Raw genomic sequence first — 50,993 nt, 5'->3', positions numbered from 1 at the left:
TTGGGAAGAAATTGGAAGCACTTGGTTTGAGGCAGCAGATCTTCCTGCTAATGCAAACACAGCAGGTTTTTCTTTACACATCGAAATGAGATCGCACAGAGCTGTGACTGAAGATTGATCTTAATACGATTTATCCTGCTGCTCTACCAGGGGGAACAATGGCAATTTGATTCCTCTTGCAGAACCTGCACCCGCCTCTCGTTAAACCGTGGGGTAGCTTCATTTTCCTGAACTACATCATTCTCTTTTTTAAAGATGCATGGTTCTGACGTCTGTGTCTGAGTTGTGTGGTGATGTGGAAACCAGGTACAGAATTCAATCGTGAATTGAGTAAGTTATTATTAATCACTCACCAGAACATGGGGACTGTTTTCTTTAATTATGGGTATGTGCTTTAGGCTACTTTAGGCCTTTCTTTGACTTCCACTCTAATTAGAGATGGACCATATGTTTCAAGGACACTCTGCTCTGTGCTGCCATGATATGAAGTGCAAAGAAACATGCTGGATTTGACAGTCGGAAACTCCACTGCACAAAGTCAGAAACCTGCTCTGTCCAATCAGAGAATGACCTTTAAAGACAGAGGGAAGAGAAAGGTCACATTAAAAAAATCTAATCACCACCATTATGGCAGCTTATATGTCCATCAGTTCCTCCATCACACCAGTTAAGACCCGGTAAACATGCCAGCTGCCGGAGCTATCCCTGGCAACGGTCCCTTATGACAACTTGATCATGAAGAACTGGAATCAGGCTCACAGCTCCCTCACTTTCTCTTAGAGTGAAGATTGATGCATTCCTTCAAGTCTGTCTTTGAAAAGCAAGACTGAGAATTTGCACAAGAAAACTGTTCTGTCCAGTTTAACCAGGTGCAGCGAGCAGAGTGAAGTCTTCCTGAAAGATTGAAGCAGAGCCTGGGTCAGATAAACAAAGCAGCGGGAGGACAACATAAAATCGATAGGTCGGGACAGGTCAGGAGTCAGTGGGGGACGTGAAAGTCAGGTTAGGTCAGAGCCGAGAGCAGTTTGTTTAACCGTGCACATATATGGTTCCTTCCCGGGTCACTCGTTTACTTTCTGCAGTTGCTGGAGAGACTGTTTGAAAGACTCATTCTGCACTCGAAAACTGAAGAGAAGTGCAAGTTTGGAGTCGATTGAACTTAAGTTTTGAAATGTTTGAGAGGCCATTGTGAAAAAGATCTGAGTGCATTACGACAGTCGGTGCTGCTATTCACGAGATGTTTTCTGACAGTCACCACGGAAACAAACAAGGCCGCCGGATCATTTCAGGGTACGAGATGAAAGCCACCGCCAGCAGGTGTTTCTATCACAGATGCATTAGCTGCTGATATTAAGGAGTGGGCACTGAGTTCTTTCAGTTTGCATTTCCTTCCACCGCACCCCTGGTATTATGTGTGTGGGGGGGGGTCATGACCGCTCAGCCAGAGCTACCTCTCCCACTAGAGATCAGACGGACACAGCGGGCCACGCACCCTGAACACACCGCCTTAAATAGCACACACAGATGCCCGCTCACACAGACACACAGTGAGTCACCAGCGCACAGAGTTGCCATGGCGCTCAGGTCAGTGAGGAGAAAAACAAATGGTCTGATCATACTTTTTCAAAGTTAAACTTTTTCCAGACCTGGCACATTTGTCTTGCTCCTGTCTGCTTGTTTTTTTCCCCCCAACTTGGGTTTGCATCAAATATTCATCAGTAACTTAACTTGTATGGGTGGACGTCTCACACCAGTCACTGGAGAACGAGACAAATGCTAATATTGTTGAATCTTGTTCTGGGAATAAAGCAACTCTGCAGAAGCTGGACTCTAATATCTATCACTTAAATGAATTACCCACTCTTTCTAAACGTATGCCTGTATGACAGTAAATCTGATGTAGAGAAAACAAAAGGTTAACTCTGGAGACCTTTGCAACTTACTTAATTCTTGTAAAACTCAAACCTCGTTTTCACCATGAATTGCTTTGAATAAATAAACATGAAATTATTGCATAGTTCAATCTCTGAGGCGCAAAGCTGTCAAGCCTTTGTGATTCATCGTGTGAGAATCATGGCAATCCGTCCAAGAGGTGAGATATTTCAGTGTGGTACAAAAAAGCAGATCAATTGTCCTTCCCCTTTCTACAGCCACGTTGCTAGCGTGGTAAAAAAAAAGAGAAAACGCAGAACATGCCACTCACACAAAGGCTGGATGATCCGCCCAAAAGTTATCATATTAGTCAATATCCATAAATATCACAATAAAGTAAAATTATTATTTCTTTTATGTAAGAATTTGGACAATGCATGAGCATTATATCAGTGTATATTGGACTTTTGTCATCCTACCATTAATAAAAGTTATATTGCAATAATTAGTGACATGAGTTAATAGCCCAAGACCTAAGTCACACATCGAGTTATTCATTTAGAATAAATACAAACAGAAATAGTATTATTATTAATACTATTTACATACAATACAGAATTATTACCATGTCTGTGTGTGCAGGTAAAATCAATTGGACACATGCATGAGCCTGTGCAGCTGATACATGTGAAAGGGCTATGAAACACAAGGTTGAGTTTTTATCACAGTTTTAGGAGCTTTGCCAGTAAATTAAAACAACTTCTGACCATGAAATGTTTTTCTAAGATAACAGATGAAGTGCAGTGCATTGGGAATATCTTGCTAAATCCTCCTCAGTGAAAAAAGTCCATGACCCCACTCCATCTCTTGGAAAAGGACAGATGGCAGAGATGAGTGTCTGCAGCTGCACATGCATCCACCGATTGATGACGAAACACAGAGACTGTGCATGCAACACAAAGTGGCTGCAACACATCTGGACCATCTCACACCAGCAGTGCCACATATTGTAATGTACACACCGTAAACTGTCCAGTGTCCACACTCGCACTGCCAGGTTTTTTCGGTGCCAGCTCAGATCCTCCGATAATGTTGAACCTTCAGCGAGTTGAGACACTGGCCAGTTTGACTTTGCAGAAATGTGCAGTGTTGCATTTTGAATCCTGGCCAGAAGGTTTGCTTTTGATCCAGGCACAAAGGCTTACAAGAGGCAGAGTGGCAGTGGCACCTGTGAGGCGCATTGAGTTGGGATTGACGGCTCCTGAGCTCCGAGGCGTGTCTCCAGTGAAGGCTGGCAGCGAAGCCTCAGAGACCCACTACCTTCCCGCATTAAGTTGGAAATAATGTTGAAGCATTTTGTGCTGAGAGCTATATTAAATTAGCCGTGCTGAGGCTGAGACTATTGAGTTTTTACAACAGCTGCATATAAAATGAGCAGGGAAGAAACTTCACACTTAGAGCCTGCATTATAAAAACTCGTCTGCACCCAGTGCCAGGGTACGTCAGTAATCGTTACTGTCCGAGCAACTGCATTGCTTGTAATGGGAATGCATTTGACAGCAAGATCTTTTGTGGAGCACGGTGCACACTCACATTCCAAAACGGCAAAGTACATTTTGTAAAGTGTCCACTTTATAGAAGATGCTGTTCTGCCGGGTCCTCAGCTTTTCCAAAAGCATCCTGGATGCAGAGCGAACAGGGCTTTTAAAGAGTAAATATAGAGGCACTGTTTTATGTGCCTGTAGAGCACCTGCAGGCTGTCGGTGAAGATGTACTGCAGGAGAATATGGCAATGGCCCTGTGAAGTCTACTGGGAGAATCCAGCTTTTAGCATTCGCACGAACATCCAAGAACTTTAAGTGATGAAATTCCACTTCTGTAGCTACAAACTGCGAAAGCGAGCGTCTCTCTCTCTCTCTCTGAACTCCTGATGTGATTGAAGTTCTTGTTGAGCAAATGTACAAGGCAGGCCTACAATAACATGGGCTAAGGAGGCAGCACACCAATGGAATCCAGCTCCTGTGTTTACATGGTCTAAATCCTGCAGGAAATTATGCAAACAGTGGAAAAGTGAATGAATATCCACAAGCAGGGACATCAAATATGAAAGAAAACTGGAGAGGTGGAGGAGTGAAGAAAGAAGGAAGGGCAGGTAAGAGAAGAGAAACGGCTGTAAAAAAGCGAGGATGCCCAGCGATGAGGGATTTCCAGCTGACCTTGTGTAATACCGAGATATTTCCTACTGACCACCCGGGGCCCAGAGATCAGTGAAACATTACCTTTAACGGACATACACTGGTTCCCCCGGCTGCTCCGATCGATGGCCACTGATCCTCCTCCTTGACTGGTTGTTAAGGCCATTACTGGTGTTGTCTCCATCGATCACTGGAGAGCTGTGTGTCCTGGTCCCAGCAGACAATGTATGTTCTGTGTCGCAGGTCTGCCGTCCCTCACCTTCTCCATGACTCCCACACGTCTGTGGGTAAGTTAGAATACACAGACGACGACAGGGACTCAATAACAATCAAAGGAGGGAGGATATTTAAAGACTACTATTGACTGTATTTCTTATATAGTATTGTTTTGTTATAGCCAAAACAACATTAATTTGATTGTTCTTTTAATTTTACGATATCTCTCACTTCTTCCTCCTCTTTCTCTTACGCACTTATAAAGAGTTGAAGAAGCACGACAGGCAAATCAGACCCCTGTGCACTGTGTAAGCTGCAGAAGAATCACTGTGCATGTGTCAGTTACTCTCAACTGACTCCTGAAACACGATGTTCAAAGATGGTCGCTGATGTGATGCGATAAGAAGGCTGACGGGGAACCGTGCCCTCGCCCACTCTCACGCCTGTGACACAGCAGAGCGCGGCATCCTGGTTAATGAGGGAGCACATTTATCCTTTAAAGCATCGAGTTACTGGGTGAAATTACTTTAACTAACAGACACTGTGGCTTAGATTTCGAGGCTGTTTTCAAACTCTTCACCCACAGACGGATGTGTTCGAGGTTAAAAGAGAAGAAAGTCGAGTCTTCTGAGACCAGAGGGCTTTATGCTGGGATGGATTTTAAAGTAGGAAGACTGGATCCAGTGCTTCTGAAAAGTCCCCACTGGCTTCACAGACCTGTGGTTGTATGAGTGATGTTTATATTTCAGAGAATACCTGCGAATGTTTTCTGAGAAAAAAAAAAGTATCACTTAATAACGACTATTTTTCTACATAGTGTGAATCATATTGTCGTAAAAAACACAATATTCTGTTATATTTTATATTTGTCATAAAGGATGCAGTGCTTGAATTCAGGTATTGAAGAATGACTCTGCAATGTTGTGCATTTTCGGGGGGGGGGGGATTACATAACCACCACATTCTTAAACCTGAATTAGGATTACATAAATCATTTCATTGTATAAAGAAAAACATTGAGGTTTTGCTCAGGTAAACTGAGTCGATACAGCAGCCCTGCACAAACACCTCCTCGTCCATAATCCATTTGAATACCACATTACACTGCGCCTGTGGAAACACTTTTGCAAACATCTTAAGACAATAACCTGGAATGATAAATGAAGCTGACACAATGATAATAAATGAATTGTTCACTGTTGTTTCAAGCTAATGAACCACTGCAGAAAGCGAAAAAAGACATGAATAATGAGCGAAGGGAGAGACGAAGTCAACAGAGAAGCATCCGCTGCCACGCTGAGGATTAAATGTGTCGCTAAAATAATCTCATGTGGTAAAATACTTCTTTCCAGATATATTTAATATCCTTTAAAAGCTTTCATCAAGACAAACCCTGCCTGTCAGACGGGAGCTTTCAGGGATGCACATCACATATGAAGGCAGTGATGAGTAAGCATGGCCAAATCCAGCATCAGCACTATCCGCAGGTACAGTACCTATGTGCCCCATTAGAACACATTATATAACAAACACTAAGTCAACTCTCAGCAGAGTGTTTCTGTCTCCTTCCCCTCAGCGCTTCTCAGAAGTCCTGAGCAGGAGGAGGAGACTGCAGCAGCCTGAACCAGGCAGCAGCTGCTGAGGTGCACTCATCCACCTCGGAGATCCCTTCCCACAGAAAGAGGAGAACTCCTATTTGTTCAGTGGGAAGAGAAGTGTTAATGAGAAAACGAGGAGACTGTTAAGATGTGTGATGCACGATTGACTGTGGTTTGGAGCAGCTCCACTTGTCTCGACGGACATTTCTGTCCCTTCCTGCTCGAGTCTGCCTCGTCGGTGACGGATTAAAGCTCGCACACATTGATTATGGTAAATGCTGTCATCGTGTTTTAGGACAAACGGTGAAGGCAGGAACGCAACTTTTAAAAAGAAACTTACGAGTCAAAGTCAAACAGGGAAGGACAAAACTGTGATTTCTGTTTTTCTCAAAGAACTTGTGAGATCTGCAGAAACACATCAAGATATCTGACGTCGCTTTATTCCAACTGTTTGTCTGACTGAGCCCGAATGATGGATTTCTTTTACTGAAACTCTCTTAATATTTGTAAGAAAATGCACTTTCCTAGTTTTTGGTTTCATATAGAATCTACAACAGAAGAATTCACAAGCCAATGATCCATCAAAAAGTCCAAATAAAAGAAGTCTCTCAAAAACTTTAAAACGCTCAATCATGACATGCAGCCTAGTTAAAAATCTTAAAACACCTAAACATGCTCAAAAGAATCCAATCTGACAAAAGGATCTATGACACATCTTATTCTGAATCATTCATAGTGAATCAGAAAAGCTATTTTATTCATTATGGACAAAGATTTCCAAAAAGTGTTTTTATTCTCAAATTTATGAGTAAAGTAAACGATTTTAAAGATTTAAAAATGAAACTTTTAGTTTGTGTGTTGACGCGAAGCAGACGGAGACGCACTGTAAAGGCCTGAGAGGCGACATGGGGTCAGCTGAAACCAGTTTGAGGGTTCGGGGGGGGCGGGGGAGACACAGAATACCTGATGGGATATAAGTGGGAAGTTGGAAGTGGAGACTCCTCTGTTGACTTGTTTGCTCATCATCCATCAACAAGACAATGAATAGAGAAAAAGGAGAAGGAGAAGGAGGTGGAGAGATAGAAGGGGGGGGAAATGAAATATTCAACAAAAAAGGAGGTTCTATTTTTAGAAGCAAGTGGTGGGTGTGGGGCTTCAGATTTATTATTGATGCTGCTGTGCAAGTGGGGGCTCTCTGGTTCATGCCTGAGAAGCCTGGTGGAGGTGTGTGCGTGTCTGTGTGTGTCTGTGTGGTGTTAGTTGATCTCTGTGGGGACCGGTCATTCTATTTAACACAAAACACGAAAGCGCTAAAACAAAACGAGACGGTTGTTAGATGGGAAACAGACGAACATCACAGTGAAATCTGGGCAGCGCTGCCGCAGTCGTCGGAGCCGTTTCTCCTCCGAGAGAGCGAGAGTCCGTGCACAGAAATATTTGCCTGCACTTTTTGACAAGGTTTTATTATTCCACACAGATGCTAGGCTGGCTCTTCTCTGGCAGAGGTTCAGGGAGGGAGCCTTCATGTGGAGGCACTGATCCTGCACACACACACATACACACACACACACATACACACATACACGCACACATCCACACACTTCTAAGCAAGCTTGCTGAGTAACAAAGTTCAGAGTAGAGATGTGGGAAAATCTTTGAAGCGCTGATATATCCCTCGTCACGGGGCTCACAGTGTTTATTAACACGTTGGCGATCAGCATCATCTGCCCGCGCCAAGGGATGAGTCATATTCTTTCTGACCATTAGAGGCTCACACCTTTATCTCCACAACTTTGTTTTCTTGCCACCAATGATCAGCTGTTAAGCTCGGCACACACCGAACGATTTCAGACTTCTGAGACGTACAGTTTGGAGTCGTACTGAATTTCACCTTCGCGCTGCAACGTACGGGTTGTAGCGACGAGTGATGATGCTACAGAAAAGGCTCTGAAGTTTCGGTGAAGTCTTGGTCAGCCAAGAGTCGGTTCCAAAAAACACTGCATCTTTTTTCTCACTGCGCCTGCCTGCAATGAAAAGCAGATTTCAGACAAGAACTCCATGAAATGTCTGCACAACTGGGTCTGGACTTTCTCCAGAGTTTGGCTTTCACGCTCGAATTCTGACGTCTTTCTGAGTTGACATCTTCGTCTGCATCTTTTACATGATTGGCTCCTCTTATGGATTTTGTTTGTTTCAAGGTCAGCAATGCACCCACTCGCCCGCGGTGAATAATCTCCTGCTGTATTCTCACACAGGCTCATTCAAACATTATCTAAAGTCTAGAGCCTGTGACTCTGGATCATTGCAGTCTAAAGGCAGCTGAAGTGAAATATGACACAACTCGTCATATGGACAGAAAACATGGAGGCAAGGTTAGTTGACCTGCTTTTCCGATGTTTCCTCCTCGTACCACGACCAACATACCAGAAAGAAATGACAGCGCCGTAATCTTTTGACGTTTCGGCACATTTTGTCAAGCCGGTGGACTTCTCCCTTGTTCTAGCTTTGTGAAAAGTAAACAGACTTCATCTTCATTGAGGGCCAGACCCAGTCCCGAGGGGCCACTGGGTACGTTCATAAATCGTTTTGCTTTCCATTCCAGGTTATTTACTCGTACAGTGCAACACAACAACATTTCTACATTTGCACGGTGTATTGCAGTTTACCGGGAAAAACATCCCGTCTGTCATGGAATAGAACAGAACGTGTCTCACTGTGACTGTACAGAGCATCAAAAGTACCAGAGTCTATGTAAATCTGAGTCGTGATGTCTGCAGCTCAGTTATGCCAAGAGTCAAGAAAGACATTTTATTTGTGCTGTGTTTATCTTCAGTTGCCCTCTACACAAACACAGAGCAACACACACACACACATGGAACAACATGGAGAGAGGAAGCAACCTTGATGTACTTTAAAAAATAAATAAATCAATACATCTTTTCCTGCGTGGCCTCATATAATCCTCGCCCACATTACATCACAGTAATATCCTCTGTGCCACTACAGTAATTCACTTGCCGACTGGACTCGTCCGTGGCGTGCCTGTTGGACATCACATGCAGCTGGAAGCCTTTAATGCCCACAATGCTTATGGATGTGGATTAATGAGCAGTGATCAAATGCAGTCGTGAATCCGCTGCATGTCTGACCTGAGCTTTTGGTTAATTGGATCTTTAATCTACAAATAGTTGCGTTAGGTCAAGTGATCTGACGGCAGAGTGCAGCGTACTTCATGGTGGAAGTTTGACAGCATCTTAGGTTAAAAAAAAAAGAAAAGTACCCAGAGGTGATCCAGTGTCACCAGAAACATATAAAAAGTAAATGTCTCTCTCAGATACAGTTTCAGTACGTGACTGCGTGCATGTGGCTGTACTTTCATAGCGCGCAGGCGTCTTGCAGTCAACACGATAAAACATCAGAGGGCTATTTCTGACTCGAGTCTTTTACCCATAGATAATGTATGGAAGCTTCAGCAGGGACGACATGACTTCCTCCTCTACAACATTTATAGATGAGGGTTTTTGGTAGTTTATTGAATTTCTAGGGAAATGAGGATATCTTTATAAAAAAGGGAAATATGGTGTAGATTATGATATAATTATCGGGATGTATCTGATCTCAATACATGTGTATTCATGGTATATGCGCTCTCAGAGTGCCCTTGTAGTTTATTCCCTAAGGTGGTACAATTTTTATTCATGCTAGCAGCACAGTCTTACTGACAGTAAGGTTGTTTGGCTGAGCTGTTGTGTTGAATAGACTGTACGAATTTGAAATAAATAAAGTGGCAACCGATTGATATTGCGGGTGGAGCAACGGGTAGCACGGTCCCCTCACAGCAAGAAGGTTGTTCTGAATCCTGATTCAGCAGAGGCCTTTGTGTGTGTGTGTGTGTGTGTGTGTGTGTGTGTGTGTGTGTGTGTGTGTGTGTGTGTGTGTGTGTGTGTGTCATCGTGGGTTTTCTCCAGGTGCTCCCACAGTCTGAAGACATGCAGACTGGTGTGAGGTTAATCGTCCAGAGGTGGGAATGTTTGTTGTCTCTATACTTTGACCCGGTGATATGCTGTCCAGAATCAGCTGGGATTAGCTCCTGCATCACAACCCTTAAAGAACAAGCGTTAAGATAAATAAACACATGAATAAATGATTTTTATCATCACTCTCCTTTCACAGATAACTGCAAAAGTACATTTAAAAAAATGTACTTGAAACAACTGAACACATACTCAGAGTGTCTAAGGGTGTTTTTACACTTGTAATTGTGTCGATAAATAAAAAGGGATCTTCTCTCTACTGACGCAGTGAGAGAGGGTTTGAATATTTTAAGAGTTTGTAAGGCATAACTTTTTCTTCTGCAACCTTAACTGTGTTTTTTTTTTCCTTTTTCTCTCTCTTCTTGTTAGGCGTGATCCAGAATGATGTCTTCCATCTCTCCTGCAGAGAGAAGGTGCCAGACAGTGGCCTTGAGCAAGTCAGTCACTCTCCTTTTGTGTTGCTCAGCGAGAGTACATCCCTTCATTAGACTGCACCCTCTTGACAGCTATTCATGCATCCACGGCTCCTTTGACAAGCGAACGGTGCACAAGCATGAGGCTCCCACCTACACAGTTCTCATGCCTGGCTGGCTGCTCATGTCACGAACATATAGAATACACAACACTATAGTAAAGACCATATTGTGTGGTAACAAAAGGCTGGTAAATAAAGTTACACATACAAAACAACCTGCTGCTAACTAAAGGTGAGAAGAGACACAGATGACGCCCGAGTAAGTGGCCGGAAATTTACATTGTACTGTTCTGCATTTACATATCATTTGTACTTTATACAGAACTCTCACCTAAATCTGTCACTTAACATGCAAAACAGAAAACCAATTGTAGATTATCCCGAGGAATAATGTAAAATACTGTGCATGCAGTGTGGTGGTTTGGGTGTGTTGTTGAATAAAGATTCGCAGCAGCTACAGCATTTGTCAATTTGCTGTAAAGAATCATCACACGATCTTTTACTAGAAGCAAGATTTCCTGTGGGGAGGCATCAAGAACTGTTTGATGTTAAGCAATAAATGTGAGCAACGCAGAGACTGCGGTCAGCCTTCAGCAGCGGTGAAGGAATCTGAACCGAGATTGAAATCAAATCTGCACGGCCGTTTGTGATGTGAACCTGAGAGCCGGTGTCTGATGCCTGAACCAAGCATCGCTTCAGGTGCTGAAAGGCCTCGGCGCCGCTTGGATTCATCCCAAAAACAACAGTCCAATACAATTGCAAGGGCGATGAGGAGACAGAGAGAGATCGATGCGCTGTACACACCAAGTTCTCCTAGTGATGGATAATACAAATCTATTTTTTGCCTTCTGAAGGGTGTAGAACAGCATGCAGCAGTAATCCAGCAAGTAGATAAACTAATGAAAACTTCCTCTTTTTAAAGGACTTGCATGTGCAGCTGATGTGAACTGGTCACATATTGCACACGTGCAGAAATGATCATTAACTGTCAGACAATACGACAAATGGTCAAAAGTTCATTTTAACTACCAATAACTTTGAGGACTGGCAATAGACAGAGACAGTTCCTCCCAGAACCAAAAGACTTTGGTTTCCTGGACACTTCCCTGCAGGTCATGGGGGGGTAACACCTCCAGATCGCTAGTTGGCATCGTTTACGGTCAGAACTGCGACCGTTATGTGATCATCTTCATCTCAGAGCTCCCGCTAAGATAACCACGACCACATAGTGAAGACATCAAGATTATTTTCTCATTTAGAAATCCCTACCACAGCTACAGAAGATATTATGAATAAACAATTAATTTCACAAGCTAAGTGGCACTCCTCATAATGATCCATTAGTATAATTACTAATTGCAATTCAGCGTTAGTTATTTTGACGATCACTGGTATTTCCCTACTTTCTATGAGTTGAAAAGAAACTGACAATATCCAGTAAGAATCCTAATGCTGCTCATTACATGCATTTGAAATTAATATTTAAAAAGCCAATTTGACAACAGTGCAGGGAATAACGTATACCTATTTAAAAAAAGCAAACAGAGCCACAGGAGAAATGGAGATATAAGAGTATTAAAGTAATAAAAACGGATCATCTATATAGTCCAAACATGCACATGAGAGCAGAGGCAGTCGGCGATGAGCAGGCTGCATAACGAGAAGCCAGTTTGTTTATTCACACACAAATATTGGGTCATAAAGCTTCCCATGAATATGCGAGTGTGTCGCAGATTGCTTGTATTTGACAGCGGACGAGATCAGAGGAATTAAATGATGAATGAGTGAGTCGTAAAAGGATCTCACTGACAGTAGATTCAGAGATGCTGTATCCAAATCATCACATATACTCTGGGCAACAGGACGGACGGAGGGAAAGGACAGAACCTCCCTGTGCACATTGTTCCTCGTCGTCTCCTGCAGCCGGAGAACTCTGTCACATCAGCACAGAAAAAAACGATCCCAATGTCAGATGATGCATTATATCAATTTCAGATAGTTGCTCAGCTCGTGCAGCGGGAACAATAATTAAATCACAACCTTTAATAAAACATAAGGAAAGCAATCACACAGCGTGAAAACCTCCATCTGCAGACCAAGAGGGAAATAAAGAAAAGTGATGAGTAAAAATGTCTTTGTCTTAATTAGCCTCGCTGGGCTATTTCTTTTGCACCGTGCTGCCTGACATTCTCTGCGCTCTAACCAGCCACTGCACACTAAAGTTCCAGTGACCCCAAAATGACAGCTGTGTTTTCCTCCAGTGGAATGGAGGGAATAGCTGTGGCCCCCTGCACAAAGACGCAGCAGCTTAATTAGGGTTTAGTTCGCAGACATGATGAAATACCTTCCAGTGATTATAAGACACAGTTTTGCCAGCGGTTACATTGAAATGGAAAATGCTAGATTTCCGTGACCTTTTGGTTACTTGAGGCATTGTACAAATATTTTGACACTGCAGCTGCTCAGCTCGTTCTCTACCTGTTACGATTAAACCAGCAGGTTCGGTGTTTAATGTGAATATCCTGGTATGTCAATACTAATGCCAACATATCAATAGAGTTTTTGCAGTTGTAGTTTCTACTTGGATCTTGATGACAAAAGTGCAGATCCAAATAAAAACCTGGATCTTGAGAATGTGGTTTCATAAGCGGACTGTTGGGCCTTGGCGGAGGTTTGATCTCTCCAAGTTTCCTTCTACTTCTGTGTGCTACAGCGACTTGTTCTCTGTTTATGTTTTGGAGAAGAAGAGACACATTTCCACTTTGGCAGACAGTAAAGAGTAAAAGTGATCGATGGTCAAAGTTAGACACCCAGCTCTAATGTCAAAATGCTCTTTGGCGCAGACATTCTCAAACTAAGAGGCTTTGGATGCTGCTTTCCTTCAAACGGCCCATACACCACTTTACAGCAGAAGGTGGTAGAAGTCAGGGAGAGAAAGTGAGCCAAGGCAGGACGCCAATATGTGAAATTACAACTATTGATCTCTGGTGCTGGAGAATGCATTTCCACTGTGTTTGAATGCATTATTAAGGAGATGCTGCTCACCACAACAGGTGGAGAGCGGCCCAGTGGCACAGCTCTAACAGAACCCAGACAATGCTGCACGTAGGATTGTGATACTGACAGTTGTTTGTACGAGGTTAGTATCTCTAGTGTCACACATGTCTGGCGCAATGACTAGAACAACAAATAATCATTCCATCCAAACCCTATTATTATTTCATGCACTCCGCAGCTAACAGCATTATAAATTCAACAGCTGTTGCAGTTTCTTTTTTTTCGTTCCTTTAAATCACAGCATAACACAATAAGCATTGCAGGGTGAACTTGTGGCATCCAGAGGAAAAGAAATATGTTAATTTAAGAGACTGGAAAGGCTGCAACACAACAATGTGCTTGGTGTGTGGAGGGGAGGAGAGGAGAGGAGAGGAGAGGAGAGGATGGAGGGTCGGAGAAGTAGAGGTGATGCAAAGTGGTACAGTTTGTTTCCAAGTAGTGAAGGTTGATCTACTTTAAGCGTACAGCTCTGAGACTTGTTTGTGTAGGAGGCAGTGAATAATGAATTTATAATGACAACCAGACTTAGGACATTTTGCTTCGCTCCTTTGGTCCCACCGGGTAGAAGATGTCTCGACTCATCCGCTTGCGTTTACAGTACAAACACAGTAGGATAAGTGAAATCACAAGAAAATGAAAATATACTTTAGTTGTTTGTCTATTCTGGTCATTATTGATCAAAAATCATTTGAGCTGAAGTTAATAATTTGGCAAATGACTTTCAGGAAGGTAATATGTACATAATGAAAGCCCTTTGCAAAGAAATCGACATTATATTAATTACATAACCAGCACAAATCTACCAGGTGCTTAATATGGTGGAGTGAGAAAGGCGGTACTCGCATTCCTTACTCTGCAAGTGAAAGCTAAGAGCATGACTTCATGTTGCATAACAAATCTAATAAAGTTCCAGGGTTTATTTTGTCGGTTTATATATTTTACCCAAGAGCGATGTAGGTAAAAGAAAGTGTTTTCCACATTCGCTGCTCGTGCTGCTGTAAATGTTACTGCTGGATTTTCACAATATTTTATTCCTTCATGGTATCTATGTCTTCTTGTTGTTGACCCTTGATCTGTATTTTCCTTCAGTGCTTCAATTCTTGTTTTCCTTAAAAACCGCAAACAGATCTTCAGCATCAACTGTGTTACACAAACCGGGGACAGTTACGTCACCTAAATCCACTTTTTCTTATGATTTTCACGCCTCACTGAGAGATATTGTTTTCTCTGGTACCTGCAAGCTTCATTATAGTTTTTCATAACATCAAAACAATTCACTAAAGCCCTCTCTCTCTCTTTTCATTCCTCTTAGATGCTGTTGCATCACTTGTACAAACAAATCCCACAAAAGGTTCAGGGGGCAAAAAATAAAGAATAGGGAAATGCTTACAAGTTATGTCACATATTAAAACATTGTTTGCTTTACCTAATGCACTTTAAAGCTGCTGCGTCACGCTGATGTACTCACTTAAAATCAAAAAGCTGTTCCGTTGTGATAAAGTAGAGTTGGATGAATAATTTCATGGACATATGTGTTGTGTTGTTGAGAGCTTGATTCACTTTAACACTCTCACATGAACCTTTTGGTGGCTTATCGTCATTCTCACTTATTAATGATATTTGTACAGTCATACAGTGTATTACACCAGCTCTTGAATTTGAGGTCCTTCCTCCTGACGACACTTTACTCCTTCAGTGTTTATATCAGGCCTGCAAAAAAGGCACCTGCAGCTATAAATCATTTCGCCTCAGGGAAGTACAGATGACAGTAAATATGTCATGAAAGATCTAATATCCTTTTGTCACATGCAGACTTTTGTCTGTCGCACTCTGTACTTCAATTTTCTAAAGAAACCTATTTTACTTTGAGAGTCGATATGTTTTCATTACTTATTCAAAATGTTTTCATTTTATTTTCAACATTGACTGAATAAATAAGAGCAGAGTCGGCATCGAAAAAAAAAAATAAAGTAATAAAATAGTCCTTCCTGAATAATAGATACGGTAAATTGCTTGGGGACAGATTATCATTTTAGAATCTGAATTATTGAGATGATTACTGCAGTGATGTGGAAAAACAAGAGTGGATCGCCACTGCAAGAGAGGGTCTGTGGGAATAAGGTGGACTGCTGGTGTTGTGGGGACCCAAATTACTTTACGCGGTCACATTATGTGGGTGTGAACCAGTTGTATGATCTTCAAATTAAATTTATCATCAAATAAACAAAGGAAACAAAAGAGAAAATTAAAAAGTCATGTAAAGACTGATGTGATCGGAGCTGTCCTTGGTGCTGAATCAGCAGGGACCACAAACTGCTGCAACTTCTGATCTGCATCCACCTTGAGTGTGAGTGTGAGTGTGAGTGTGAGTGTGTGTGTGTGTGTGTGTGTGTGTGCGCGCAAAACGGCACAACACCACAGCTGGCTCTCCTGGCACCGCGCCACTCAAGCAAACCTCCTTCACCGTCAACAAATCCGCGTTTTCCAGATGAATAATACAAAGCGAGAAATGACAAAAAGTCCAGGTGATCAAAGATTTAACGCGCGCGGAGCCTGGAAGCACAATTGGTTTCATCTCTTGAATGTGACGCCGCTTCAGGAGCCGCCTGAACAGACCCCCCCCCCTCCCGCCGTGATGCAGTGGAGCAGCTCTGCGCAGAACCAGGCTCGCTGTATAAAAGCGGCTGCGCTTCCACAGGCGGAGTACAACAAGAGGGCGAGAGCGCGAAGTCACAACGGCTCATCAGCCAAAAACTAAGAAAACACAACCCGGCACAGACGCCAACATGCAGGCCACGCAGAAGGCGATCTGCTGGAGACTTTTCCTGTGTTGCTGCCTGTTTTTGGAGAGTTCCTCTCAAGACTTTGGCGGACAGACGCAGTTCATTTGCACCTCCGTGCCCAAGGATATGGACATATGCGCGGCCACGTTGCAGAACAGTGTGCCGGGAGACGACCTGAAGACCACGGTCATGCAGCTGCGGGAGACGGTTTTGCAGCAGAAGGAGACGATCATGAACCAGAAGGAGACGATCAGAGAACTCACCTCAAAGTTGGCTCGGTGCGAGAGCCAGAGCGGCGCCGAGGACGCGCGGCCCGGGGGCAGGAGGAAAGAACCTGGGAGCAAAAACACAATGGGGGACGTATCGAGGGGCCCCGCTGACACTTTGACGCAACTATCACAGACTTTACAGTCGCTGAAGCAGAGATTAGAGAATCTGGAGGTAGGGCTGCTGCTGCTGCTGAGGACATTTTCAACTCTTTGGGTGTCTGTGCGCAAAACACCTTCTCCTTTGTTGACCAGTGAATAACACTAATATCAACAACAATAATAAAATATAATAATTATAATAATAATTAAAATAATAGGTGGTTTCAGTCTATGATTGCAAATACTAAATTAAGAAAGAGAAACAAAAACTGACAGGAGCAAATTAACTTTTCCCTCCAAAATAAAAGCTTATCCAGAATTGTAACCACTCAAATTCCTTTATACACTGAGCTAAATCATCATCTCTCCCCTCCTGACAGCAATTCAGCAGAAGTAACAACTCGGTGCAGGCGAACAGCCTCAAAGACCTGCTGCAAAGTAAGATCGACGACCTGGAGAAGCAGGTGTTGTCCCGGGTGAACAGCATCGAGGAGGGCAAACCCGGACTCCGGAATGAGACCGAGCAGCGTGGGAGAGTGGAGTCCACCCTCACGTCTCTACACCAGAGGATCACAGACCTGGAGAAAGGTGGGTGTGTGCGGAGAGTTGTAGGTTGGGTGTAGTGATGGAGGGGAGGCTTGATAGTCATAAAGAAGAGGCATCGAGGGCAGAAAATGAAAATACAAAACCTTATCCAATTTGGGCGTTAAAGGCTGTAATGACGTTAGCAGATGGATTAATGTTTACTTATCCTCACAAAGCTGAACGTGTCCGGTATATTCTGGAGTTTCCTGCTCTAATTCATGCAGATTAAACCATTTCAAACATGCAGTGTAAGACCCATCCCTCCATTTGTGCCGTGAGCCATTTCAGAACTTGTGCGCTCTGGGTTTGGGACGCCTCTGATCTCATGCAGCAAACAGCTCGCGTGGTGGTAAAACAGGGAAGTGTGGACGGAGGAAGGAAAAAAAAAAATAAGAGATGAAGGTTATCAACGTTACTATTACTCCTGTGATGGATTTAACATGGGAGATTAAAGCAAATCTGGAGCGTCAGGCTTGTGGATTTGTTGTGTAACATATAATTCCTATGTAAATCCCCTGGATGTGTGCATTGGGAATGACATATCATAAGAAAATGAGGGGGGGAATGAGGAGCACACAAATGCTGCATTCTATAAAGTGGCTGAAGTCAACTATGTTTTTTTTCCTTCACAGGTCAAAGAGACAACAGGCCCCTGGATAAATTCCAGCTCACGTTCCCACTGAGAACCAACTACATGTACGCAAAAGTGAAGAAGAGTTTGCCGGAGATGTACGCCCTCACCGTGTGCATGTGGCTCAAGTCCAACGCGTCTCCCGGAGTGGGCACGCCTTTCTCCTATGCAGTTCCAGGTCAAGCCAACGAGCTGGTCCTCATCGAGTGGGGAAACAACCCAATGGAGATACTCATAAATGACAAGGTACGTCTGGAACATGGTGGGAATGTTGCCCTGCAGCCATTTTGGTTCACTGTGGCAAATATTAACCTCCAGTCTCTTGTGTTTGAAACCACTCAAGGTCGCAAAGCTGCCGTTTCTTATCAATGACGGGAAGTGGCATCACATCTGCGTGACCTGGACAACTCGTGATGGTGTTTGGGAAGCGTTCCAAGATGGCGTCAAGAGAGGGAGTGGAGAGAACCTGGCTCCGTATCATCCAATCAAACCACAAGGCCTGCTGATCCTCGGCCAAGAGCAGGTAAACATCTGTTTCCAGTGGGATCCTCTCTAAGGGACTGAGCTTTCAGCACAATGACACAGTATAAGTTGTATTTTTCTTACTTTACTCACTTACGAGCCTCAGATAAGGAACTAGCCCTAAGATATCACTTTGTTAAATTTAAAAGATCTATGCACGATACCGAAAATTGCCCAAGCTGGAGTTATCGTCCCATTTGAATGTGAAAAAAAAGAATCAATTCAATTCCCCGACCATAGTAATTCATATAATCTTTAATAATGTAATTAGACCTTTAACTGCAACTCATCAAGAATCCCAGTGATTTGACGACGCAAATTTCCTCGTTTAATTTAATCAGTCAAAAAGAATCTCGATAATCCAAGAAGTAATTTCGTTCTTTGCATGAAGCAGCCCCAAGGGGAGGAAATCATATCATCCTTGATTAAACCCATTTGTCTCTACCACAGGACACGCTCGGAGGAGGGTTTGACGCCACACAAGCCTTTGTTGGAGACCTGGCAAATTTTCACATCTGGGACCGGAAACTATCTGTGGGAGAGATTTATAATCTAGCGACTTGCAGCAGCAAAGCCCAAGTGGGCAACGTTTTCGCGTGGATGGAGACGAGCCTTGATATTTACGGAGGTGCCTCCAAGTGGACATTTGAAGCTTGTCGCCAGCTCAACTGAACTTGCGGGGGAAGAGGAAGATCAATGCAGTCGTCAGAGCCACTGTTGTCCCAGCAACTAATTTGAAAGATCAGGAGACGCGTCAATTAATAGAATCCGGATTTGTTATAGATATTTGAAAGCATCATTTGTGGACACCTTGATAGATTTTTACCAGATCCTCACGGGCGACGGCTCACTGGAAGAGGACACTTTGGCGTCTTGTGTTGCTCGAATGCACACCGGGCCTACTTGTGGTTTTGTTTTTGAAAGAGCAGCTGTTGTCTGTCCAGAGGGCAGAGGATGTTCCTCGGAGACAGAAACAACAGGCCGGCGTCAGAAGTACAGCAGGGGGTCGTGTAGTGTATAGCCAACGGATGTCACACAAATCGACAAAACGACTTGACTTCTGCGAACGTCTTTTCTGTCTCGACTGCCAGGGATTTTCACTGTGAAAAGGGACAAGGAGGACTTCTTTAAAAAAGGAACGTGATCTCCGAGAGGTTTTGAAGTAGACGACGTCATTTCTCTCTCTCACTCTTCTTTCTCTACCACCACCTGCTTGACGTGATTTTTCGTGTAAAGAATGACGATGTATTTATTGCCAACTCTCGAGCCTGAGTGCCTTGGGCTGTTGAAAAAAAAATCTCAGCACATTCATTATGATTTGCAGAGTGTTAGTGTTTATTTTTTCTGTAAATTATTTTTGAAAAGAGGTCTTCTTGTAACACTTTGAATGAGGATGGATCAAGTTTGTTTAGTGTAAAATGCAATTCATCGATGGCAATGGCGCATTTGGCAGATGTTCATACTTGGTAATGGTAATGTTCTCTGTACAGTAACAGCATGTCTTAACTTCTGTAAATGCTGCGTCAGCATCTATGATCTTTGCTTTTACCTTCCTACTTTTGGGTTGGGATTTTATACTGTATTGTTATATGCTTAAAGCATGGCAACACCAACAGATGAAAAAAAGTTCTAGTTTTTGTAATAAATTGTCATACTTGAATCATTAACAAGCGCAAACACATTCATTTATTCCTGGGAGACAGTCAATTTAAGAGACGCCTCCCGAAACTTTACTAAAGAGGATTTACATGAGATTTTGCACAGATGTTCTCCTGAGTGTGCTTTTCACGTTTGCCAATGGACCACAACAATTTGGCAGGATGCTTGAGCCATTATGGCTTCTTGAAATGGCTTGGTAAAACCCAAAAGAGTTTCAGTTAATCACAAAAGACAAATCCTCACAATTTGAAAGCTGGAACGATGATTGATTGAATGATTGAATGTATGGTTACAGTGGTGGGTGTGGTGAAACTAACATAATCTGCTATCCAGTCAACATTTCCTAGTAAGACCAGCCCACAGTACAATAAGTAGATACTCAAGCCATACTTCTCAGAGATGGGACCCATGTAACCAAAAAGAATAAGAGTCTTTACTATGGAAATAAAGAGGGATATAACAAACAGGCATTAAGGTCAAATAACTATCAGGATGAGAGAAGGCAGGCAAAGAACAGAGAGCTGGAAAGATGCGGCAGAGAACACATGCAAATGAGGGGTGTGAGGAGCAAATGAGGTGCAGCAATGAGCATCCATTACTTTCAACAACTCACTGAAATAAACCTCGGTATTTTAGATGTGACACAAACATAGCAGAGAGAATGAAGAGAGCGAAGAACCAAATCTCAGGTAAAGTTCAAGAAAACATCTGCAGGCGTCAACAGAAACCACGTCTGGTAAGGAGTGAAGACACACACATCAATACACACACACTATATTGTACACACATGGTGATCAAGGTCACTAAAAAGACGGTGTTGAGGTTAAACATCTCAATCCATAAGGTTTCCCTGCTAATTAATTATAGCTGCACTGCCGGCTTTAGACGATGCAGAGTCTGAAGCTCCTCTGTCTGTTGTTAGTGAGGTTGTGTGGGACAACCGCAGTCAGGTCACATGTCCCGCAAATTGGTTTCTATTCTCTACCTCTGAAGCAGCGGGACATCTTCACATCAATCGTCTTTTTCCCCAGACACCAGACTAACTACAGTCATGCCAACGGCACAGCCATTACAGGCAGCTACTGTGACACACCTGGGCTTGGATTTCCGTGCAGATCCTTCATGGGGGAGAACCCAAAGTCATGCACAAACATAGGAGCCCACACAGACATGTAGAAACAGACACACGGTGTAATTTCCTCCCGAGAGGCGACTGGAGGCTTAGTTAGAAATCGACTTCCTCACCCTTATCCACCCGACCCTGTTGACCTACAGACCACGTTCTGTCCAAATACTCTTTTCTTCTTGACCTGAATCTTGCACCAGATTTTGTCGGCGTATTTTGGGCACGGCCTGATAACAGTCCGCCTGTTGACCTCTCCCCAGCTTCCCCGAGCCCTAATTGGTCTGCGTCTGCTTGGAGGAAAGGTCAGGAATGAGGTTTATTTCCACACCACATCTGGCTTCAGTCTGTCTGTATCGCACATGACATGAACTCATAACATCTGAGTGATTGCTCGAAATGACTATTGAATTTGACCATGTTACCGTCCTTAAAGCAACACTATATCACTTTTACTGAGCAACAGCGCCCTCTGCAGCCACACCAGGTGGTAGAGAAAAACAGCAAAGGCCATCAATCTCTTGCCAGAGCTCTGACAGCAAAGGTCCCACTGAACTGACACACAACTGAACAGGTGGAGATTCCTCATGATACCAGAAGAGCTGCAACTGTAACAAATCCACCAAACTCTTGATATTTTTAAAGTTACCGCTATGAATATTGAAGATAAACACTGGTTTTCTATAAAGACTACTCAGCTTTACTCTTGAACTTGCTGGACCCAATTCTGGCAATTTTCGCTGCGACTATCCGTCAGTTGCACACTTGTCAGTGGAGATTGTGCAAGAACAGGTATTCAAGGTGAAGAGTGGGAAGAACCAACTATTCCAAGTCTGTGTATGATCAAAATAATTTTGAAGCCACTATTTTAAGATTAAAAAAAATTGTATATTGTTGTAAATGTATGAACTTATTTTCATACATTTTACTTTCTCTCACATCAATAACCAACCCTGCTCATGCTGAACCGGAAAATGAAATTAAATAGCTCAGAATGAGACTTTAGTATTAGCTTAGAATCAAAAGAACCAAACCTAGAGTCGAGAACAATGCTAATGGTTCTATTACACAGACACAGCTGTTCATTGAGCTAAACAACACATATGCAAATATTTAGTAAATATAAAGTTCATCATGTTCTCCACCTTTGTTTAGCTTGCTAGCATATTAACATTTGCTTAGTATAAATAATGTCATGAGAGTTATTGCAATTCATCCTCTGGGGACCACAAACGTGTGTATCCACATATCCATCCATGAGTTGAGATATTTCACTTAAGTGAAACTCGTGGTGGCGCTGAAGGAAAAGTCAGGGGTCTGCCAAGTCTAATTATAATCTAAATCTATATCTGCAAAACATTTCATGTCAATCATCAACAATTCATTGTCGCTCATCAGTAAACCATCTATTACGATGCAATGAGAATCACAGCGGAACTATACTCTTATTTCACTCATCAAAGATTCACAGGTGTTTGGGAGTACGACTAAATTCCTTTGGGGTGAGTAGCACATAATCGAAAAATTTTAAATTGTTAAAACAACACTTCTTTGAGGCAGCGTCATTTAGTTTGCATGCTAAAAGTTTGAAAGTGAAAAACATCTGGGAGACGTGGAGATGAAAAGAAGGTAGACGACGTCTGAAGTCCGTTCGTCATCTCTACTTGAGGTTAGTGGCTTGAGGATCAGGAGTCACAACTTGTATAAAACAACCAAATGACGACACCACCTCTGACTCTGCTGCTCTGATTTGAACGTAACAGGAATGTAATTGTACAAAAGTGTAGAACTCAAGTTTTGCTCAACTCATTTAACCTGCTCTGAATACTAACAGACCTTTTCTCACAACGCAAACAAAGGTAAACAGACCACAAGTCACTAAGAGACAATGTCTCATGTTGTCAAAAGCCAATGTAGAAGTGGCACAGATGAAAAACATCCAAACGTGCTTTATAAGGCAAACACATTAAAACGTCTCATCAGAAGGATGATGAAAAATTCATGACAAGTGAATAAGAAAACAAACAAAAACTCAGTGGGCGTGAGAGAAACTAAGCTGTCCCACTGATGCTGAAAAATTACTGTTTTTGCTGAACAAATGTAATATTGACACAGGCAATCTGTTGATAAATGATGTTGAAAGAAATGCATTTTTAATGGCGAAAGAGATTACGTGCACAAACAGAAAAAAACAGGAGTTCATCGTTATTGGATCATATTCTGCTCACTGCGGAAAAACCCGCTGGAACGTGTTTTTATCTTTCAGGATTTCTAGCGAATGATGGCTCGGAGAGTGGAGCGAGGGGGAATAGGATTTATAAGGTGCTGGCTCGGATACAATCCAATATCACAGGTCTCCCACAAAACACAAGTATGCTTTTTGTTTCATAATTCCGTGTTGATTCTGATCCACTTCTCATCTCACAGGTACTACGAGTCATAACCCAACGCTCCACTTAGATCTCGTTACACCGAGGCTTCGACCCGCTGCTGAACTCATTTCACTCATTTGTAGCAATTTAAACGATTATAAATGGGATAATGTAGCTGAGTAGTTGTCTGTTTTAAGTGTGTTTTAAAAGCTGCCGGCGGCAGAAAGGAGAGGGGAGAGGAGTTTGGAACAGATTATACACGAGGCCCACATCCATCCATACTTGTCCTTAATCTCAGAGCTGCGTCTGCTGCTGTCAGGGCGGTGCTCAACTCTCCATGCCACAAAATGAATAACTGATTTCCTCCCGACACAGGAAATTCCCTCGCAGAGTATTACCCAACAAGCCCCTGTACAAATATATTCTTGTGGGAAATGGAAACACAAAAATCTTATCTTTTTGTCTTGAATCCTTCCTCCTTAGATGAGCAGGTTGTTTCAAATTGTTCCATCTCCGCTCGATTTTTAATCTGCTTTACACACATCATGAAATCGAGAGTGGAAAAATCGAGGGATGTGTACTGAGAAAACAGTGACAGCACCGCATCAGAGAAACCATATTTGTAGCTTAATCTAAATACATACTGCAGTTTTTAATTATTCCAGCCACCCCTCAAACAATTGGCACCAGAGAGACTAAAGATGGACGACATGACAGCGACGGAAAAGTGAAGCTGCAATATAGGTCTTAAATCACGCCTCCTCCTTGGATGGGACATGGACCAAACCAAAAAGCAAATCATTTTCAAACATCAATTCCAGTTGTTCCTATCACACTGATGTATGTGCTCACTTCTCTGATAAAGGTTTGGTATTAATTAGCAATTTGAGGCTCTAAAAACGGTGTGAAACATCAGGATTGACAGCTGAGACTAACTCATGATTGATGACGGGGCCTTGGCAGAGTCAACCCTTCTCCAAATCCACAAAGCCTGTGCAGACTTGATGGACAAACTCCCGACCCCTTCTGTATCCTGAGTGAGTGAAGCCTGTGCACTTTTCACTGCAGACTCCACATCCAGCTCTCTGGCTCGTGCTTAACCACAAAGCAGCGTGAAATCCTTTTTCTTTCTTAATAAGAATTGGAAGCCACAACCTTGACTGCATATCTCCAGCAACCATTAATAACTAAAACCTCTCAACAGAGCAAGAGTCCGATATTATTACTCGACAAGGTAAAACCTTTGAGTTGGAGCTTGTGTGGTCAGTTCATCTCTGAGCAGTTTCTCTTGTCCAACGGCTGCTAGGGCAGATTAATGGCACAACACTTTTTGTTGGCCTTCCTTCTTCTGGCTCAGGGCCACCGTCTGCAGGTTGTTGCTTATTGCATCCGCACACTGAGGAGGAGTTTGCATTCTACCTCTCCAATGATCGAGTGTAATTGGGAATACTGAAGAGAATGATTGTGTTTCACTGCATTAATAAAAAATAACTATGTGCTGTTTAGTCTATGCATTTTAGACTTGGGTAAATTGAAAGTGGATTTTTGCCACTTTGGATTTTCTGCTTTTATTTGCCATATTTGTTGATGCGCCTCCATAATGTGTGATGGGAAGAATAATGTGTTGAAGCCTGTCAAACGCATTTCAAATACCCTGACGGCAACTACCACTTTACTGACATCAATAACATTCACTATAAATCTGAGATGACATAAATGCTGCATAATTCTTTCTCCTCTTCCTCATTTATCTCCCTCTATCCCAGTCTTCCCCCAACTCTGTTTTGACAGTCTGCCATGGCTGGGCTTTTGCCACGACTGGGCTTTTTAATGCGTCTTGTGACAGAAGTCGGCCCGACAGGAATATTTTACCATGAAGACGCCGCAATCCTCGCACCCTCTGGGACGAACGCCAGGGGCTGTTTTCCATAATCAGGTCAATCCCAAACGGGCACCGCAGAGCAGTCCGCCCCTTAACTCCGCCCCCCCACTCTCCAGGTAGCGCAGTGTAAAGAGGTCTGCTGCAGAAGAGTCGTGATCTCCACTTGTACGGTTTCAAAAAGAAGGAAGTCAACAGCAGACTTGCTCGTAGCACAGTATTGCAAGTTGTGTTGAAAGATACAGTTTAGTTCTTCACGCGTGACAAAAGGTGGCCGTGAAGTCAGCCATAATGTGAGCGAAGGACGGAATTTCTTGGTTTGAAATAAAACCGAGCTGCACAATAGGAATCCAAACATTCCAGAGTGGTGTACAGTTTGCTTTTGGTTGTGTGTGTGTGTGTATATATAAAATGAGTGGAAGGCTAACACACTTAATAGCTTGAAAAATTCAAAGCATAAAACGTCAGCGTCCGTTTATCCTGCATAACAACTGAAGGTCGTGAGTTCTGCCATGTAAAGTAAAAGCAAGCGTCTATCAGTTTGTTGAAAGCATCATGTCAGAAAAGTGTTCTTTACAATGTGAAAGAGTGTGGAGGGGGTGTTAAAGGAGGTTTTAATACATGACTCCTAACTTCAAAATGCTTTTAAAAAGGACTTCACAGCAGCACACAAAGGCAAGGACACTCGTACAGAAAAGGGATTTATTCATTGAGGATTGATTGTGTTGAATTTGTTCCTATTTTCCACCCAACACAACAACCCCCACAGTTTTAGACAGTTATTTGGCGACTGTCCCTAACCGGTTCCCTGTATAGGAATTCAATGAAGCTCACCGCACATTATTCTTCAACAAACTGCAAAGCTTATGCACTTAAAGTTCAAGGTGACTAAAAGCAATCAAGTATGGCACAAATCAAAAATAGGATGGAGCAGACTTTTAAAACAAAATTTATTAAAAAGCAATATGTTGGTTCTGCCCATTGATAAAACTAAAAGGCATCTGGCACAACTGCTCCTCTGTGCAGATGTAACAACTTACTACAGACAGCCTGACATTGGCCTCTGAGACTCGAGCTGAACAAAGACTTATTCAACTCAAAAAATGTTTCAGCTGGGAGGAAGAAGAGTTTACACACAAGATTGTCCAGAAAGGTATATTTTAAACCAAACTGAAGGTCAAGCCGTCATGAAAACAAAAACGTCTTGAACACACACAAAGACAACAAGAAATCCACAAAAGGAAACATCCACTACAACAGTCTGAGCTCAGAAAAGAAAAAGATCAAGATCAAGCAGATCAGGTTTTTCAGTAATGACGACAATTTCATATCCACAGCTTTAAAAGAGATGAAACAGGTGAAGGTAGAACGTCCCACCAGGCTGAAGAAAGAAAGAAACCATGCAGCAGAAGAAAGGCAGTCCGAGAAGATGAAAGGAAAGCGAAGGAACAATGATGACAAAACGAGGGAGTCTTACTCAAAAGCACATTCACAGACCTCGACCTTGTTCACTGTGGAGGGAGGTGGAGGCTGAAAATATTAAAAAACTGAAAGTGACACCGTGGAGGAGAGCTTCGCTAAAGAGATGAAGGAGAGCTGGAAGATTAGAGCTCAGAAAAGCACCAGATCATAGAAAGAACACATCTCATGTTCCTGTCATAATGTAAGACTGCTCTGTCACGAAGGGGATTATATGATATGAAAGGGTTTTTACAGAACCTGGGTGAGATGCTGGAAGTCACGTCTGTTCGTCAGGGGCAGGAAGGAGCCTTGGAAATGCTCCATCGAGTCCATCAAGTCTTTTCTGATCTGGCAAAGACGGGAATTATAAAGTTGATCTTGACTTCGTTTTCAAGTGAGACAACCAAAGGACACGAGGAAGAAATTTCACCGATGCAGAACTTTTTCGAGGGAAATCAAAAATCAAATGCATCAATCACATGCAATTGTCACTGCTTACTCACACTGTTGTGAAGAGGATGCAGACAGGCTGTGGCTCAGGAGGCAGAGCGGGTCATCCACTGACCAGAAGGTCGGTGGTTCGATGTCAGCCTCTTTCAGTCTGTGTGCCAAAGTCCTGCGTGTCTGTCCCTGGCCAAGACACAGAACTTCAAATGGCCTCTGGCAGCTGGGAGTGAAAAACTACAATGAATCTCCAGTACTTAAGGTGTCACAAGCCACAATTAAGTATTCCTACCTTTGTGATAGTATGTGAACAATAATTAAGCATAGGAGCATCAACACACAGGTAACAAGCTGTAAAGAAAAACTCAACAAAATCTTCTCTGCAATGCATCTTCATCCGTTTTACCCCCTGACTGAGACAGCTCAATCCACCTTTATTTTTTTTCCTGACAACAACCTGTACAGATATTACAGGATTATTTCATCATCATTTCAATCCACAGAAAGTAAACAACAGAATGAATAGACCACCTTTTTATTTCTGCAATGCATTAAACTAAGAATTGGGAGCGGATCAGTTGCTTCATTAATCAATAAAAAATAAAAAAACATATAATATTTCTCTCCCGTGGGATGAAAAGAAAATTTAAATACCCAACATGTGTTCTACCCACTGAAAGAGACACAACAAATAACAGCATCGCTAACCAGTGACCATGATCAGTTATCAATCCCTGTTACGATCTCAGCTGAACTCAGGTCAGCTTCTTTTTTCAAAAAAACGTCTGTTGACCTGATGCAACCGCCTCTGTCACGCTCACCGGGACACGAGCCACACAATGGGACTGCATCACCTCCCTGCATATCTCATGAATAATCCATGACCTCAGAGGCAGCGGGAACAGCTCTGGGTTCGGTGCGAGAAGCTCTCACTACCACAAACTGTCAAAACACAGGTGTTTACGTGCACAGAAGGTGTGAGGAGCTGCACAACAGTAACACAACAGTAACACCCATGGTTGTTTCAGTATTTTTCGGTGGGGAGTTCAATTTAATTTCTCAAATTAGTCATCACATCCAAAGTGAGTCAGTGTGTTTGCTTGAGACGGACGGACACACAACCTGCTGATTATGTTTCATGCTTCATTTTCTATTTGCAGGCATAAAATACATAATTTGCACAAAATACACGTGGGAGTAAATTCATTTCCTGCCATGAAATTCATCCACAATTAGGATAATAAACAATAATGATTTCTAACATGAGACGCACGATCCAGCAAGTGTTTCACAACATAGACTTCTTTAAAAAAAATGCTGATATTTTGTACACATGTGTAAATATACTTACAAAGAATAAAGGGCATTACAAATACATGCTACAAGAAGTACTTCAATTGAAACCTGATACCTGATGCACACACACTGCATGTTTTTCATCTCAAAGAAAGATTATCAAAGTTTGGTAAAGAAAGAAAATCAGTAAATAGAGAGAAATGTGATAATTTCACACAGCCCGAGGCAATGTATTCAAACCGCCCCCAACCACCAGTCACAAGTCAAAGATATTGAGTTTTCTATTATAAATGAAAGGAAAAGCCGCGGATCCTCACATATGAGAAGCTGAAACAAGAAATACTGGGCAAAAAGAAAAGACTGAAAATGATTCATCGCTTATCAAAATAGTTGCTGACTCATTTTCTGATTGATTGATCAGCAAAGCAGCTCTACTGTGCATCACACTCTAATAATGCTGACATCCCACAAATAGACTACTCTGTGGTTGTATGCCTCCGCCAACAAACACCGTGACTTTAACCAGAACATTTTAATCATTGATCCTTGAGTCCAAGTGAACATTTATACTAAAATCTGAAGGGATTCTCTGGAGGTGTTCCTGAGGTTTCACGTTCACAATGTGACATCACAGAAACCGTGACCTTTGGATTTTGACCAGTGAGTTCTAATCAGTTCCTCATTGAGTCCAGTGTTTTTACCACATTTGAAGAAAGTCCCTCAAGGCATTCTTGAGATATTGTGTTTAAAAGATGGACAACCCTAAAAAAGAATGCCTCCATTGGCTAAACCCTGTAACTACAGGTCAATCTCAGACCAGACAACTGATTGATTATCATCACTAGTGGATGGATGGAGGGAATCAAACCAGCCTCAACCTGCATCTGCCTGGAAACACAAGGACAATTGCTTATCTTTTACAACTAAGTGAAACATTGTCCAACTCATCAAGCACAAGTTAATGGAGAGACATCAAACCCACTTACATGTAGCCAACATGTACATCCATCACAGATAGATTAGCAGCTGCTCAGACAATAGATGCCACAGTCTCTAGAGTATAAATATATATCCCTTCACTAATATAGTCTTTTCTGACAGGGAGACTACAATAGCACAGTCATCTGCTTTACCTGCTGGAGAACATTCCTCTGGCAATGACTGGCCCATCTTCCCCTCCACATTCTGCAGCACCAGCCAGGTTCCCATTCCAACTCCCTGTAGCACACTTAATGAGCAACCTGCAGAGTGTGTGTGCGAGTGTGCATGTGTGTGTATATTACAACTTCAACTTTTTACAACTCTCCTCCTCCTCCTTCCACCCTTCAGCATTAGTTCCTGGCTGCTTGCCCACACCCACATTGTCATCCTATGTGTGCAAACTCCCATCGTGCTGGGGTCTAACCGGGACAGAGACGGCCTGATGTAGAAGTAATGAGTGTGCAGTGTAGGGGTTGGGCAGATGGACGGGGCTCGCCGGCGGCTGACAGTCGTTACGCTGTCGAGCCCGACATCGTGACCCCTCCCTACGCCCTTACAGCTGGGATCACCCTGATACGTGATTTAGGTTATTTAAATGCTGATGAATTAAGTGCCTGGCACGCTGAAACAACAGCTGTAGAATATCTCACACCTTCGTTTAATGAGCGACTTGTTCCAGAAAACAGGTCATTTAGTTTGCTGGTCTCGGCTGATGCTATAAACAGCGACACTCAACACCAGCTCAAACTGAGAAGCTGCAGCTGAGTGATTACACAACATCTCTAATGCTAATGATGATTCACACCAGAGACTGTTTTCTCAGGGAGGACTGCTCCACAAAATATGTAAATGCTAGATGGAGATGTGGAAGAAAGCTGTGTTGTTTATTTTTCCTTATAGGTTGAAGTAGTAGTTGGGTCTATGAGGGACTGGTCTTCCTGCAAAAACTCACTCGTCTTCTTAAATACTACTGGAAGTTAAGATGCAAAAAAGATCCATTCAATGTGCAAAAACTACGACGGGATCATGTCAAGCTAATTGACACGGGAGACTGCAGTGCATGGAGGATCATCATAACACTAATGGAAAACAGGCATCACAGTGACATGGATATAATCCCTGTTCAATTAACTGCCGCTAGCACAGAGAGCAGAAACCTCTTCATTGACCCAGTGTCAGGTCTAATTGTGAGCTTTGCTCGGTTTGTAAATGAGGTTCTTCTGCGATAAAATTCTGTATTTTTTATACTAAACTAAAAAAAAATGCCATTCAAAACAGTAAACCACTTAAATAAATCATGATCTGAATATATTTACTCTTCAGACAAATACACGCCATATGCTCAGTACAATATTAAAGACAACTGTGATTGTCAGGTTGGCTGCGAGTGGAGGAGATAGAGAATAACCAGATTGTTTATGGCACCGCTAGACAACAGGAGAGGGGAGATTACAAAAAGCTCTCTGTAGAATAAAAGGAGACAGGCATGCAATAGTGCTTTGGGAATGAGAGTAATTTACTCTCATTTACTTTATCTAACCTTTAAGCACATTAGAGATCAGCAGTATCCTTCAATAAAAGTCACACACTCAGTTTTTGCCCTTTCCTGCTGTAACCTGTCTGGGTCCTCCCTCCGAGCCAAGTAGCGGCTTTGTCAAGAAAATGTTAATAAAGTTGGGTGTCGTTAGAGACTGGCCTCAGGTTCCCCCGTGAGTTACTGTGTTGTGCTGAATATGGGATGTGGCTTTTGGACAGTACAGGTTTCAGCGCAATTAGGGTTCCCTCTGTGACAGGAGTAAAGACGGAGGGGGGGGGAATACGTCCCGGACTAATGATCCGGAGAAAAATCATTTACTGAGGATGTGAGGGAGTGTACACGTCCATCTGGGCAGACATCCTGTCGTAGCATAGTCCAATAAAGAGCATGCTTTACCAGGCAGATTTCACAGAATCGTGTTTCATATTCATGTGTGCATACGGTATGTGTCCCTCAGCACAAGGTCACTTCCACTGCCAGCTAACTGCTGCATCAACAGCAGCACCCAGCGAACTTCATCAGGTCTCTCAGGAGCCACAGCTCGTCAGGAGCCAACGACTGCCTGTCAATCAAACTGGAGCTGCAGTCCAGTGACGTTCTTTAGCACCACTACACAAACTAAAGTTCTCCTGTGTCTCTACGACATGCACTTGTCCACTGGCATCAGCAGCAGGTAATCAGAAGTGGTGCTTAGTGAAAAATCAAATAACAAACTTGTAAAACTATATGTAGCTGGAATAGTAAATCAACATATAACTATAATATATCTTGAAAACCATTCATCTCATCAGCTTCACACTTGACATGTGTATTGTTAAGGGCCAAAGGAAGTGCAGTGTCGATTTCTGTTGAGATTTGGATGAGTCAATATTAATAAACTTTGTAAGAACAGGCAGCCAGCGCTCTGTAGCTGGGACTAATCAATGAAAGTGATATTGTTGATCACAGACTGATTCTCCAGTTCAGGGCTCTACACACTGGGTCGATCTTCACTGAGCTTTAATTAAACAGATGAACAGCTCTTTGTGCAGCAGCTGTGGCAAAGCTTCAGGGTTCAGCAGCTGGTTTCTACTTGTTGCTGCTCTACTGCAGGTCACTGTTACAGTTTCATGAAAGAAAGCTGCAACAGGCAAGAAAACAGCCCGTTCCAAACAGGCATGTTTAGAACAGCCACTGCACTAGTTCATTTAATCGTCAACATCTTCATAACTTATTGCCATATATTGATATATGTCATTAAATCATTCGTTCCAGATGCTCAAATGTGTATATTTGCTTTTTTTATGTCATCATCAATCTCGAGATGTCTCATTGGGCTCTGGAAACATGTGATGAAACTTTTATTTCTCAAAACGTATCATTTATGTTGGTATAACATCACACGTTCCACTTTATAACGACCTGAAACCCATGTTTGAATGATGACATGTGTGCACAGAGCAAATAAATAGATGGATATGGCTCATTTACACCGTCTGATTAAGTTCTAATTAATGTTTGGTTTGACACATGGTGAGACTCTGCTGTTATTTAGCCCGGTGGAGGATATTGTGATGAGTTTGCTCTCACTAAAAGGGGAAGAATGAGTCCAACCCTAGCATTATACCTCCAGAGGGTCAGACTCATTTTAAAATTCTTATTGGTGAATGCATCAAACTTGGACAGTAACACTGGGAGAAATCCTGATGGGCCGAAGCACCATTGGACTCTAAAGAATTCCATAACTTTTTTATCGTACCTGCAGAAAAGTCAGATAAGTCGAAATCTTGGTCAAATGATTTTTCTCACTCTGGGACGTAAAGAAGGATCTGTCTGACCCCACAGTTTAAGTTTCTATAGATCCCCATGGTGTTCAACAAAGATGGAGAAATCACCTGATGTGATGCATGTATTATTATTAGACCCAGATTAGATGCAGGGGAGATGTAGCGTAATTGTATCCACGGAGCCATCTGTGCTCCTCCGGCTGATCTATGAGAAGAGGATGCGATCTCCAGAGGGTTTGACTCATTGTTCCTTAGTCATCACACTATCATCCACCAGGCTCAGTAACAGCAGAATCTCAACCATATTTCATCTCGAGAACGAGGTAGATCTAAATCAGACTGTGTACATGAGCCATATCCATTTATTTATATGTTCCTTCGCACATTTTTCATCATTCAAACTTACAAATTATGGGTCTCAGGTTATAAATCACGTTATAAGAAATAGTTCTTAATTATTATATTGTTACAAGAAAAATAATAATGAAAATATCTTGTAACTGTGATACTGATCTGTTTTTCTTTTCCCAATGTGGCAGATACGCGCTCATTGACACCAACTTTTGTTCAACGGAAGAAGTTAAGGAAATGAAAGAACGCAGAAGTTAAGCTACATATGAACTTTTTGCTTTAAACCGGTGCACTCTTTGCTACTCTGTGGAACCTTCACATCAGAGTGTTAACTTTCCAAATCTCTCTTCAGGCTCACAGCTTTAGGTATAATTCAACCAGTCACATCAAAAAGCCGGCAGCTCTGCTCTTTCTGCCCGAATTGACCTGAATTTAATCTGGAAGGCCAAGATAAAACGATAACAGGCAACACAGGGAAACTAACCTATAAAACACTACGCTTCATTCAGCTCCTTGTCATTCAACGTTACTTGCTCTTGTAACTCCAGACCTGGGAACCTTTATTTTCTTTCATCAAGCCAAATGCAAAAAACCCTGAGTCGTTTTCCCATTCAGAATTGAGGTTGAATAAGCAAACAAACCACGGTGTTGCTGCAAATCGAGTTTTCACCGGCTCACAATCTTTCACAAACGCTCCTCTACTTTGTGCAGCCGTCACCTCAACAAACTCATCCCCACCAGCCTCAGATAGCTTTCTTTCACTGCCTCACTTTTGGCACACGGGTTAGACAAGTTTAAAATCTTGTCACTGGAATACAAAGTCTTGAGAAAGACAGATGAGATCCTCGCTAAAACTGTTTTTTTGCACTAAATGTTCAGGTTTTCTCAGCTGCTGCCAGAAAGAAAAAAAATCAAGACATTCCCACGAAGACATTTTAACTTAGTGTTTTAGTCATGTTGACTATAGTATTTGCTCAATATGTCATATATCTGTAGGTAATATATAAAGAAATATGGCTGGTGCATTTCACTGACAGTTAAATGTTTAAGAAAATATGACAAAATTAAATAAGCCTTCGCTGTGAATGAGATTTGACAGTGACTCATGCCACTCACACCTGCTCCATGCCCCGATGAGTCAGTGTTGGGAATTCAATTCTGTATTTCAGAGCATCTGATACCACAGCTGCTGAGGATATTGGATATATTAAATACTAAACACTAAGTTGCTTTGATACGCCTGTTATGTGACTGATCAAAATAATCGACACTGACAGTTTGTAGCAGTTAAACTGTTTGGGACACACAGGAGTGTTATTTTAAAAAGTTACTCTGGTACAAAAACTGACGTGTCCTTGACTCTTCAATCTCCCAAACTCCAAATGTGTGTCGAATCCTGCTGGGATTTGCCTGTCCACAAATATGTGGTGGTAAATAATCCTGTGTGTGATCTTGACGGAGTGGTGATTTACCATAATCCCAGGACATTGGCTCTACCCCCAGGTCAGCATGTAGGAGCCAGGTTCTAATCCAAGGTCATTTTAAACGACTGTCCAAGCTCATCGTCATGTTACATAATATTGACTTTTTGGGTAGTAGTGATTAAAAACCAGCCAGAATAGCACAGTCCGGGGTTGCGCCTCATCAGTCACTGTGTTTGGAGGTGCTCTAACATCACCGGCAGTGTGAGCAGGGAGGATAAATCCATTTACTGCAAAGCTGATGAATAAAAAATAGAAACAAATTATTCCCGTTTCTGTCTGAGTCAAAATCACAGGAGGGAGCATGAAAAAAAGATCAGAAGACTGTGGAACAGACAAAGGAAAACCGTCATTACAAACACAAACAGACCGTTAAAAAACATTGTGGATAGAAATGCTGCCTTTTATTCCTACAAGAGGAGATCACTACATGACAAAGTGTATAACAGTCAACGAAGAAAGGATCCTTCACCTCATTACTCCTTCGAGCAGGTTCTGCAAACATACGTCCAGTTGTTATAACCTGAATCACAAGTGTTGTATAATATGTTTGTGGAAATCAGTTTCACAGATCAAAAAGAGGCATGACGTGTAAACCGTCCTTCTCTCTCTCATCACCTGTTTCCCCCACATGCTAATGAAAACACGCAATTGCTTCTACCCAAGCTTTGATGTGTGTAATTCAAAATGCTAACGAGATTGTGCCCCCCGCTAACCCCCCTGCTTCCTAACGGCTTATTCAATATTAAATTGCTCTGTGGCTGATTCAATTTTCAAAAGTTTCACAAATCACGTATATATTTGCAAACAAGTGACACTTAACACTACGTAAACAGACGGTGCCGAGCAGCGTGACTGCCATTCATTAAGATGAGAGCTGAGGCAGAACTGTTCCTATTGCAGGTTTGTCCTCAATAGTCACAATTTCACAGTCATCTAATGCTGGATTATACTGTAGCAGCATAAGAACAAATATGTGAAGATAAACTTTGATATCAATATGGATATTATTTTAACACATGGATAAAATTATAACGGCGCATTACCTCCGTCAAGGCCCAATAGTCCCCTTAAGTTCAATAAAGCTGCACCAATTTTCACACCCTCATGGATATCAGTCTTCTAAAAATGCTAGATATTTTTTCATCATGATCCCTGTTGAAGAAAAAGAAAATCACGCATCCTTTCACAAAGTTTGGTTGAAACCTGTTCAAAAGATTGACATGAATAATAAATAAATAAACACCCCAGGCAGAGGTAAAAACTATCAAACACTAACTAATCTTCTGAGCTTTGGATGGACAGGTATTTTAGCTCTTATAAAAAGCTCAACTCCACAAAAAACAGTGCTGTTGTGTTCCAAGTTGAACCGACCATATGGGCGAGGATGACAGCTCTGCCCACAGTGGTCTGTTGCTGTGACTCACTTAGTGCTCGTGTCCTGTCACCTCCCGGGACCTGGATTAACACATCAACACTCTGAATTTCTATATTTACACCTACATGTGCCCCTCACTGGGCTTTATTCCCCGTCACTACAGTTCTGATAATCAGCCACAAAAGGACTTGTTTTTCACATGGTGATGATTGAAGACAAAAAAAACACGAAAGGCTTTTCTTTCTCCACAATAAATGCAATTATTTCTATTTCAAAACAGGCCTTTAGAAATGTGCCCGCTGTGGACAAAGTGGTCAGGTTGGATCCCATCCCGACATCAAGCTCTCTGAATACAAGCCTCACATTTCAATAAAGCAGGAGAGGGCCAAACACTTCACATTCAGACAAATGGCAGCGCAGCTCCAGGTAGAACACGTATAAAACAACTGGGCTAATAAACACTTCATTGGGCCCTTTATCAATTCAGAAAGTTGTGTCCCCTTTATGCCGCAACCTCTTTCTCTCTCCGCGTAACAAATTGTTGCCGAGGCTTAACAAATTAATCTAGTCTGCAGATGAGAGGCAGTTGGTACATCATGAATCACACCGCCACCCACTAAGGCACACACTCACACAAATGTGGGCACACAGACACAGGAGAGTTTAGAAACACACACACACACACACACACATATAAAAAGAGCAATGGGGTGTCCTTGGGGAGAGGGCCAGCGTGGCTGTTGTGGCTCTGGTTCAATGGATGACTCAGTGCTCGTGAATACATTCCCAACAGCTAAACTGATTTATTTATTTGTCACCTTTGAATGACACGGTTCATCGGTGTTGTTCTGATGCCTTGAGTGTCGATGAGGTGGGCAGAGCCGTCTGAGGGCTGACCTGGGGTTTACATTTTTACATTTTTCCTGAGGGCGGCACGGTGGTTAGTATACTGTCACCTCACGGCAAGAAGGTTCCCGGTATGAATCCTGCTTAGGCGTTTGGTTAATTGGAGACTATAGGTAGCCTTGTGAGTCATAGACCTGATGACTGACTTGTTAAGACTGACTCACTGACTAGAGAAGTGAGGAGGCAATTTATCCAAATGATTTCTTAGGTGTGTGTGTGTGTGTGTGTGTGTGTGTGTGATCTCAACATGCTCAACTGAACAAATCAATCTTGCTATCACCCAAAATAAAGAATATCCTGCATGTTTATTGCCTCATAGTAAAACATCCAAGCTCATACGGATCTTAATATGTCTTTTGAGACATATTAAAAACGTATATTCATGTGCAGTGATGATAAAACAGTTCTTAAAGCAAAGCTACTTTATGTAAACGTCACAATATCATCTGTGCTCGGCATGTGGGTGAACGTCTGTGGCTGGAATACTTGAGCTTAAATTGTTCCCGTTGCAACTGTAACCTGCTGGTTTCTCCAATAAGCCCGTAAGGAGGAATTTAACAATTTCTCTCTCTTGTTTCCGTCTTTGAGAGACTATACAGTCACAGCTACTTGTTTCCCACACTAACACCAACACTGCGTCTCCGATCTGGATGCCAATCTCAAGAGGTTTCCAATATTGCATTCATATTTGTCTGCATATACCTACAATCTGTTTGAGCCTGACTGGGTGGAGCAGAGCCTGGTTTTCACCAGAAGGCTCTCCTCTAAATATACAGTTCGACAGATTGTGTTATATACACAGAACATATGCTAAGAAACATACAGAGGCAGCGACACTAGAGCTACAACTAATGAATATTTCCCAAAGGCCAACATAACAAATTGAAGTGGCCTTTTTTTTAAGATTACAATTTACAATCCAAAATCTGAATGATATTCACGTTAACATATGTCAAAGAAAAGCATCAAAGCATTAAAACTAGCAACCAATTATTTCTTTGTGTGAATTGTATTTTCTTTAATCATCTATCAAATACTTCCAGAAATCTCATTGGGACTAGTCAACATATGTGACGTTGTCGATCACGACAAAGGGCATGTTCACGACAACTGGTTCTCAACTTTGAGTTTCTGCGTATCGATTTGATCTTCCCTGCACCTTGAATAAACGGGTGAACAGCTCTTTGTGCAGCAGCTTCAGGGTTCTGTGGACTGAGTCCTGCAGCCAGTCTTCACTTGCTGTGGCTCAAGTACTGCAGGTCACTTTTACAGTTTCAGAAATAAAACTGCAAACAGCATCACCACAGTTGAAGAAAACAGCCCATTCCAAACCGGTGGACTGTTTAAAACAGGCACTGCACTACTCTGATTAAATATCTGGCGATCAACTAATCATTTCATCTCTATGTGACACATACACAACATAAACATGGAGCAGCTCTGACATTTTAACCTCAGAAAAGTTACAAAAGCAGAGTCAACATGATCGATGCTTGATTAAGATTCACTGAATATATAAAACCACGGTTCACCTACACACGCACCCACACTGATCATCCACTTTTATGGTAAATGAACATCAAGATGATTCATTGCCTTACATAAACTTTAAGAGTGTTGTCTAGGAAGAGCTGAAATTGACCTCCTTTTCCTTATTTCCAGCTGTCACTTTATCCAAAGTCTATTCAGACTCACAACCATTGTTCTTCTGTCACAAAAGGCTCTGATGCAATATTATTCTCTCAAGGCCCCTGAATGGAGAGGGTGGCGCTGACAGCTTTCATCTTTAAATCACTCACAGGCTCACTTCTTCTTACATACAAGAGCTGAAGACATCAGTGCTTCACGCTCCGGTTTGTGCTGGGAAACATCAAATATGCATTACTGACAACACCCATCTCATTTACGCTTTGATCAGGAGCAAACAGCGGCTTCGCTTCAGTCTCCTCCAAACACTGGAGCACAAACAAGTAAATTCAGTCCGGAAATGAAGTGAGTGCCGGATACATCCACCGACTCCATAAACTCTCCTCTGGCAAATTATAAACATAATGTGGAGAACTCATTTCACTTTTCATCCAGTGGAGAATCTATTAAATGACTGAAAAGATGAAATGAGTCCCCATTAGGTCAACTGGATGTTTAATTAGTCACAGAAAACTGAGGAAAATGACTGCAGCATTTTGGTTTGAGTCCAAAAACTTGGACCAGTTGCAAGATTAATATTTGATGTTGCCGACATATCATCTACCGTGTGGGACTAGATAAAAGCTGAAAATTTGGTTTCAGGAATTTCTTGTTGAAGTTTAACTTTTATTGGTTGTTTACCGTTTTAGCTTGGCCTCAAAAGCATAATGACTGTGCAGGCACCATGAGTACAGAAACAAAGTTTGACTTAAAGTGGAGCAAATAATGAATCCAGATGTTTGTGTTATTCCTCTTTTCCACAGGAACGCGTCAAAAACATGCATTTATGGGAATTCAAACTTCTAAGTCTTTGTGTGGCAGGTCTCCAACTTCCCCTCCTCACCACACTGCCGTGTTTTTACTCATTAAACCTGGCACTGGCGTCGTCATTTTCCAATTCATAACCTTTAATCACTTGTACTAAAGTTTATTACCTGACATTTTAGTCAAAAGACCTTCATCAACAAAGCTTAAAACAAGACCAGAATTAAAGAGGATGATCTTTGACTATCTACGACTTTTTTTTTCTTCTTACTCTTCCCTCCGAGTCACCATCTGTCCCCATTGTCAAGCTATCAACACAAACATCAGCACTGTTAATTATACTGGCAGTCACAACATCAGGCTTTAATGCCATTAGCCCTCATCTGAGATCGAGCAGACAAAGCATATGCCACCGGGGATTAGGATCAGTGGTTCGGTCAGAATCTGGCATTCAGACAGACGCTCTCTTCCCTTCCTTTGCTCCGCTTCAAATCTTCATCCATTCCTCAAAACCTGTCATCCTCTGCTGCGTTCCTGCACCACGGCATCCTCGAATAGCCAACCTCTTTATCTCTGTCTCGTGTTTCTGCTCTAATGCCTCCACGCTGCACACGACTCCCCTCTAACGATACCTGTGTAGAAATATACCGGTGCATTGTATCTGCACCAATTATACGAGATGGTAGGTGGATGACAGTGGGTGTCTTTGGGCGAGAGGTGGGACCGGAGCATAGTTAGCGATGCTATTGAATGGTGGAATAGCACGCTGATAGAGAGGCCTGGCACAGAGTGTGAAAACATAAGGAGGACCAGTGAGTCATGTGAGCCACATCTCACTCAGCGCTGCACAATGGTGTGTGTGCAGATTTCAGGCACGAGGACAGTGGTGGACTGTTAATTCAGCCGCTCATTGTGATGAATAAGTGGACAGGAAATCAGTAGAGTGATGAAAATGAGATGAGGAATTAGTTGATAAAGTAAGCTCGACAGAGTACACAATGACATGGAAATGAAAAACAACATCAAGGATAAGAGTATGAGACAGGACATGACTGACAGCTGTATTATGGCAAATCCAATTTACTGGACACAGGTCTGGACGGTCAATCAATGTAACAGCAAGCTTTTCTTTCCTCTGTGGCAGCTCTCATATTCAGCCATTCAGAGAGCTGAGCTTCCCTCTGTGTCCTGTCACAGCCTCGTCCCACTGACCACCATAACATCGCCCGAGACCAGCACTGTGTGGAACTGACCCCCAGCCCTGCTCGTTTGTGTTGAGGGAAAAACCCATTAATCCTCTTTGTTATGTTCTTTGTATCTGACAAAGACGATTGAGAGCGAAGATAGAAAAAAGGGTAACACTTTGATGTACTGCCTACGATTTACAGGGTAATTTTACAGCATAAATTTTGCTCCAATAAAATACTTTGCAGTTCCTACCGACGCTTAAAAGAAGGTTCAGTGGAACAAAACAGGACTATCGGGAGCAAGGCTGGAGCAATTGGGCAATTTGGAGCAGAAAGTATTTTGAGAAAACAGCAATCTTATATGGAATTTATACAGTACCTATGGTATTTCAGTTAAGATATATACAATATAGGATACGTAGCATACTTGGGATGGTGAAAATAGTATTCTGTGATGTCAGTCCCCTGCTGGTATCGGCGCTGCAACATCTCAAGCAGAGACAAACTCTTTTGGGACTATTTCAATTGTAGGATTCAAAACAAAATAGAAATTAACTTTCAGTTTGAATTAGAAATGAGTTGAACCGGAGGCCAAATCATTAATTTATTTTGTCTAATCAAAAGCAACATTTTGTCAAACCTGTTGTAGTATACGACAAATGTGTCAAACAGAAGAGATTAGAAAGAAGATATATAATATATAATTTCCTGCAGTGTGCCCGGATGTGTTTGAATCATGCAGCCTGAGATTCTCTTGCTGGTGTCTTCTTTACAATAATCAATCATGAATCAAATCAATCAATTTGTATTCGTCAAGCCCATATTCACAAATCACAATTTGTCTCATAGGGCTTTACAAGGTGTGACATCCTCTGTTCTTAACGCTTAACAAGAGAAAGGAAAAACTACCAAAAAAAAACCTATTGACAGTGCAATAGATGAGGCATGTAACTGAGAACATCAACAACATAATAGTATTTATGACATTGATTAGAAGAAACAGTTTCGTAACATAATGGAAAAGTGCGTCAATAAAACACGACAGTGGCAGCATGGAGTGTGATTGGTTGAGAGAGGAGCAGACGCCTGTACCACAGAAATCCTCTGTTCCCGTTAACAACAAACAACAGTTATGAAAGTGATATTTTTATACCCGACTGCAGTGATCTGAACAAGGCAGGTAAATAAAACAGTGAGGTACGACCCAGCAGAACACAACATGAGATAATTGAGAAACACAGTCTGACGCTCGTGTTTCGATGGAGTTGAAATCTCTCAGCATCAGCCCAGACCTCACGGGCCTCTGGAAAACTGTTCACACTGAAATTATGTGTTAGTGGTGCAGCCCCGAGAGCATGAGAATGAAATCCGGCACTCACCTCCGGCAGAGGACTGTAATGAATTTTTATTGCTATACACTGGCAATAAAACACTGAATTGAGAGGAGATGCGAGCAGTTAAAACCCTAATTGATCATTTTCAAATGTGTCATAGATGTGGAAAAGGTGAAAGAGGGGTAGTGGAGTTTAAACGATCACTGGATGAAATTATCACATCCACCAGATCACAGGTGAAACAGAGCTGTCGGCCATGGGAGGCAACTTGACAAACAACCAAATGATCAGAACCAGTCTTTCCATACGCAAATACAGATATGCACCTGATACGAAATTGCAGTTAAACACCATAAAGTCTAACTCTGTGACTCTTAATCAACCTGAGATAGAAAATCCTCATCTCTGCATAAGTTCAAGGCCTCAGACTCTTCAGTTACAACATCCCCTGCTGAATAATCCTGTCTCAGCCTGGAACCTTTGATCCAAAGGCAGAGAGGTAATCTAAAGTCAGACGTAATAAATTGTTTGATCCGGACATGGTGACTTCTTGATTGCAGCTGACACGACGATCTTTCTGATCGCAGTCAAGCAAAGGGTTGAACAAAGGACTATCAGCTTATGACACTGTATGATAGCAGTCGCTTTACAAGATATCACACAAGTTATGGTCTACCCAGGAGTGATAAGAAAGACCTCAGAGCCTGATCTAAAATACAATTACCATTTTATTAGCACGTCATTGCGGTTTACAGGGGGTGGTGAACTACTCAATCAGCTCCACAAAGTGAACGGACAGTGTTAAGGTCATCCTCTCATCACTCTGCCTTCTTCCTTTTCAATGTGTTTTTATGCAGAACAGCATATTTTAATGGTTCAAATCAAGGTTATCCACTCACATTACTCTTAATCAAAGACACATTTTTAAGCATGCAACACATTTTCTGCCCTGTTAAGTACACACTGTGCAAGACGCACACTGCAACGTTTGTAATTTGTCTTAATCTTAAAATGTGCATCTTTGTTTGGAGATGCTCTCTTTAAACTGCCATTAAGAAATATTGCATTACTGATTTGTCTTGGTTGACAATGCCAGCTATAAAGTTAATATCCAGACTTACAGCACCTTAAAAGAAATGCAGATACAAAAATAAGTTAAACTTTTTAAATAGTGGTTGCACATGAATACAAATGAGGGAAATGTTTTTAAAATCTTAAGGACGATTTTGGAGTAATGTTTAAGGAAATATTTTCAACCCAAGAGTCAAAATACACTTTCATTTATACATAATAAATCAGGTGCATCCAAAGAATTTGTGCAAGAGCCATTTCCTCTTCATATTAACTTCTTACCACCGCTCATACGCCAATAATATTAAGACTGGTAATAAGCAGGTTATATTCACTGTATGCTTTAACTATGCTCATCATTCTATGCAATCATTTTCCTGCTGCTCGTTCATGTCTGCGTTGTCGTGGAAACAGAGGAACAAGCAGCTTTAATATGGTTTTTGACAACAACATGACCATGAGGTGTCATTACTTAATCTTTAAACTTCCTCGTGGTTGTAAAAGAGCAGCAGGGAGCACCTCTCCTGTTTGTAGATCCAAGGATACGCCTGTGACGTTTGAGAGACATGATGTCAGTAAAACAACATCCACAGCTTTCAGGAAGACAGCACGACCGCATGGAGAACAGACGAGTTTAGAAGAGCAACTGTACCGAGCGGTTTCTTGATCAAGTAACAACAAAATTGAGGCTGAAATTACCAGAGATTCATCCTCCTTGATAACCTGCCTCCCTCAGTCATGGCCCCATTCCCTGTGAGAGAGAGTGCTGCGTGTGCAGATAGTCTGTGTTTGAAGTTGAGCATCACATAGTTAACAAAATTACTGGATCTGCAGTTTATCTTGAAAAGTTGAAAATGGCTGCATCTGCGAGATTTGAGTCCCAGAGCCAAACTGTAGGACGTCAGAGCAAAGATGCCGTCAGAGGCAAACAATGCATACCGAACACAATGGTGGCAAAAAGAACAGGACAGCGCTCTTTACCTCGCTGTCACTCTTTACCTCGCTGTCACTCTCCCTTCCTCTCGGTCACAGTTAGATTGACTATCAGCAGCAAACAGGGAAATTCTACATGCGTCTGTGGCCGTCAATACATCCTTAATGATTTTACTGTCCTGGGCTAGCAGGCGGGATTCAGCATCATCGCAAGTTTCGCTGTGCACAGTCACACAACAAGGACACAGACCTCTACTGCAGAGGTGTCCAATTAGACTCAAATTGTACCATGTCAGAGCCGTTACTTGGTCATTGATCACAACTCACACTGGGTTTAACGCACACGTAACCTCGCTAGTGTCCTCTAATGTCACGTTATTGGGAAAAGGAGTTAAATTGATATACACTATCATTATTTTAACCAGGTTCTTGGTGCTGTCTGCATATTTAACTGTAAATTGCCTTCGATTAAAGAGGCCATAAATCTTATGGGGGTACAGGGTGTTCCTTTAATGAACATCAGGACTTTATGTCTTCATTATTTTAATGATAAATACTTCAGGATATTTGTGTAGAGTGTCAGAGCCCCTTCATCTAAAGAAAGACATTGTTCCGTCATCTAAGCCGACAAGCACGCCCGTCATCAGAGAAGCTTTCTGCCAGCAGGCTACTGTTTGAAACTGTCCAAGCACATTTACCACCAGATTGCATCACGGTGGATCAGTCATCAGGCGCAAGCTTTGTTATCGACAAGATCTGCTCCCTGAATCATATGATGTACTTCTGTTTCTGAAAATGCCGTTTGCAGTTGAATCCTCTGATTTCATGTGAAGACATCCAAGGAAATCGGTACACGTGAGATCGGAATGAACGCTGATGGTAAAGTCATGACGCAACCTCTGAGACAGCCAATTTACATCCAACTGTTTAGAGTACAACCACAACCTGGTGGTTTAGACGATCAAATCCCTCTGAATTCATTGCATTGCCTGTCTTTGTTTTGAGGTGCTAATGTTCCGCACAAACAAAAGAGTTGACAAAGCATTTCATTTCAGCACAAACGGGATGTAGTGACGCCGAAGCAAGTGGCACAAATCGGCTCTCGCACTCAGGCTTTCATCCACACAGGATTGTGTGTCTTCGCGCAACAAGTATGTAATAGGATTAACAGATCACAGCTGAGAGATCCTTGGTCTGGAGCCTAAGCCAGTCTCGAAGGCAATTACAACCACAATGCCTTTGCAAAAACCCAGCAGGAGGCTGGACAGAGACACGAGAGGGAGTGATGTAAGAGCCTTCCTCGCATCACACCTTCCCTGTGACTGTCATCCTCCTGTGACTGCAGTGAGAAGAGATTGTTCATTTCAATATCCGAACAACAAACTGAAAGGCAACAAACAAGATTAACGCTAACGTGGCGGCCTAAAGTCATTTTTGGCCACGTGATGACTTTCCCTCAGGCACATACAACAAGCAAACCTGTCAAGTTCCACATCTCGTCTCGAACCCAACCAGCCATGAGCAGTACAGCCAAAAACTACATTTGGATCCGACACAAACCAAACTCTGAATTTAAGCTGACAAAATTAAACTTGCAGCAGCTCTGAATACCAGGGTAGAGCAATATGAAGTTGGGAGATTAATGGTTGTATACATCCCTTAAAAAAGTAGTTCAACATTTTAGATAGAGGCGTCATCATTATCTTGCTTAAGAGTATCGATACCACTGTCAAGCATGTAGAATAAATATGTAGTTCAATCAGTTAGCTTAGCATAAGGTCGATATATTTGTTCTGGGCAGTTGCCTGACAGATTTATGGAGGTTTTTCCTTGACCAGGCATCATTCAGCGAATTGTTGATTTTACCCTATAACAGTTTTTCAGGTCTGAAATTTCCCGGTGTTTCCCTTTCACACATGAAAAATGCCGCAGGAGATGGTCTAGGTCTGCCGTGTTCACAATAACAGAAAAAACACCGGCCCTTAAACCCAAATCTTCTTGTCTTTCCAAGTTGACATCTTTGTCTGCATATTCTATCCTTATGGCTCCTCTTTTTCATACTTAGATATTTGTATTTTTTCATTTTATTGTCAGTCACATGTCATTAACACCTCATATGGGAGCCCTGACACACTGGTAGTCAAAGTAAAATGCCCAGAACTCGGATATTTGTGTTCTTACATATATTGATATATCTGTATGTCTGGAGTAAAGTGACAATTTCTTTTTTCCAATCTTTGTACTTGCTGTGGCTTCATATTAAATGGACAGAAGAAGAGGAGTTGGTATCAACATGCCATCTCATCATCAGCCAGAAAGTATACTTCTCAAAAAGTTGAGCTATTGTTTCAACTCATGATGCAGCGTCAAACAATATGGGGCGGACCTTAATTGGCAAATACACAGAGAGCTCAACACTGCTGCAGCTTCCCGATTTTTTAATAACCCGAGTCACAGGGAGTTAAAGCCAGTATGGCTCAATCCATAACTCCTCTAATGTTCTGTGCTCACACTGAAAATTATAATGAACTTACTGTCACCAGAGAATAGAGGTATCACTTCATGTTGAGAATAGTTAATGTTAATTTACACCGCTAGATGAAACAGGTAGTTCAAACCAGACAGGGTGACTCAGGGGCTACAGAGCAGACTGAGTGGTGCAGTGCCAGCATGCATCTAGGGATCGCTTATGGGCCTGGCCTACAGTAACTACCTCATAATGTTAGAGAGACAGAAAGAGAGAGCAGCGGATGCCAGTGCCAGAAAACATTTTCCACTCACACACACACACACACACACACACACACACAGACACACACACACACACACACACACACACACACACACACACACACACACACACACACACACACACACACACACACACACACACACACACAGTTTGGCTGAGTTTCATCTTGTACTTTGCCTCACTGCATCTGTAAAGGGCTGCAGACAACAACAAGCACACAGCAGACTTTTTGTGGGTAGTGTGCATCATTCTGCCTCTGTCATTTTTAAGTGGAGGACGCTTATGAATTTTAATACTGGAAACACAACATCGCCTTTGTAGAACTTCAGTCTTAAAATTAAATTGTCTTAAATTTAAATAAATCCACATGTCGCCGTGTGCGGGAAGTAAGGTGTGGCCTATGAGAATGTCCGAAACTAGAAAAACAGGCTGTTACAATTTCCCAAAACCGAAAGTAATGTCTCTCACCAAGACAATGAATTGATGAGTAGATTGATAGAAAATAATGATTTTTCTAGTTTGATAGTCAATTGATTTTTTTTTTAAACATGCAAAACTGCCAAATATTTTCCAATTCGAGGCGTTTCGTACATTAAAATATTACATTTTATTGATCTAACAAGAACCTGCAAGAACGATTGCTAATTGAAGTGTTAACCAACTTATTTCATCAGACAAATGGTCCCTAGGAGATATATATATATATATATTACATTTTGTATTGTAAAAGGACAAAGTGAAGAAGCAGATGTTCACATTTGAGAACCTGGAACCAGAGGATGTTTGGCATTTTTGTTAAAATGTTATTTTACCTACTTAATTTGATGTTAACCGACTTGGCCCAATTGATATATTTACTAAATGTTTTAATTCTAAAACACTGAACATGACATATGATTGAAATACAAATAATATGCCTGTCCTGAGATGTAAAAACAAATCATAAACAGAACCAGCTGAGAAAAACAGAAGCTATAGGACAGAAGACATTTGGGTTTATATACACAGCACAAGCTCAAGTATTGGCAGCCAGCTGCCCTTACAAGTCACGCTCCAACCAAACAGCGCCCACTACAGTCCCCTCTCTACAGAGTTGGACTGGATGGAGGCGAGATGACAGACACTCCCATGAAAAACTACATTTGATGGCCCCACTCCTCTCTTCCCAAATCCTACCTTTTCTACCTTTAGCTCACTCTCTCCATCCGTCTACCTCTGTGTTTGCTCTCTCACGATCTCTCTATTCTTTATTCAGCAAACACCCACCCATCACTCAAGTGTATGGGGGATTCCTGGCAGCCCCTCTGCCTGCCAATGAGACAAACCTGTGGGTTGTGAGGGGTGGAAAGGCTTGGCAGTTGAGAAGAGCAAAGACAGAAGCCTTAAATATGCCTTTTACTGCCACAGGCAAAAACACCAGGTAATCAGTACAGACCTACACCTATAGGCTGTGTAGTAGATTGTATGTACAGATGAATGACATGACAGCTCACCGAAAGTGAAGTGAAGTGTGTCAATCATCATCTGGTGGGTTGCTGCTGTATGGCTTATAGATCATGTCTCTTCCATGTTAGTAGACGGGACAGGAACCAAACTAAAAAGTCAAAATGCACGCCGAATAAATTCCCAGTAGTTACAGTAGTTCTTATCACACTGATGTTTGTTCACGTGTTCATTTTCCAGTATGTTTGGCTTTGATTACATATTTTATGCTATAAAAACAGGGTGAAACGTCATGATTGACAGCTGAGACTGACTCAGGATTGGCCGAGCGCTTGTTTTGGCAGGTACTCTGCACTCAATCCCCAAATCGGTTCTGTACAGACTCAGGGTTGAAATGTGCAAGATGGCAGCGTTTATATATCGGGCATATTTAAGCTTCATTCCTGGATAGTGGGATGAAGTGGAGACGCATCGTCCATCTTCATTTACAGCCTATGAGCTATTCAATGCGGGCTGGCTGTGGAGAGGGAGGTGGAGAGGGACGTCCACCAACCAGAAGATCGGTGGTTTAATCCCAGGCACCTACAGTCTGCATTTTTTATGTGTCCTTGGGCAAGATAATTAACCACAAATTGCCCCCGCCGGCTGTGCCGACCACGTCTGAATGGTGTGCATCAGAAAAAGCCCTGTGTGTTGAAGCCCCGTACGAAATGTGTGTGTGAATGTGACTTGTGCTGTAAAGAGCTTTGCGAGGTCGATAAGACTTGTCGGGGGGTGGGGGGGTATTGAGTCACCTGATAAATACAATCCATTTACAATTTTACACACATTTCATCTTTCAATGTAAAATATAGAATAATGTGCCTGTGTCGGGGCAGACATTTTGAATCACAGGTGTAATTGAATGTACTAATGTGGGCTCTGTTCCATGTATGAGTCAGTCACTGAGCCGTGGGACACAACAGCAGGACCCTGACACCGGCGAAGCTAAATGGAGCGCGGCCCCTCGCTCATGTTTTTAAGTTCCACCTGAGGGTTTCTAGCTATGACGTGACAAAATGTCTGCCGTGGGAAAAAGGCCTACAGGGTTCCTCACACCGTGGCCGACAGGAGGAGCTGAGCGAGGCCACGGGCCCCAATTAAAACACACATAGTACATGTATGTGTTATTTATAACCACAACATAAAAAGACATGAAGGACATTAATCACCTGCAGCTCACGGCTCGGCTTCTTCTCAGCTTCAGCTCTTGGTCCAGTTTTAACTTTACTCCTCAGGTTCACTGACTCTACAAACTCCCAGGAAGAATAATGTCACTGGTCCTAAACCAGCTAGTGGCTAACTCAGTCTTGTGATGAGCAGGAAGTGAGTGTCAGTGTCTACAGCCATGTTCCTGAGCAGCTCATCTGTGATCATGTGATTAATGACAGGTGGAAGATTTCTCTCCTTCCTGAATCTGTTGAACTTTCAGCTGCACCTGTGGACTAATGTCCTGAGAGTGTTGCGCACATTAGTTGAAAGTGCGATAATAGTGACCAATCAGAGCAGCGCCGGGACTTTCCCTTTGGCCCCGCCCCCAAAATGTCAACAGTCTCGCGATCTCTCGACTCAAAGTGGAAAGCGCGTGTGCCACCTAGAGGCAGTTTTTTGCTATTACAGTAGTTTTTGACCGACTCACAGCTGCCTATATAATTATTATATATATTTAAAATAGTTGGTATTATCATCATTATTATTGTTATTAAAACTCAATTGTTGAATGTCAACAAGAAGACTTTGTGCTCATATCTCCGTGTGTGAAATAAAGTAATTCACTCGTGAGCAAGTGTTTTTTGTGCCGTCGTCATAGTTGAATTGTCACTAATCAAAATGTGGAGATTTCTCTGGATTCCTCAAAGACTTCCTCCCAGTATAACATATAAAAATCACGTTTCAACCTTCTGTCTTAACTTGTTTATCTGTTTATTCAATAGAAATGTTAACAGATGTAATGTTCGTATATGGAAGTGCACACTGCCTCAGAAGCAATCATTTCCACCTTTAACAGAAATAACAACTTAAATGTGTCAGTATCTGACATTGGCTTGCTTGAATTTGACTGTTTTTGAACAACCACATTTTTTGTTATTCAAATATTGTATTCTAAATAGTATTTCTAAATGTGTATTATTTCGTACACATCTTACCTGACACTATAATTTAAAATAAAGCTATGTGGGTTTGGATCACGTTTGACTGGGAAACATGACTGTGGGAAAAGGTTTCGTTCAGGACAAGTTGGAAACGCTTGGTATTCTGTCCAAACAGGCAAATGGATAAATAGGCTGCCACTGTAACATTTAAGGAGGGCAGGCCGATAGAGACCTGCACAGTTCAGTGCCCATTTAGAGAGAGACGGGGATGGAAATGTCAACAATAGAAGTCAGTGAGCCGAGGAAATACAGGAGAAATAAAAGCACGCTGGTCGTTGGGAACCTGATGAAAACAACATTTGACCTAAGCAGAGCCTTGACAGTTCACTGCAAATGAGGGCAGTGCTCAGAAATTGGCCTAAATTGAAGCTAGATTGATGGTCTTTCTTGTTGCGGAGGGAAAAAAAATCAATGTTTGAAGATGTGAAGGGAAGTACGAGGCATCAGAGATAAATAGACGTGACTGTATCTATTTGTCTGTGGACATATTAATCAGGCCCAGCGGTACATCAAGTCAGAAAATGAATTTCAACCCGGCCGATATGAGATTAGTTAAATAGACAGGTCCACAACTCAGATGGAGGGGGCATTAAACGTTTACTGTTTTTCAGGTTGCACACAACACGGTGAGAACGAGACCTTGATTTAAGCTTCGCATTT

At 42.2% G+C, this 50,993-nt stretch overlaps 1 protein-coding gene and 1 long non-coding RNA gene across 3 annotated transcripts; one reads left to right on the top strand and one right to left on the bottom strand.

Annotated features, from left to right (window-relative positions):
• Positions 1–4,157: 4,157 nt before the first annotated feature.
• Positions 4,158–49,606, bottom strand: LOC118122868. 2 transcript variants are annotated; one of them, XR_004698524.2, is made up of 4 exons: positions 49,353–49,606; positions 27,334–27,497; positions 27,089–27,178; positions 4,158–4,348 (listed from the first exon to the last, which is right to left on the bottom strand). It is a non-coding gene; the product is annotated as an uncharacterized LOC118122868 (long non-coding RNA). The 2 variants fall into 2 exon arrangements; XR_004698526.2 differs by having other exon boundaries at positions 27,089–27,173.
• Positions 16,161–20,003, top strand: nptx1l (neuronal pentraxin 1 like). Its single transcript, XM_035179767.1, has 5 exons — positions 16,161–16,671; positions 16,979–17,186; positions 17,816–18,060; positions 18,158–18,337; positions 18,787–20,003. Exons 1-5 carry the CDS (start codon positions 16,234–16,236, stop codon positions 19,006–19,008), a joined length of 1,293 nt encoding a protein of 430 aa, XP_035035658.1. The 5' UTR covers positions 16,161–16,233; the 3' UTR covers positions 19,009–20,003.
• Positions 49,607–50,993: the final 1,387 nt, after the last annotated feature.

Source organism: Hippoglossus stenolepis, chromosome 16 (genome assembly GCF_022539355.2).
Source record: "Hippoglossus stenolepis isolate QCI-W04-F060 chromosome 16, HSTE1.2, whole genome shotgun sequence".
NCBI lineage: Eukaryota > Metazoa > Chordata > Actinopteri > Pleuronectiformes > Pleuronectidae > Hippoglossus > Hippoglossus stenolepis.
This window is presented reverse-complemented; position numbering and strand designations above follow the sequence as displayed.

Excerpts from the sequence above, each read along its gene's own strand:
- nptx1l (XM_035179767.1), top strand. The coding sequence starts at position 16,234 with ATGCAGGCCACGCAGAAGGCGATCTGCTGGAGACTTTTCCTGTGTTGC. Across the intron at positions 18,061-18,157 it reads AGATACTCATAAATGACAAG|GTCGCAAAGCTGCCGTTTCT; the intron begins GTACGTCTGGAA and ends AAACCACTCAAG. Across the intron at positions 18,338-18,786 it reads TGATCCTCGGCCAAGAGCAG|GACACGCTCGGAGGAGGGTT; the intron begins GTAAACATCTGT and ends TCTCTACCACAG.